General features: G+C 47.4%; 4 long non-coding RNA genes and 1 pseudogene across 6 annotated transcripts; 1 reads left to right on the top strand and 4 right to left on the bottom strand.

Annotated features, from left to right (window-relative positions):
- Nucleotides 1–8,436: 8,436 nt before the first annotated feature.
- Nucleotides 8,437–10,652, bottom strand: LOC310916747. 2 transcript variants are annotated; one of them, XR_014591341.1, is made up of 3 exons: nucleotides 10,341–10,652; nucleotides 9,301–9,456; nucleotides 8,437–8,460 (listed from the first exon to the last, which is right to left on the bottom strand). It is a non-coding gene; the product is annotated as an uncharacterized lncRNA (long non-coding RNA). The 2 variants fall into 2 exon arrangements; XR_014591342.1 differs by having other exon boundaries at nucleotides 8,439–8,460; nucleotides 9,287–9,456.
- A 1,713-nt stretch (nucleotides 10,653–12,365) lies between these two features.
- Nucleotides 12,366–13,982, top strand: LOC310916829 (T-cell surface glycoprotein CD1a-like; annotated as a pseudogene). Its single transcript has 4 exons — nucleotides 12,366–12,378; nucleotides 12,903–13,344; nucleotides 13,438–13,722; nucleotides 13,842–13,982. The product of its transcript is annotated as a T-cell surface glycoprotein CD1a-like (transcript).
- A 5,243-nt stretch (nucleotides 13,983–19,225) lies between these two features.
- LOC310916945 lies at nucleotides 19,226–19,744 on the bottom strand. The gene is made up of 2 exons (XR_014591369.1): nucleotides 19,682–19,744; nucleotides 19,226–19,392 (listed from the first exon to the last, which is right to left on the bottom strand). It is a non-coding gene; the product is annotated as an uncharacterized lncRNA (long non-coding RNA).
- A 1,816-nt stretch (nucleotides 19,745–21,560) lies between these two features.
- On the bottom strand, nucleotides 21,561–37,793 carry LOC310916746. The gene is made up of 2 exons (XR_014591340.1): nucleotides 37,688–37,793; nucleotides 21,561–22,576 (listed from the first exon to the last, which is right to left on the bottom strand). It is a non-coding gene; the product is annotated as an uncharacterized lncRNA (long non-coding RNA).
- A 1,185-nt stretch (nucleotides 37,794–38,978) lies between these two features.
- On the bottom strand, nucleotides 38,979–39,314 carry LOC310916748. The gene is made up of 3 exons (XR_014591343.1): nucleotides 39,253–39,314; nucleotides 39,134–39,175; nucleotides 38,979–39,043 (listed from the first exon to the last, which is right to left on the bottom strand). It is a non-coding gene; the product is annotated as an uncharacterized lncRNA (long non-coding RNA).
- Between the last annotated feature and the right edge of the window lie 32,775 nt (nucleotides 39,315–72,089).

The following is a 72,089-nucleotide window of genomic DNA, read 5'->3' on the forward strand; positions in this document are numbered from 1 at the left end:
AAAAATCCCTCCCAGTGACTCCCAACCCACATCCCACTTTCACCCCCTCTGTGGCTTTGAGCCCTTCACTTATCTCTGGGATGTCCAGGGATGAGAATCCACATCGAGGCCAAGGAAGGCTGTATCTGCCTCTGGGAAATTCCTGCTGTCTCAGTCAGGTGCCATAAAGAAAACCAAACATCCACGGATGATCTCAGCAGGGCTGTTGGGTGAGAGGATCTCAGTGTGAGACAAGTGACCACCTGAAACACACAAACAATAAGGGATGCTCAGAGTTGCACCAGAAACACCACTGCCCTGACCACACAAATATATCCATTTTAGAAAACAAAACACAAACAAAAGTCCATTAAAAAAAAGCCAACTCTTATTATTCCTAGTCCATTTTCCAAATATAATAAAAATAACCCCATCTCCATTCTCCTCAAAAAACCTCTGAAATATACACCCAGAACACCCCCAACTGAAATACCTGCCTCTAACCACATAAAAACTAGAAAACCTATATTCCTTGACCTATAGAAATTTATTAACCTAGTACGTCAAAACCACAGACTTTTAAATCCTTAGTCCACACATGTAGACCATATACACCAATCCCATCACTACATACCAAATCAAAGCCTATTTTCTATTACTAACAGAACAAAAAAAGCCTCTACCTTTAACTGCAATAAAACTTCTAATTAAAAATAAAATAATTTCATTATAACTAAGCAAAAACTTCAAACAAACTTCCTCCAAAATAAATAATTTAAACACCAAAACCCCTCAAAAATTCAAAATAACTACTTCAGAAACGCCTTCAGTACCTTTCAGACTGATTTTGAGAGCAAAGCAAGGAAATAAAAAGCACGCAGCCTGTTTTAAGAAAACAGTGGTCACTCCTGTGCATTCCCTGTCCACTGTATTCAGCCCAAGCACTGACAGACTGCAGCACACAGATCTCCTTCGCTCTTAGTTAGTTTTAGGGCAGAGAAGTTCCCTGCACTGATTATTTCCCCTTTTTCTTTGGGTTCATTAAACCTCCTGCAGACTGAAAAACCCAGAGAAGCACCGAGAGCTGCACCTGCAGCCACGGGGCCTGGACCTCAGCATTTTATCAACACCAGAACAGCGGATAAGAGACCAAAGGAGCTGAGCTACAGCCCACAGCAAGGACTTGCTGAATTTACCATCTCCTTTCAGAAAAACCAAGTGTTTTATTATTTTTTGTTATTTATTCTTTATGCTTATGACCACTTTCTTTGTTAAATAAATAGTTTTTTCCATTTCTTCCTAAAGAAATTCTTTCACAAACCAATTTAAAAGAGAGACCATTTTGGTTTACTCTCTAAAAAAAACCCTATTCAAAAGTTTCCTCTCAGGTTTACCCTAAACCACAACAACAAACAAATCAATCCACAAGAATAAAAACAGCACAAATATACTTCAATTAACAGTACCAAAACCAATTATTCCTAACTCAATGAACCCATAATACCTCAGAACCACCAAAACAAACAGATCACCTATAAATACACACAAAACCAAAAGATCCATTTGGCTACAAACAATATCCCCTAAATTATCCAAAATTATAAAACATACACTGTAGTCAAGCATGCTAAATAAACAAATCCCATAAAACAATAATCTAATTATAAATATTAAGAAACCCTAAAAAATGAACTACATCACACTGACTCAAACCCACTAAAACAAACACAACACCATTGCCATGATTAAAGCCACCGCTAAATAAATAAAAACCTCCCCTATACCTCACACCACAGCCTATTACACCACTGTAAACCTTAGAAAACAAACTCTTGAAAAACACAATATCCCCCAAAAACAACTCAGTAACAAAACTCAGTTCAAAAATACTCTGATCATGTGAGCTATGAAACCGAACATGAAATAAATACACCACATATCCGTCATCACACCACCTACAAAGAGAATAAAGCTACACAATAAATCATTAAAAACCACCAAACAGAAAAAAAACCAGCCCTACCCAACCTGAATCCCTCCATACAACACACAAAACCCCAATAACACATTTCAGAAGTCTCTCAAAAAAGCTACTTAAATTAGTTCTACCTCAAATACAAACAAACTCACACATGAGGTTACCTTCACTCAAAACCCAAATTACTCACAATAAATAATACCAAAAAAAGACAGACAAAACACGACACACCACCTAAGAACCTCATATTGAAAAGAAGCCACATAGAAGGGCCACTATTAATTAAAATTTCAGCTGAAAAGAAAATCTCGCCACTTTAAACACGGATAACAACAGAAAAAAGGAGTTTCTTCCATCAATTTGAACTCCTTTTGTCTCCATAACTCCTTTTTCTTCTGGGAGCACCGGGGAGGGATTGGTGAGACGAAGCTGAAAAGGAAAAAAGTCCCCCCAATAAACCCGCACTGGGTTATTTACCTGTTTGGCACAAAGGTTTGTCCCTCGGCGCTTCCCGAGGAAATGCTCCAAATCCAAATGCTCTTGTAGTCTCTCCATGAATCACACCCAGAACCTCAGGATAAACTCCTCACTCCTCACAGCTCGATACTCAGCTGAGCTGAGGCTCCCCTTTTAAACAGCCCCCGGCTGGAACCGCCCCATCGTTATCCATCACAGCCCCACCTGTGCCTGCTCTGTCCCCCCTCACTGTTCCCAGCTCACACCTGGGGCTGCTCTCTCCCCTCCCCATCCTGTGGCATCTCTCACCTGCAGCTGCTGCCCGTCCGAGGGTGAGGGCAGAGGGGACTTGCTGTTCATTCCCGGGACGGTTCATTGTCTGCACCTGACACGATGGGGCACCGGGCTTCCCTTGCTGTGGATAAGGACCCCTCTTCTCCTGCAGGTGCCCGAGGCTGGAACGGGGATTCCACCCCCGAAAGTCCGTATGCATGAGGTTCATAATTCCCAAGGAAATTCCCCAGAAATCGTTACCCTTCATTTACAAACATTCCTTTGGAATCACTCTTAACTTGTCCTTCTGTGGAAGCATTTTAAACATTCATTGGAGAGTTCAGGAGCCGAGTTGGCTTGTTTATGACTTGGCTGACAAGCCCAGACAAAACCCAAACACCGAGAACCCCGGCCCTGCCCGGCCCCGCCCCCACCCCGAGCCCGCCCAGCGCCCGCCCTGCCCGAGATGGGGGCGGGACCATCGCCCGCGGCCCCGCCCTTCTCCCTGGGCCGGCCCCGCCCCTCACAGCTCAGCCGAGCCGGGTCCGAGGGGAGAGGAGAGATCCTGGTATCATTTCAAAACGCATTGGGAAAAATAAAGATACCGATTACATGAAGCAGTCCAGTACGTGTTACAATGCTCTGAAATGCTCTGGGTGAAATCATCTGTTCCGCAGAAACTGTTTAAGCATATTAAGGTTTCACAGAGATGATTACAAAAAAAAGATATCTCACCCTTTGCAGCACCTCTTGCAAGACAGCTCGACTGTCAAGAGTTAATGGGTCCTCACGAATAAGAACTTGCTTTTCCAGGGTTCCTAGAATACAGCCCAGATGCCACAGTTTAGATCCTGAAACGAAAAATCCAAATACAGCACTCCTTCAGAACCCTGAGGGACAGCCACGGATTCTGGGGCTACAGGAAACAGTGAAAAATTGCACCAAGAACGGTGCAGTGCTGGCTGGGAGAAGCAGCATTACTTTGTCCGATAAAATGCCATTATGCAGCCAGTTTAGTGCTTTAGAGAATTTTACTGCCATGGGGAAAAAAACAGGGAAAAAAAAAATTGAACCAAAAATAGTGCATTGAAACAAGCAAAATAGTGAAAAGATGCAATAAATATGAAAAACATAGTTACTTCTAATAAAAGCAAAAAATAACAAAAAATGCAAAAAACGCGGTTTTATTTCTGATCCTTTAAACGCTGCTTTAAATCCAGAAACTACAGAAGCGCTTCTCGCCGGGCCCCTGCTAGCTACAGCCGGTCCTCCTGCGCCGCACCAGGCCTCCGGCCGCCCTGGGTACGGCTGGCGCCACTGCCCCAGGACACCGGCGGCCCCCAGACACTGGCGCAGGCGGACGCGGGAGTCGCGTCCGTGCTCACCCTCGCTCCCCGGGCCGGCAGCTGCGGACATCCCGTCCCGGCGCAGCGGCGCTCCGACCGACCGACCAACCGCGCAGCTCCAAACGCCGCTCCCCGTCCCCTCAGGGCGCTACTTATGCCCCAGGGCCGGCCAGCTCAGCCAATCACAAGCGGATGCAGCGCCGGCCCCGACAATCCCTGTTGAGGAAGCGCCGGCCAGGTCAGCCCAACCAATCACAAGCGGAGGCAGCGCCGGCCCCGCCAATCCCAGCTCGGCTCCGCGAGCCCCCCCCCGCTGTCCCCTCACGGCCCCGCTCCCGCCAGGGCGGTCGCGATCGGGACCGGGGGCGCTGCGGGCGGCAGGAACCGCTCCCGCTCCGCCCGCAGCCGGCGCTGCGCCGGCGTCCTGCCGGGGCTCCGGGCACGAGAGGACGGCGACGGCGATTTCCTGGCGCCGGCAGGGCCGGGCCGGGCCGCGGGGAACCCCCGTGCCGGCCCCGGGACCCCCCAAATCCCGCCGCTCCCCGCGGTGCCGGGGAATCTGTTTCCAGCATAGGCAGAAAAATCTTTACGAGAAACCTCAAAACTCGGGGACACGGGGTCTGACGGGAGAGCGGAGATTCTGGTATAATTTCAAACCGCATTGCGAAAAATAAATCTATGGAACAGCTCATTTCCTCTCTGTGGAAACCTCAGAAGTAAAAGCTGCTCGGCTAATTCCATAAAGCATTCCAAAATCAGGGTCCTGGGGAGCGACGTTCGGGGCAACTCGGCTGGCTTCGGCTCTTCGGGGAAACTCGGCGCTTTCCCTCAGCCGTCGGCTCTTCTCGGCTGTTCGGCAACTCTCGGTCGTTCTCGTCACCCCCCCGGCTCTTTTCGGTTGCGAGAAGCATTACGTCACTTTCGCCCCTCCCTGCCGCCATCTTAGTTGTGGCTGAAGCCAATTCTGGTCGAGACGCCATCTTGGTTGTGGCACGCTTAAGGCCCCCGTCGGTGTTTAACATAGACGCCTGACTAAATCCACTAACCTTAACCCGGCTGCTGCGCGGCTGAACCCACAGCACGTGTCCCTACATGTGGAGAAAGCACAGAAAATTTCCCCCGGGCGGCGCCGTGGTCGGGGCTTTGTGCAGGCAGTCAAATAGACACACATAGGGTCCTCTCATTTTCCCGCCCTTTTCGCCGCCATCTTTAGAAGGTCAAGCGCCCCGAGCCGCGCCGCCATCTTGGTTGTGGCACCCCCCCAAATGTCCCCCTCGGCTGCTCGCACAGGCCCCTGACCACATCGCCTGCCCGAACACTGCCGTGGCGCCGCTCAGCCCCCATCCCGTGTCCGCGCACCTGCGTACGCCGCGGAAAAATCGCTCCCGGGCGTCTCCGTGGTCCAGGTCGCGCGCAGGGAGCCGGCTGCCACGCGCCCGGGGTCCTCGCATTTTTTCCCACCTTTTTGGCCGTGAACGTTCGGCGCTCGGGCGGCAGCACTGCCCGTGAGCTCACAGCTCGGGGCTGCTGCGGGCCCGCGGGGACGGGCACGGCGGAGCGTTGCAGTATCGCTTTTTATCCACAGGATGGCAGCATTGCCTTACAGATCACAGCCCGGGGCTGCTACACGCCTCGGGTGGGGAGAGCTGCAGTACCGCTCTGTGTCCACACGGTGGCAGCGCCGCCGTAGGGAGCGGAGACAGAAAAGAACGTGGCCAAAATTCCCCTTCCAAACATCCCCGAAAATAAAGGCCCCAAAAGACCCCCAACCACAACAAGTACGAGAACCCCGCCATCAACCAAGCCAAAACCAAAAAAGCCTTCATTTTAGGCTACACTTCAATATTTCTTCTATTTCTTATTTTGATATTTCTATTAATCATTACAATTTATCTATGATATGTACATTATAGTAGGTATATTTTACATATTATAATATAGGGAACATGTAAAAATATAGAGTGGATTTATTGATATTACTTTTCATATTTTATAGTTCTCCTTTTCTTGCTTATATATATATATATTTATTTTTTTGTGTGTGTTTTCTTCTTGATATTTTAAACATATGTATTCATTAACCTAACAGATCAGAACCACAGTTAATTAGAATTGAATGACCCTGGTTTTCTAAGGGGTAAATATTTAATCATTATTAAAATATTATGGGCACATTTTCTCTTTCTGCGTGCTTTGGGGGAGGGGGGGGTTGTTTGTGGGGGGGGTTGTTTTTTCGGTTTTTTTTTTTTTTTTCTGAATTTTGGATTTCTTGGCTAATAAACAAGGGGGTTCGGAGAGTTACAAAATAAAATGTCCGCACAGTTTTATTGCTGCCTCTGAAATACACCTCGGCATTGAGTCACTGCTGGCAATACTGTGCACGGGGAGAAGGAGACCTGTTTAGGGTTTGAAAGGAAAAGAAAGGCACCACGGTGTTCACAGCCTTCTCCGTTCAGGTTTTTTAATTCAGCAGAAAATACAGAGGAGTTTTGCTAACTGCGCTCTTGATTATATCCAGACGTCCAGCGGAGAGGGAGGTCATTTCTCAACTCCTTCCTTGCCCACAGCCAACTTTCCACGTGCTCAGGGGAAAAAAAGAGTAGGATAAAAAAAAACGGAATAAAGAAAACATGAAAAAAAAATTAATATAAAACAAATAAAATAAAAGTTGAAAAAAAACCCTCAAAAGAGTAAAAAAGAAATAAAATTTAAAATAAATTAAAAATATAATAAATTGTTTAAAATAAAAAATATCATGAAAGTAAAATCTAAAATATCCATAAATTGAAAAATGAAAAAATTAAGAGTAATTAGGATTTTAAATAGTAATAAAGAAAAATAAAAACTAAAAAGTAAATAACAGAACAAAAATATAAAAATAAAAGAAATAAACCCAAATCATTTTAAAAATACAAAACAAAAAAAACCCCCATGAAAACATTAACCACAATACAATATTTAACATAAAAAATACAAAAATCAAAAAGTAAAAAGGAAAATAATAATTAAAATAAAATATGAAACTAAATAAACACAGCTTTCCCCTTTATGCCACTGACTACCACAGCTCTGGGAGCATCCTGGATTATGCAGGGATAGGGAAAACAAACCCAGTGCCTCCCAGAAAATAAGGTTTTCTAGACAAATCCCAGTTTTGCTTGGAAACAAATTCTGTTTTATCGGGAAGTTCACTTTGGATGAACATCCACATGTGCCAAGGCAGGAAAGAACCACCCCCTTGTGTCCAAGGAACAGCAACTAGGCCAGGATTTAAGTTTTAATGGAACTTATATAATAAAAAATGCACCAAATTGAACTTCACAGAGACGAATCACGGCAATTAAACACTTAACGAGTTTTCCTGGGAATTCCCAGAATTCTGCGGATATGGCGCTGAACAATTCCGGATTTACCAACATTAATTGGGTAAATTTCCTTGGAAATGTCCCCTAAGAAGTAGCAAAATTCCAACTTGGATGGAAAATAGGAAAAAATAAATGCTGCCTTACTAAAATCAGAGAGAGGCTAAACATCAAATAAAAGGAAGGAATAATATCTAACTCCCAGCTTGCCTGCAAAACAAGCCCGGAAATTTCTAACGCTGAAAACTTTTGGAACGGTCAGGAAGTCGGTGGAAGCCCATGGAATGAGGATTTCAAATCTGCTTCCTCTGCTCTCTCATTTATGGGAGTAACAATCCAAAGGAACTCCAATCTTACTTGGATTTGACAGCTGAAACTCTCAGCAGAGTTGGGAAGTTTCAGCGGAACAAAAGAGCCACAATTTCTGGAAAAACAAAATGCAACTCAGCAAAAGACAGCAATTCCATTGACAAATGCATGGAGGAGGAGGAGGAGGAGGATGACACCAGGAACACAAACCAGCTGAAAGCAACGATTTATTGGAAAGGGCTGGAAATCAAATGGACACTCTCTGGTCATGCTCAGGCATTTCTCCAGGAGTCAGAGAGAAAAGTGGGAACCCTGCACTGGGATAAGGCCTTCCAGTGCCTCCACTTCCTACTGGCTCTCTCCTTTTTTGCCAACTACCTGCAAGAGGAAAAACAGCAGGAATAAAGTTTCAAACAGGAGGTCCTTGGTTCAGGCAGACTGAAGTGCAGCTCCCAGGGAGCGAGTCCAGGCTGGGCCCAGGGGAGCTCCGGGAATCTGGGATTGCCCGTGGAATTAAAGGGCTGGAAAAGCAGGACCCACCTGCTGGGTTTAGTGCTGGGACACAGCAAGGCCTCGGCTCAGGGGCAGCAGTTAGAGCCGGGACCGCAGGAGAACGCCCCAAAGCCGGGTTAAACATCCTGCGTGACATGCAGCACGCTCCAGGAGAAACTCGGGTGGGAGAAGCCCCCGGATGCTCCACGTTCCTTGCCTTTAGCTGCTTTGCCTCCCTCAAAATGCTGACCTCGCCGTGCAGCTCCTACAAAATAGGAGAACCTATGGGAATCATTCACTGGTGGATCTCTAGTTATTAAGAAACAAAATGTGTCCAAGCTCTAATGCAAAGCAGCAGCTCCGAGGAGACACAGGGATTTATTCCAGAGGGGACACAAGTACTTCACAGCTTTTAATACATAAATGAATAGGAGCAGAAATTTTGCGTTTATTTTAGGTCTGATGATGTCCACAGTTGCACAAGCATGGAGGGGCCGTAATCACATTCCTATGTTATTTAGGATATTTTGAATGGCAATATATAACAAACCAATATGTCTCATAATCTGCTATTCAAAGGAAACTAATCATAAGCCGATAACGTGCAGTTTGGGGTCTATCTGTAATTTACCACACTTTTGGTTAAATTACAGCTCCTGACTGTAAAACCCCTGAGAAATCACAATTTTAATCAATTACACCTCAAAATAAAAGAATTGTGATACATAATGGCATTAAAAATTATATTCTTGCATATATAACGCAGACCTTTATCAAATACCAAAAGGTATAGAAAATCTATTTGGTAATTGCTTTGATGTCTCCTGTGAATACAGCAAATTACAAGACCCTCCTGTCGCTACAATAAGATTTGAATGTATCCACTTTCTGGAGTGTATATTGGACAAGAACAAATATTTGCAAAGGTCCGGTTTCACTTCGAACTTCTTCCAAGCAGTTGTCTCCTGTCTGATGCAGATATTTTAGTATTTTGTTGATGGATTATGATATGGATTAAGACAACAGCACACTTCTTGGTCTTTTCAGCTACGTACTGAAAAATTACCTACACAAGAAATGAAAAGCCTTACCCGAATGAATTTACCTCTCGGACAGAAGTTACAGCAATCATCTGCCTGCCTTTGACGACAGTAGCTTCTCTCTGAGAACTTCTGCCCAGTGTTGAAATGTTTCTGGTAGATCTTCAAGCATTCCCCATCTGAGGCTTTTCTCCTCCACAGAAATCCTGCAGAAAGGAAAGCTAAACCAGAAAAGTTGTTTGTAAGACATTCAAACAAGTCACACCTAGATATATAACAGCAGGAGAAGGAAGCAAAAGTTTTGGGTGGGTGGTCTGACAAATATTGAAAAGAAACAAATTGTTTTTCTAACACAGTAGGCCCATGAAAGCAGAACTGGCTGAAGGACCCAGGGGTTTCTTACCAAGGCACAGCAAGGTGGTACTACCTGCCTAGAGAAAATTCATAATAATCCCCTAAAAATTACAGAAAAACAACATTTTCTTTAAAATAAAAATACAACCACACCATTAAATTATCACATTGGCAATATTCACAGGTTTTCAAGTATTACACTCGAGTTGACTTAATACATTTTTCGGAGCATGCACAAATAAATATTCAGAATTCCCAAGTACCTTTCCCTGCCTTGGCAGAGTCTCCTCAGAAGCAGCCAGGATTTGGAGATACTGTAATTGCTAAGACACTTAAAAAAAAAAAAAAATTTGAATTCCAGCCTTTGAGATCACTTTATCTGGCAGGAGGGCAGTAGGATTCCTATTTGCTCAAACAGGATTCAGCCCTTCCTGCTGAGATGCCCCCAGAAAGCTGGCTCAGAATCACCAGTGAAGGTCAGAGCTGTTGGTGAAGCTGTTTTCCACTGTGTTATCTGATTGCTTCAACATCATTTCCCCGTATTCACCAATTTCCCTCTTGTGCATGAAATCAATGCATCAATTTACTTCCTGACTCCCAAAGCTCATTCTGCTTTTCATTTAAAGAAAAAGAGAGTGAAAATCAATCCAAAATGGTTCCGCAGCTGCTGAATTATTCTCTGCCTCGTGTCTTTACCGATGCTGAGGGGCACCATCATGCAGCTGCTTCTAGGAGCTGGACTTCACCTCACCGAGTGGGTGGCGAGGGAGGCTCCGTCCGTCCCTGGATACGAACGCTGCGGGAAAAGGAAAGACCTCAGCGGCCCGGCCCCGGCCGAGCCCGGCAGCCCCCCCGGCCCTTCCTGCCCCGCTCCCCCTCAGAGGAGAGGGGCTGCGCGCCCCGGCCCACGGTCCCCTCCCTACCTGCAGCCGGGCTCGGCGGGCTCGGGCCGGGCTCGCCTCGGTTCGGCTCCACCCGGCGCGGTTCGGCCGCGCTCGGCCAAGCGGCACTCGGCTCCGCTCGCTCCGCAGCCCCGGCCGCAGGCGAGGGCTCGGTGTGTGCGGCGGGAGCGGCGGGCGCGGAGCGGAGTGGGGCCGGCGGGCGCCGGAGCCGTCCGGAGGCCTCTCGGGCGGGCGCGACCCCGGGAGGGCGGCGGCATCTCGCCTCCGGCGGGCCGCACGACGGGCCGGTGTCCGCGGCGCCGCCCGGCCGGGCTCCAGCGGGCCCGGGCTCTCCGCCTCAGCCGGGGGCACCGGGGACGGGCGGCGGCCGGCCGTGAGGAGCGAGGCGCTTTTGTCCCTCCCACACATCTCCAGCCTTCAGCTTGGGAGCTCTGGGCCCCTCCCTCATACACCGATTCTCCAATTGGTGGAGAGCCGCCGCAGTGACTGCTGCGCTGGCCTGAAGCTTGAGATCCCGCAGTCGCTGCTGCTGCTGCTGCTTCAGCCTTGCCGCGTGCACCGTGCAGCCCCATCTCCTCCTCCTCCTCCTCTTTCTCCCGATCCTCCTCCCTGGGATGTGGGCAGACCCAGAGGGTAAGTGGGAGCCCTGGCTCACCTCAACCGTTCTCATCCCCCGCCCTGTCACAGGACCCCACAAGTTCACTCAGGGGAGGCACGGCCAGGCCACTGGGCCGTATGGGGGAGCAGATAATTCCCAGCATCAGAGGGTGACCTCCCACCATGCACCAGCCAAGCATGCTTTGTCCCTGCCCACCCTCTCTCTTCCTGCCTCCAGCTCAGGACTTCTGTCCCACCAGCTCCAACACAGAGCCTTGGGCACACGGGTAGAAGAAACAAGAGTGGTGCCAAAAGAGGCCTTGAGGCTTGAGTTTGCCTGCAAGATGTCCTCCCCCTGCAGGGAGCTTATGGGTGCCAGGCAAATCTGAGATCCACAGGGTGCTGAGGGCCCCTTAGAGCAGCCCCTAATTTATTAGGGAGCTGCATCTGCTAAACGGTGTTTCAGGCACTGCTGTCACACAGAGATTTTTACCACAAGCCCATGAGACTTTATGCTTCCAGGGCAGGCAGCATCAGCCACAGAAAGGCAGGATTGATCTCTGGGCTGGGCTGGTGTTCTGGCCCTATCAGGGAGCCCCAAGCCTGGACAAAAATGCTCTTTCCTATCAAGCATCCTCTATCCTGCGTACCATGTCCAGGTCTTTGGCAGACACAGGTCCTGGCACAGGTGCTTCTCCTGGGGGGAACCATCACCCCAAATAAGCAGCAAGGGTGCTGTTCTCGCAGTCAGACAGCAGCTCTAGCTGGGAGGGAGGGGATAAAATGGCTAAAATCTGCAGCAGACAACCATTGTTGAAAGTAAAACAGAGAATCAAAAAGAGCGTGAAGTCAAACAAGAAAGCAACTCGGAGGAGGGTGAAGAGCATAGAATCATAGAAGCACAGAATGATTTTGGGGTGAAAAGGACCTTTAAAGGCCATTCAGTCCAAGCCCTCTGCCATGGGCAGGGACACCTTCCCTGCTGAGAGCTCCAAAAAACCTGGCCTTGAACGTTTCCAGGGATGGGGCTCCACCATACGTTTGGGTAACATATGGCAGTGTTTATCTATCCCTCACACAGAAGATTAATTTCTTACTATCTGATCTGAATCCCATGTTCCCCTGCCAGCACCTCCATTTGCCATTTCCCCTTTAGCACCTCCAGTCATCTCCTTCCTGCACCCTTTCCTGTCTCCATCCTCCCTCCTAGCAGAGTTGCAGGTTATCCAGTAGCTCCTGAGTGGCCTCTTTGCCAACATCGGGTCTGCTGAGGTGTCATGCGTGGCACTCGTAGGGGACATATGCATCTTACCAGTGCATCCTGCCCACTGGAGCATCTGCTTCCACTGGCCCCGGGCCAGCCAGGCTGCAGCTGAAGGTGATGGGGAAAAGATCACGTCCCAGTACAAAATCGGTTTGTGCAATATCATCCAATTTGTGCACGCCACAGTTCAGCAGACAGAAGAGCAGTGTGAGTAGAGGAAGGAGCCCTGCCAGAGCCCTCCTCCTCAGCAGGATGGCATCTGATGTCTCATCGGGTGTAAGAGCTCCTGAAACCCTGCAGCTGCTGGGGCATATGACTAGCAGGGTTGGGCAGGGCAGCAGACCAAAAATGCCCCTCAGAGCTCCTGCCATGTGGCACAAGGAACCCCTCTGCGTGTCAGAAAGCTGCCACCAAATTTCCTGGAACTGCAGGATTGACACAGCCAGAATCACGAAAGAGAAAACTGGGGGCAAATCTTTTGGAGGACAGAATTCTTTTTAAAGAAGCACCGCACACCAGTATCTACTCTATTCTTAAGAGGCTTCTGTAGGCTTGCAGGGTGTCTGGGGTCTCCTGAAGCATGGCGTGACCCCCTGCTGGCCATTGCACCCTGCTTTCCACTCCATCCCTGTATGTGCCATCAGCCAGACCCCAGTTCATGCCATCCATGTCCCACACACTCAGGGGACCTCTCCACTGGCTTTTCCCTTGACAGAGCCATTGCTGGTGCAGTTCTGTGCAGGTTCTGTGCTGCAGCCCAATACAAGGCAGGGCTTCCTGAATGTCAGCTGGGGTGGCAGAGACCTCGCTGATTTTGAGGTAGATAGACAGCACTGGGGGTCATGGCAGCCATCACAGGTGGCAGAGCTGATCAGCAAGAGCCTCAAGAAGCAGAGGTCAGAGTGCTCATGGAGCACTTTGTCTCCATGTGGATATGCAGAGCAACTTCCTCAGGCTGAAGAGGTATGGGATGGCAATTTTGGAGAGACAAGGTGAGCCCACCGTGACCCTGCAAGAGCTACCCCCACGCTGGGGCCCAGCCCTGCCCACAGAACTTGCCCCACGCTATTGCTCTCATTCCCCAGAGCTGCCTGTAGCCACGGTCTTTGCGCACAGCCCCAGGCTAGAGCGGCTGCTGCCTGTTTGCCACGCCAGCGGCTTCCACCCCAATCCCATCAGCGTGGCCTGGCTGCGGGACGGCCAAGAGGTGCCTCCGGGCCCGGCGTTTAACAGCAGCCCCATCCTGCCCAAGGCTGACCTCACCCACCAGCTCTGCAGTGTCCTGGCCGTGGCCCCCCGTGCTGGGCACAGCTGTGTCAGCCGTGTGAGCCACCAGAGCCTGGGCGCCCGCAGCCTTCTCATCCCGTGGGGTAGGTTCCATTCAGACATGGGGTGCAGGCTGCAGATGACAGCCACTGGCCCTGTGAGGGGCAGCACCTGATGGGCGCTGTCACTCTCACACAGTCGCCCTCTTCCCTCCCTGTCCCAGCAAAGCACAGCACATCCCCTACCATCAGCGTCACCATTGCGGTGCTGCTTCTTGTGGCCACAGCCTCTGCTTGGGTATTTTGGTGGCGGAAGCACAGGTGAGCTCTCCCTCCCATCACCTGCGGTAAGATTTATGGGCATGTAGGTCAGTGCAGGGGTTGCAGCAGCAGCAGCAGCTCTGTAGGGGTTAAGCCCCTGAGTGCCATCAGAGCTCACACATAGCCTTTGCAGGAAGGGTAATGAGGGTGCATGAGAGAGCCAAGAATTTATCATGTGAGGCCTGTTTGCCCACAGAGCAACAACTCTTCTACTCTCTCGTGGAGTCCCCGGAACCCCCATCCCCTCTCTAGATCACTGACCCCTGCCCTGCTCTTTGGACCACCCCCGTGCCCTTAGACCATTGGTTCCTGATCCCTATTTAGGCCCGTGCACAGCACATGGCCAGGTCTTTCTGTCCCTGAACCCTCTGGTGTGCTGGAACAAACCTTGCTGGAATTTATCATAACAACAGTCCCTTCTTGCCTCTCTTTGCTGAGCCTAGCCACGGCATGTGTGATGTGAGTCTGACTGCTTAGCCCGAATCCTCCGCGAGTGGCTTTTCCACAGGAGATGTTTATGGGGCTCTAGGTAGCAGCTCCACCATGCAAAAAGCACACTGCTAGAGATCTTTGTCTCGGCTCCAGCTCTGCAACAATTCAGCTGATTTGAATATCATCACTAAGTCCACTCCAGAGTCAATATCCCAGCCGCACCGTCCTTTTCAGCTGCAGCCCTAGAGTCCCCATCCCTGCCCCACAGTCACTATGCCAGCCCTTTCATCATTTCACCATGCACCTCTCAGTTCCTTTCTCAGCTCTGCGGTTTCTTTCCATTACCACTCACAATTGCAGCCCCACAGTGATTTCAGCAGCAGCCCTACAGTGGCTATCACAGGCCCAGACAATATCTGTGCAAGCCTGGGATTTCTGGTGCAATCTTCCATTCCCCTTTTCAGGTCTAGTGATCCTGTTCCATTTTCAGTCACAATAGGCAGTGCAAACATCAATATCACAGGCGTACAGAGATTTCAGCACACAAATCCTACAGTCTTTACACCCGTCCTATAGTTCCTATGCCATTAACAATGTCTATCCCACCCTCTGGTGATTTCAAGTGGAGTTCTAGAAAGCCCTTCCCAGCCCCAGTGGTTATAGCTCTTAACCCACAAGCTTTATTTCACGGCCAGCTGTGTTCTTCTTCATCCAGCCCTACGTGTGTGTTTCTCCACCTCCACAGCCTGAATCTTGTCCTGCTTTAAATAGGCAGGATCTTCATCTTGGCACCAGCCCGGTAACAATTCAGCTCTGAGCCCTACAGTGTCTATGCTCACCCTGCAGTCAATATCCCAGCCCCACTGTGATTTCAGCCCCAGCCCTTTAGTGCCACACCCAGAGCCAGGCAATATCCCAGCAGCGCCAGCTTCTAAGGAGCCATCTTAGAGCAATCCCTTTTCATCTGTACACCCCTCTCCTCCCAATTTCAGCCTCAAGACCCAGCCCCAACATCAATATCACAGGCCTACAATGATTTCAGCACAGCAATGATACAGGCTCTATGTCAGCCCTGGAGTTTCTATGGCCTTGGCAGTCTCTATGCCACCGCTGCAGCGATTTCAGCTGGAGCCCTGCAGAGTCCCCTTCCCAGCCCCAGTGATTTCAGCTCTCGACCCGCAAGCTTTATTTCAAGTCCAGCACAGTTCTTCCAGCTCTGCGTGCGTTTTTCTGCCTGTCTCTGCCAGGTGTAGCTGCTGCAGGTTGAGACAACAGGGTCCTTTTTTTGTCTCTAGTTGTGCGGTTTCAGCTTTAGCTCTAGAAATGCTATTCCACCTCCATCCCATTAATCTTTATTCCATTACCAACCCCTGGGCACATGTCCCATTTCACAGTCGCTTCCCAGGTCTACATTCACTATCCCCTTTGAACAGTGACTGCAATTGCAGCACTGCAGTGCCCAGTGATTTCAGCTTCAGTCCCACAAGCTTTATTTCACTGCCAGCTCTTCTATTCCACTTCTGTCTCCACATCTTCCCAGCAGTGGCACAAAATGCTGCTTCTGGTTCTCAGAGTATGATTTTTTTATTTTTGCTCTAGCTCTGTGTTGTTTCAGCTCAGCTCCTGTTCCCATATTCAAGCCTCAACCTGCTAATCCTTACTGCAGCAACAGCTCTCCAGTCCCTACCCCAGCCCTTACAGCGATTTCAGCTCCAGCCCGAAGTTCCCGTCCCGGCTCCATATTCCCCAGAGCAGCCCCCCAGGGGTTTTACCCCAAAGCCTACCATCTTTGTGTCTCCTCCAGCTCTGCTGTCTCAGCTCCAGCTCCTCAGCTTCCCACTGCCTGCAGCTAAAACTGCTACTGCTTCTCACTGCAGCCCGGGGCTGTTGATAAGGCCACAAGTCAGTCATTGTCATCACTTCAATGTCTTTAGGAGTTGTATCACCCACCCTCCTGGGTTCTCAACCTTGGGGACACTTGAAGCCCGAAGGCCAACATGTATCTCCCCCCTTCCCCTGGGTCTCAGGCCAGCACTTGTCCGAAAGCCCTCCAGCTCCCCCAGGCAGCACCAGGGGCTGGAAAGAGCCACTGGGCCCCTGCTCCCTCATCCCAAAAGGTGTCCACGGGTTGGTTCTCGGGGCCTGGAGCCTTCCGAGCCCCCATAGCCTCAGCCTCTGCTGGGTACCACGGGGCAAGGGCTGGTAACCCCCCCCCGGCATCTCTTGCAGGCCCTGAGCTGCAGCTCCATCCCCTTCTCCCGTGGGGAGAACCCTCCAGCCCCAGCATTTCCACTGTTCCACACTGTTTTGGGCCTGCCTCTAGTGCCAAGGGCTTTATTCCACATCCTGGGGCTTTCTGTCTCTACTGGGCTCACAACTGCTGTTTCAGCCCTAGCCCTACAACCTTTACTGAATTAACATCAGATATTTAGGAAAGAAAAAAAACAAAAAAAAACAAAAAAAGAAACAAACCACGAGCCAAAAATAGTGCATTGAAACAAGCAAAATAATGAAAAGATGCAATAAATATGAAAAACATAGTTACTTCTAATAAAAGCAAAATAAAATAAGAAAAAGTGCAAAAACTGCTGCTTTATTTCTGATCCTGTAAACACTGCTTTTAAATCCAGAAACTACAGAAGCGCTTCTCGCCGGGCCCTGGTAGCCGCAGCCGGTCCTCCTGCGCCGCACCAGGCCCCGCACCAGGCCTCCGGCCTCCCTTGGTACGGCTGGCGCCACTGCCCCAGGACAGCGCCGGCCCCCAGACACTGGCGCAGGCGGACGCGGGAGTCGCGTCCGTGCTCACCCTCGCTCCCCGGGCCGGCAGCTGCGGACATCCCGTCCTGGCGCAGCGGCGCTCCTGCCGATCGACCGCACAGCTCCAAACGCCGCTCCCCGTCCCGCCGCCGGACTGACGCCCCCGGCCCCTCAGGCTGCTATTTATGCCCCAGGGCCGGCCAGCTCAGCCAATCACAAGCGGATGCAGCGCCGGCCCCGACAATCCCTGTTGAGGAAGCGCCGGCCAGGTCAGCCCAACCAATCACAAGCGGAGGCAGCGCCGGCCCCGCCAATCCCAGCTCGGCTCCGCGAGCCCCCCCCCCGCTGTCCCCTCACGTCCCCGCTCCCGCTAGGGCCGGCGGATCGGGGCCGGGGGGTTCGGGGCCCGGGCTGAGGGCGCGGCGGCGTTGCGGTCGCGATCGGGACTGGGAGCGCTCCGGGCGGCACGAGCCGCTCCTGCTCCGCCCGCAGCCGGCGCTGAGGCGGCGTCCTGCCGGGGCTCCGGGCACGAGAGGACGGCGGCGGCGATTTCCTGGTGCCGGCAGGGCTGTTGGGTGAGAGGATCTCAGTGTGAGACAAGTGACCATCTGAAACACACAAACAATAAGGGATGCTCAGAGTTGCACCAGAAACACCACTGCCCTGGCCACAAAAATATATCAATTGTAGAAAACACAAACAGAAGTGCAGCAAAAAAGAGCCAACTCTTATTACTCCTAGTCAATTTTCCCAATATAATAAAGATAACCCCTTCTCCATTCCCCTCAAAAAACTTCCAAAATATACACCCAAAACCCCCCCAACTTAAACACCTGCCTCTAACCAAATAAGCATAAACCCCACATCTTTTAAACTATATAAATTCATTAACCTAATGCATAAAAACCACAGAATTTTTAATCCTTAGTCAACACCATATACACCGATCCATCACTATATACAAAAACAAATCCTATTTTCTATTAATAAAATAACAAAAAAGTCTCAACTTTTAACTACAAAAAAAACCAAAAAAACACCTAATTAAAAATAAAATAATGTCATTATAAGTAAGCAAAAACTTCAAACAAACTTCCTCCAAAATAAGTATTTTAAATGCCAAAACCCCTCAAATATTTAAAATAACTACTTCAGAAATGCCTTCTGTACATTCCAGACTGATTTTGGGAGCAAAGCAAGGAAAGAAAAAGCACGCAGCCTGTTTTAAGAAAACAGTGTTTACTCCTGTGCATTCCCTGTCCAGTGTGTTCAGCCCAAGCACAGACAGACTGCAGCACACAGATCTCCTTTGCTCTTTGTTAGTTTTAGCCAGCTAAAGCAAAGACTTCTTTTTCCCTTTTTCTTCTGACTGTTTAAACCTGCTGCAGACTGGAAAACCCAGAGAAGCACAACAATAAACAAATCAATCCACAAAAATAAAAACAGCAGAAATATACTCAAATTAACAGCACCAAAACCAATTATTCCTGACTCAATAAACCCATAATTCCTCAAAACCATCAAAACAAAACGACCACCTATAAATACACACAAAACCAAAATATCCATTTGACTACAAACAATATCTCCTAAATTATCCAAAACTATAAAACATACACTCTAATCAAGCAGGCTAAATAAACAAACCCCTACAACACCACAAACAATAATGTCATCATAAATATTAAGAAACCCTAAAAAATGAACTACATCACACTGTCTCAAACCCACTAAAACAAACACTAGATGCTCACCACGATAAAAGCCACCACTAAATAAATAAAAACCTCCCCTATACCTCACACCACAGCCAATTACACCACTGTAAACCTTAGAAAACAAACCCTGGAAAAACCACCACACAGAAAAAACCCAGCTCTACCCAACCTGAATCCCTCCACACAACACACAAAACCCCAATAACACATTTCAGAAGTCTCTCAAGAAGAGCTACTTAGATTAATTCTACTTCAAATACAAACAAACCCACCCATAAAGTTATCCTCACTCAAAAACCTGATTATGTATAATAAATAATACTCCAAAAAGTCACGCAAAATACTACATATCCCCTAAGTACATAATATTGAATAAAAGCCACATAGAAACATCATTATTTATTAAAATTCCAGCTGAAAAGAAAATTCCTCCACTTCAGACACTGACAACAACAGAAGAGGAGTTTCTCCAATCAATTTGAACTCCTTTTGTCTCCATAACTCCTTTTTCTTCTGGGAGCACCGGGGAGGGATTGGTGAGACGAAGCTGAAAAGAAAAAAAACATTCCCCCAATAAACCCAAAGTGGCTCATCTGTTTAGCATAGAAGTTTGTCCCTTGTCGTCCCCCGAGGAAATGCTCCAAACCCAAATGCTCCTGCAGTCTCGTCATGAACCACGGCCAGAACTCAGGATAAATTCCTCATTCTTCACAGCTCGATATCGAATTGAGCTGATGCTCCCCTTTTAAACCGCCCCCGGCTGGAACCGGCCCCTCGTTATCCATCCCAGCTGCACCTGTGCCTGCTCTGTCCCCTCTACATTAATTCTAATTTACCGGTTTCTCCTCGCTGCCTTCCCCGGGAGCGCCCGGCACGGCTCCAGCGGCGACAGCGAGTGCTCTAGCTCCGGGCACAGCGCCAGCGTGTCCCGCCCGCCCGCCGGCCGGGGGATCGGCAGCGGCCCCGACACCGCCTTGAATGGCCCGCCGAGGAAGCAGCAGTGACGGCGGACACCGACCGGGAGCGCCCCGGAACTGGCCCCGGCTCGTTCGGTTCGGCTGAGGGGGGCGACGTTCGGGGAAACTCGGCTGGGTTCGGCTGTTCGGCGATTTCTGTCAGCCGTCGGCTCTTCTCGGCTGTTCGGCAACACTCGGTCATTTTCGTCCCTCCCCGGCTCTGTTCGGTGACGCCGCGACTTACGTCACTTTCGCCACTCCCCACTGCCATCTTTAGAAGGTCAGGCGCAGCGAACCGCGCCGCCATCTTGGTTGTGGCACACTTAAGGACCCCATCAGTATATACAACAGGCGCCTGACTAAAATGTCTACCCTGAACCCGCCCGCGGCGCGGCTGAACCCACAGTGCATGTCCCTACACCTGGAAACGCCGCAGAAAATTGTCCCCGGGCGGCGCCGTGGTGGGGATTTTTATGCAGGCACTAAGATAGACACACCACAGGTCCTCTCTGTTTCCCGCCCTTTTGGCCGCCATCTTTAGAAGGTCAAGCGCCGCGAGTTGCGCCGCCATCTTGGTTGTGGCATCCCCCCCAAATGTCCCCCTCGGCTGCTCGCACAGGCGCCTGACCACATCGCCTGCCCGAACACTGCCGTGGCGCCGCTCAGCCCCCATCCCGTGCCCGCGCACCTGCGTACGCCGCGGAGAAAATCGCTCCCGGGCGGCTCCGTGGTCTAGGTCACGCGCAGGGAGCCGGCTGCCACGTGTCCGGGGGTCCTCGCATTTTTTCTCGCCCTTTTGGCCACGATCTTTCGGTCCTCGGGCGGCAAAAGTGCCCGTGAGCTCACAGCCCGGGGCTGCTACGGCGGAGAACTGCAGTACCGCTTTTTATCCACGAGATGGCAGCATTGCCTTACAGTTCACAGCCCGGGGCTGCTACGGGCACGGGGGAGAGCTGCAGTACCGCTCTGTGTCCACACGATGGCAGCATTGCCTCACAGATCACAGCCCGGTGCCAGCGAGGGGGGGCTGCAGTACTGCTCTGTGTCCACACGGTGGCAGCGCTGCCGCACGGAGCGGAGGCAAAAAGAACGCGCCCAAAATTCCCCTTCCAAACATCCCCGAAAATAAAGGCCCCAAAAGACCCCCAACCACAACAAGTACGAGAACCCCGCCATCAACCAAGCCAAAACCAAAAAAGCCTTCATTTTAGGCTACACTTCAATATTTCTTCTATTTCTTAGTTGGATATTTCTGTTAATCATTACTATTTATCTATTATATCATGTACATTATATTCAACATATTTTACATATTGTAATATATGGAACATGTAATAATATTGATTGCATCTATTATTTTTCGTATTTTATACTTCTCTTTTTGTTACTTTTTTTTTTCAATTTCTGTTTACTTCTTGATATTTTAAATTATATGAATTCATTAACCAAAGACATTAGAACCACACTTAATTAGAATTGAAGGACCCTGCTTTTCTAAGGGGTAAATATTTAATCTTTATTAAAATAATAAACACGCTTTTGGGGAGGTGGGAATTGTTTGTGGGGGGTTTTGTTCTGGGTTTTTCTTGTTTGCTTAGTTTTGGATTTCTTGGCTAATTAACAAGGAGGTTCAGAGAGTTAGAAAATAAAATGTTTAATTTTATTGCTACCTCTGAAAAACACCTGACCTCAAGTTACTCCTGGTAATACTGTGCGTGGGGAGAATGAGACCTGAGAGGAAAAAAAGGGCACCCCAGTCTTTACACCTTTCGCTGTTAAAGCTTTTTAATTTAGTAGAAAATACAGAGGTTTTTTGCTAACTGCACTCTCAATTATATCCAGACACCCAATGGACATGGAGGTCATTTTTCAACTTCTTTCTTGCCAACAGCCAAACTTCCACGTACTTGGGGTAAGAAAGTGAATGGAGAAAAATAAAAATTAAAAAAAAACCAAACCAAAACAAAACAAAAAAAAAAACCCAAAAAAACCCCACATAAAAAACATGAGGAGGGAAAATAGGATAAACAAGTTAAAGGTTTCTGTGTAGAAGTCCACCAGAAGGGTGGTCAGTGTGCAGAGAATTGGAGGCTCCTGGAAAACAGAGAATGGTTGGTCTTTTCTTCATGTTATTCTTTATTCTTTTTATATTAAAGCATGGCAGAAATTATTTTAGTGTTCTTTCATGTCATTCTTTCCTGGTTTTCCTCTCCTGTAGGGCCAAACTTCCACCTACTCTGGGTAAGAAATTGAATTTTTAAAAGGAACAAAGAAAACATGAAAAAATAAAAATAAATAAAATTGAATAAAAATTAAGAAAAATGTTTTAAAAATAAAAAAAAATAAAACCATGAAAATAAATAGAAATATAAACATTAAAATAAAAATCTAAAAATAATATAGAAAAAATATAAAAACTTTTAAAGAACACAAAACAACAGCTGGACTGGGATAAGGCCTTCCAGGGGCTTTGCTACTTACTGGCTCCATCCTTTTTTGCCAACTACCTGCAAGAGGAAAAACAACAGGGATAAAGTTTCAAACAGAATGTCCTTGGTTGGGGCACTTCAAAATAAGATTTTTAACAAAAAGTTGGTCAAGAAAGAGAGTCTCAAAATCAAGATGTACGTCTCACAGCTATAAAAAAAACAAAACAAACAAACAAACAAAACAAAACAAACAAACAAAAAAACCAAACAAACTTGTCTCTGGTGTGTATAACTTGCCAGCCCCTCATGTTTTCAGTCCTTACCATTGATTTTTACCAAGGAGAACCTGACAATTCCAAACACTTTGTGTCAATCAAGGAATACCCTTGACAGCTGCAGACAATTTGTGTCCATCTAGGGATACCCTCTACAGTCCAGCTACACCCCACATGACAAATTTCAACTCCCCAGGACTTGTCCCGTTCCCCCTACACCCAGACTGAGCAACAAGGCAGAGCAGCTCCAGGCCAAACACACCAACACCCGTGACACAGGACAAAAGGGGGGACACAACAGGGACAGAAATATCTGGGCAAGAAGAATGACCCTGAGGACCGAGACAACTCGCAATGAGATGACCGAGGTCAGACCGATGGGGAGCTGACCAGGCTCAGAGAACCCTGCAGGAAGAAGATGCCAACGGGATCACTGATCCCAAGAAACGCAGGGATAGATGCCTGAGAATCCTATGGTCAGAATCCTCCACTGAGCTGTGCACTTCTAGAAGACCTAATCTGCCAGAATGGATCACAGCAGTGCACAGCTGTGGATACAGCTCAGAACAAGACCTGGAAAGGCATCAGACTGGACACTTGTGAAGAGAGATGGATCCTGATGTGTGTCTGAACACCTGATTCAAAGTTCAATGATATCAGTGCCTGTCCAAGGAACAGGGAGATGTTAAGAACGATGCCTGGGGTCTCCAAAAGACCCCTTGAAGGGTTAAGGCAAAAGACACACAAAACAAAACACACAAAAGACACTGAGGGCACAACAGACAAGTGACACGACATGCCCTGGGACTGCTCTGCCCTGCACACCTCAGCACTGTGAGACCTTCCCTTCACGTGCCCTAAAGGGGTCACAGCTTGGACATCCCCATCTCCAAACCTGACCCAAAAATCCCTCCCGGTGACTCCCAACCCACACCCCACTTTCACCCCCTCTGTGACTTTGAGCCCTTCACTTATCTCTGGGATGTCCAGGGATGAGACTCCACATCAGGGGCCAAGGAAGGCTGTATCTGCCTCTGGGAAATTCCTGCTGTCTCAGTCAGGTGCCATAAAGAAAACCAAACATCCACGGATGATCTCAGCAGGGCTGTTGGGTGAGAGGATCTCAGTGTGAGACAAGTGACCACCTGAAACACACAAACAATAAGGGATGCTCAGAGTTGCACCAGAAACACCACTGCCCTGACCACACAAATATATCAATTGTAGGAAACACAAACAAAAGTCCAGCAAAAAAAAGCCAACTGTTATTACTGATAGTCAAACTACCTAATACAATATAATACAATAATACAATATAATACAATAATGCAATATAATGATGTATACTATAATATAGATAATAATATATAATATAATATATATAATATTATATAATATAATAATGTAGAGCATAATATAATATGTAATAAAAATAACCCCATGTCCATTCCCCTCAAAAAACCTCCAAGATGCATATCTTAAATATCTGGGTATACCCCCAATTTAAAGACGTGCCTCTAACCAAAGAAGCATAAAATCCACATCTTTTAAACTATATAAATTCATTAACCTTACACATCAATAACACAGAATTTTAAATCCTTAGTCAACACTAGTACATACACTAATTCCATCTCTACATACAAAATCAAAACCCATTTTCTATTATTAACATAACAAAAAAAGCCTCAACTTTTAACTGTAATAAAACCTAAAAACACCTACTTAAAAATAAAATAATTCCATTATACCTAAGCCAAAACTACAAACAAACTTCCTCCAAAACAAATATTTTAAGTGCCAAAAAATCTTAAACATTTCAAATAACCACATTAAAAATCCCTTCTGTACCTTCCAGACTGATTTTGAGAGCAAAGCAAGGAAATAAAAAGCACGCAGCCTGTTTTAAGAAAACAGTGTTCACTCCTGTGCATTCCCTGTCCAGTGTGTTCAGCCCAAGCACAGACAGACTGCAGCACACAGATCTCCTTTGCTCTTAGTTAGTTTTAGCCAGCTAAAGCAAAGACTTTTTTTTTCCTTTTTCTTCTGACTGTTTAAACCTGCTGCAGACTGGAAAACCCAGAGAAGCACAACAATAAACAAATCCATCTACAAAAAGAAAAATAGCACAAATGTAAAATAACTGCACCAAAAACAATTATTCCTAACTCAATGAGCTCATAATTCCTCAAAACCATCAAAACAAACAGACCACCTATAAATACACACAAAACCAAAAGATCCATTAGACTACAAACAATATCCCCTAAATTATCCAAAACTAGAAAACATATACTGTAATCAAGCAGGCTAAATAAACAAACCCCTACAACACCACAAACAATAATGTCATTACAAATATTAAGAAACCCTAAAAAATGAACTACATCACACTGTCTCAAACCCACTAAAACAAACACTAGATGCTCACTATAATAAAAGCCACCACTAAATAAATAAAACCCTCCCCTATACCTCACACCACAGCCAATTACACCACTGTAAACCTTAGACAATAAACCCTGGAAAAACACAATATCCCCCCAAAAACAATTCACCAACAAAACACAGTTCAAAAATACTCTGACCAACGTGAACTATGAAACCAAACATGAAATAAATACACCACATATCTCTCATCATACACCACCTACAAACAGAATAAAGCACACAATAAATCACTAAAAACCACCAAACAGAAAAAACCAGCTCTACCCAACCTGAATCCCTCCATACAACACACAAAACCCCAATAACATTTCAGAAGTCTCTCAAAAAGAGCTACTTAAATTAATTCTACCTCAAATACAAACAAACCCACCCATAAAGTTATCTTCACTCAAAAACCAAATTATATATAATAAATAATACCAAAAAAGTCAGACAAAACACTACACACCACCTAAGAATATCATATTGAATTAAAGCCACATAGAAGGGCCACTATTCATTTAAATTCCAGGTGAAAAGAAAATCCCTCCACTTTAAACACAGACAACAACAGAAAAAAGGAGTTTCTTCCATCAATTTGAACTCCTTTTGTCTCCATAACTCCTTTTTCTTCTGGGAGCACCGGGGCGGGATTGGTGAGACGAAGCTGAAAAGGTAAAAAGTCCCCCCAATAAACCCGCACTGGGTTATTTACCTGTTTGGCACAAAGGTTTGTCCCTCGGCGCTTCCCGAGGAAATGCTCTAAATCCAAATGCTCTTGTAGTCTCCCCATGAATCACACCCAGAACCTCAGGATAAACTCCTCACTCCTCACAGCTCCATACTCAATCGAGCTGAGGCTCCCCTTTTAAACAGCCCCCGGCTGGAACCGCCCCATCGTTATCCATCACAGCCCCACCTGTGCCTGCTCTGTCCCCCCTCACTGTTCCCAGCTCACACCTGGGGCTGCTCTCTCCCCTCCCCATCCTGTGGCATCTCTCACCTGCAGCTGCTGCCACTCCGAGGGTGAGCGCAGAGGGGACTTGCTGTTCATTCCCCGGACGGTTCATTGTCTGCAGCTGACACGATGTGGCACCGGGCTTCCCTTGCTGTGGATAAGGACCCCTCTTCTCCTGCAGGTGCCCGAGGCTGAAACGGGGATTCCTCCTCCTAAATTCTGTACGTGTGAAGTACATAATTCCCAAGGAAACTCCCTCAGTAATCGTTACCCTTCATTTACAAACATTCCTTTGGAATCACTCTTAACTTGTCCTTCTGTGGAAGCGTTTCAAACATCCATTAGAGAGTTCAGGAGCCGAGTTGGCTTGTTTATGACTTGGCTGACAAGCCCAGACAAAACCCAAACACCGAGAACCCCGGCCCTGCCCGGCCCCGCCCCCACCCCGAGCCCGCCCAGCGCCCGCCCTGCCCGAGATGGGGGCGGGACCATCGCCCGCGGCCCCGCCCTTCTCCCTGGGCCGGCCCCGCCCCTCACAGCTCAGCCGAGCCGGGTCCGAGGGGAGAGGAGAGATTCTGCTATCATTTCAAAACGCATTGGGAAAAATAAAGATACCGATTACATGAAGCAGTCCAGTACGTGTTACAATGCTCTGAAATGCTCTGGGTGAAATCATCTGTTCCGCAGAAACTGTTTAAGCATATTAAGGTTTCACAGAGATGATTAAAAAAAAAAGATATCAGGTTAAATCTCACCCTTTGCAGCACCTCTTGCAAGACAGCTTGACTGTCAAGAGTTAATGGGTCCTCACGAATAAGAACTTGCTTTTCCAGGGTTCCTAGAATAGAACCCAGATGCCACAGTTTAGATCCTGAAGCGAAAAATCCAAATACAGCACTCCTTCAGAACCCTGAGGGACAGCCACGGATTCTGGGGCTACAGGAAACAGTGAAAAATTGCACCAAGAACAGTGCAGTGCTGGCTGGGAGAAGCAGCATTACTTTGTCTGAGAAAATGCCATTCTGCAGCCAGTTTAATGCTTTAGAGAATTTTACTGCCATGGGTAAAAAAACAGGGAAAAAAAAATTTAAACCAAAAATAGTGCATTGAAACAAGGAAAATAATGAAAAGATGCAATAAATATGAAAAACATAGTTACTTCTAATAAAAGCAAAATAAAATAACAAAAAATGCAAAAAACGCTGCTTTATTTCTGACCCTTTAAACGCTGCTTTAAATCCAGAAACTACAGACGCGCTTCTCCCCTGCCCCTGGTAGCCACAGCCGGTCCTCCTGCGCCGCACCAGGCCCCGCACCAGGCCTCCGGCCGCCCTGGGTACGGCTGGCGCCACTGCCCCAGGACGGCGCCGGCCCCCAGACACTGGCGCAGGCGGACGCGGGAGTCGCGTCCGTGCTCACCCTCGCTCCCCGGGCCGGCAGCTGCGGACATCCCGTCCCGGCGCACCGGCGCTCCTCCCGGCCGACCGACCGCACAACTCCAAACGCCGCTCCCCGTCCCGCCGCCGGACTGACGCTCCCGGCCCCTCAGGGCGCTATTTATGCCCCAGGGCCGGCCAGCTCAGCCAATCACAAGCGGATGCAGCGCCGGTCCCGCCAATCCCTGTTGAGGAAGCGCCGGCCAGCTCAGCCAATCACAAGCGGATGCAGCGCCGGCCCCGACAATCCCTGTTGAGGAAGCGCCGGCCAGGTCAGCCCAACCAATCACAAGCGGAGGCAGCGCCGGCCCCGCCAATCCCAGCTCGGCTCCGCGAGCACCCCCCCCCCGCTGTCCCCTCACGGCCGCCGCTCCGATCGGGGCCGGGGGGTTCGGGGCCCGGGCTGAGGGCGGGGCGGCGTTGTGGTCGCGATCGGGACTGGGAGCGCTCCGGGCGGCAAGATCCGCTCCTGCTCCGCCCGCAGCCGGCGCTGAGGCGGCGTCCTGCCGGGGCTCCGGGCACGAGAGGACGGCGGCGGCGATTTCCTGGTGCCGGCAGGGCTGTTGGGTGAGAGGATCTCAGTGTGAGACAAGTGACCACCTGAAACACACAAACAATAAGGGATGCTCAGAGTTGCACCAGAAACACCACTGCCCTGGCCACAAAAATATATCAATTGTAGAAAACACAAACAGAAGTGCAGCAAAAAAGAGCCAACTCTTATTACTCCTAGTCCATTTTCCAAATATAATAAAGATAACCCCTTCTCCATTCCCCTCAAACTTCCAAAATATACACCCCAAACCCCCCCAACTTAAAGACCTGCCTCTAACCAAACAAGCATAAACCCCACATCTTTTAAACTATATAAATTCATTAACCTAATGCATCAAAACCACGGAATTTTTAATCCTTAGTCAACACCATATACACCGATCCATCACTATATACAAAAACAAATCCTATTTTCTATTAATAAAATAACAAAAAAGTCTCAACTTTTAACTACAAAAAAAAACCATAAAAACACCTAATTAAAAATAAAATAATGTCATTATAAGTAAGCAAAAACTTCAAACAAACTTCCTCCAAAATAAATATTTTAAGCGCCAAAAAACCTCACATACTTAAAGTAACTCCTTCAGAAACGCCTTCAGTACCTTTCAGACTGATTTTGAGAGCAAAGCAAGGCAAGAAAAAGCACGCAGCCTGTTTTAAGAAAACAGTGTTTACTCCTGTGCATTCCCTGTCCAGTGTATTCAGCCCAAGCACAGACAGACTGCAGCACACAGATCTCCTTTGCTCTTTGTTAGTTTTAGCCAGCTAAAGCAAAGACTTCTTTTTCCCTTTTTCTTCTGACTGTTTAAACCCGCTGCAGACTGGAAAACCCAGAGAAGCACAACAAACAAACAAATCAATCCACAAAAATAAAAACAGCACAAACATACTCAAATTAACAGCACCAAAACCAGTTATTCCTGACTCAATAAACCCATAATTCCTCAAAACCATCAAAACAAACAGACCACCTATAAATACACACAAAACCAAAAGATCCATTAGACTACAAACAATATCCCCTAAATTATCCAAAACTATAAAACATATACTGTAATCAAGCAGGCTAAAAAAACAAACCCCTACAACACCACAAACAATAATGTCATTACAAATATTAAGAAACCCTAAAAAATGAACTACATCACACTGTCTCAAACCCACTAAAACAAACACTAGATGCTCACCACGATAAAAGCCACCACTAAATAAATAAAAACCTCCCCTATACCTCACACCACAGCCAATTACACCACTGTGAACCTTAGACAATAAACCCTTGAAAAACATAATATCCCCCAAAAACAATTCAACAACAAAACTCAGTTCAAAAATACTCTGACCATGTGAACTATGAATTCTAACATGAAATAAATACACCACATGTCTCATCACACCACCTACAAACAGAATAAAGCTACACAATAAATCATTAAAAACCACCACACAGAAAAAACTAGCTCTACCCAACCTGAATCCCTCCATACAACACACAAAACCCCAATAACACATTTCAGAAGTCTCTCAAAAAGAGCTACTTAAATTAATTCTACCTCAAATACAAACAAACCCACCCATAAAGTTATCTTCACTCAAAAACCAAATTATATATAATAAATAATACCAAAAAAGTCAAACAAAACACTACACACCACCTAAGAACATAATATTGAAAAAAAAGCTATGTGGAAGTACCACTATTCATTAAAACTCCAGCTGAAAAGAAAATTCCTCCAGTTTAAACACAGACAGCAACAGAAGAAGAGTTTCTTCAATCAATTTGAACTCCTTTTGTCTCCATAACTCCTTTTTCTTCTGCAAGCACCAGGGAGGGATTGGTGAGACGAAGCTGAAAAGAAAAAAAACATTCCCCCAATAAACCCAAAGTGGCTTACCTGTTTAGCATAGAAGTTTGTCCCTTGTCGTCCCCCGAGGAAATGCTCCAAATCCAAATGCTCCTGCAGTCTCTTCATGAACCACGGCCAGAACTCAGGATAAATTCCTCATTCTTCACAGCTCGATATCGAATTGAGCTGATGCTCCCCTTTTAAACCGCCCCCGGCTGGAACCGGCCCCTCGTTATCCATCACAGCTGCACCTGTGCCTGCTCTGTGCCTTCTACATTAATTCTAATTTACCGGTTTCTCCTCGCTGCCTTCCCCGGGAGCGCCCGGCACGGCTCCAGCGGCGACAGCGAGTGCTCTAGCTCCGGGCACAGCGCCAGCGTGTCCCGCCCGCCCGCCGGCCAGGGGATCGGCAGCGGCCCCGACACCGCCTTGAATGGCCCGCCGAGGAAGCGGCAGTGAGGGCGGACACCGGCCCGGAACTGCCCCGGAACTGCCCCCGGCTCGTTCGGTTCGGCTGAGGGGGGCGACGTTCGGGGAAAGCCGGCTGGGTTCAGCTGTTCGGGGAAACTCGGCTGGGTTCGGCTGTTCGGCGATTTCTGTCAGCCGTCGGCTCTTCTCGGCTGTTCGGCAACACTCGGTCATTTTCGTCCCTCCCCGGCTCTGTTCGGTGACGCCGCGACTTACGTCACTTTCGCCACTCCCCACTGCCATCTTTAGAAGGTCAGGCGCAGCGAACCGCGCCGCCATCTTGGTTGTGGCACACTTAAGGACCCCATCAGTGTATACAACAGGCGCCTGACTAAAATGTCTACCCTGAACCCGCCCGCGGCGCGGCTGAACCCACAGTGCATGTCCCTACACCTGGAAACGCCGCAGAAAATTGTCCCCGGGCGGCGCCGTGGTGGGGATTTTTATGCAGGCACTAAGATAGACACACCACAGGTCCTCTCTGTTTCCCGCCCTTTTGGCCGCCATCTTTAGAAGGTCAAGCGCCGCGAGTCGCGCCGCCATCTTGGTTGTGGCATCCCCCCCAAATGTCCCCCTCGGCTGCTCGCAAAGGCGCCTGACCACATCGCCTGCCCGAACACTGCCCTGGCGCCGCTCAGCCCTCGTCCCGTGCTCGCGCACCTGCGTACGCCGCGGAAAAATCGCTCCCGGGCGGCTCCGTGGTCCAGATCGCGCGCAGGGAGCCGGCTGCCACGTGTCCGGGGGTCCTCGCATTTTTTCTCGCCTTTTTGGCCATGATCTTTCGGTCCTCGGGCGGCAAAAGTGCCCGTGAGCTCACAGCCCGGGGCTGCTACGGCGGAGAACTGCAGTACAGCTTTTTATCCACGAGATGGCAGCATTGCCTTACAGTTCACAGCCCGGGGCTGCTACGGGCACGGGGGAGAGCTGCAGTACCGAAATTTATCCACACGATGGCAGCATTGCCTCACAGTTCAGAGCCCGGTGCCAGGGAGGGGGAGCTGCAGTACCGCTCTGTGTCCACACGGTGGCAGCGCTGCCGCAGGGAGAGGAGGCAGAAAAGAACGTGGCCAAAATTCCCCTTCCAAACATCCCCGAAAATAAAGGCCCCAAAAGACCCCCAACCACAACAACTACGAGAACCCTGCCATCAACCAAGCCAAAACAAAAAAAGCCTTCATTTTATGCTATATTTCCATATTTCTTCTATTTCTTATTCAGATATTTCTATTATCTCATGTATTTATCTAGTATAATTTATCTATTTATATAATCTACCTATTTATATTATTAAAATTTGTTTATTATATCATGTTCATTTTATTAGGTATATTTTACATACTATAATATATGGAACATGTAATAATAGTGTAACTAAAGATATTATTCTTAGATGTTATAGTTGTCTTTTTGTTATGTATATATTTATTTTTTTGTATTTTTATTTTTTTTGGTAGCATTTATTTCTTGATATTTTAAACTATATGACTTCATTAACCTAACAGATCAAAACCAGAGTTAATTAGAATTGAAAGACTGGTTTTCTAAGGGGTAAACACTTAATCTTTATTAAAATAAAAATACATTCTAATAAATAATATAAAAATAATTTAAAAATAATAATATAAAATGAAATAATTTTCTCTTTCTGCGTGCTTTTGGGGGGATTGTTTGTGGGGGCTTTGTTTTGGGGGTTTTTTTGTTTGCTTAGTTTTAGATTTCTTGGGTAATAAACAAGGAGGTTCAGAGAGTTATAAAATAAAATGTCTACTTAGTTTAATTGCTATCCCCTAACCCCTAACCCTAACACCTAACCCGCTACCCTTGACCCCCTGACCCCCTGACCCCCTGACCCCCTGACTCCTGACCCCTGGCCCCTGACCTTTGACCCCCGAACCTTGACCCCTGACCTATGGCCTCTTGACCTTTGACCTCTGACCTATGTCCCCTGACCTTTGGCCCCTGACCTATGACCTTTGACCTATGACCCCCGACCTTTGACCTATGACCCTTGACCTTTGACCTATGACCTTTGACCCCTGACCTTTGACCCTTGACCTATGACCTTTGACCCCTGACCCCTGACCTTTGACCTATGACCTTTGACCTTCGACCCCTGACCTTTGACCTTTGACCTATGACCCCTGACCTTTGACCTTCGACCTTTGACCTATGACCCTTGACCTATGACCCCTGACCTATGACCCCTGACCTTTGACCCATGACCTTTGACCTATGACCTTTGACCTATGACCTATGCCCCCTGACCTTTGACCTATGACCCTTGACCTTTGACCCCTGACATATGACCTTTGAACTATAACCCCTGACTTACACCCTTTAACCTATGACCCCCTGACCCCCGGCCTTTGACCCTGACCCCCTGACCTTTGACCGTAATGCATTCTGAACCCTAAAATCAACCCCACATGTAACCCTATATGTAAATGTTACCCTGCATAATTAATTGGGTGGTTTGAATATTTAATTAGATCACCAGCATAATTAATTGAGTGATTTGCATATGTGTAGGTAATTAATTAGGTTATTTGCATAGGGTGATTAATTATTCAACTGGCTAATTGGGTCATTAGTGGTCCAGGTGGGAGTGGGGGGTGTGGTGATTAAGCAGTCATCTATAATCAGCTGCTCCCAGCTGGAGGACTAATTAGGGGGGCATACAGTATGTATACCCTGTGTATAGGGGGGGCTATAGGGTGTATATATAAATTAAAAAGAATAAAAATAATAAGTCTGGTGCAGTGGTAGGAATTTTCATGCGGCCAGGGACCAAATATTTTTATTTATTTAAAGTTTTTTTTAATATTTGTTCCTTGGCCGCATGAAAATTCCTACCACTGCACCAGAGTTAGAAATAAAGTTAAACTTTATTTCTAACTTTAAATTACAAAGAAAGAGAAAGAGAGAAACAGAGAAAAAACAGAGAGAGAGAGCGAAACAGACAGAGAAACAAAGCAAAAAAGAGTCAGAGCAACAGAGAAACACAGTGAGTTAGAGCGAAAGAGAGACTTGGAGAGAAACAGAGTTGTTAGAGTGGAAGTAAAAGAGAAACAGCATTAGAGCGAAACTGAGACAGAGTGAGCGTGAGAGAAACAGAGAAACAGACAGAGACTGAAAGAGAAACAGAGTTACACTGAAATAGAGTTACAGCGAAACACAGGGAAAGAGAAACAGAGCTAGAGAGAAACACAGAATGAAAGCAAAAGAGAAACAGCTAGAAATAGAACAACAGAGGAAAATAAAGAGTTAAGAGAGAAAGAAGCAGAGTGAGAGAGAAAAGGAAATAGCATGAAGATATAGAGAGGAAAATAAATAGACTTACCTGGAAGTAGGGAAATAGAGTGAAGGAAAGCAAGAAATAGAGTGAGAGAAAATGACTCAATGACACCAAATGAAGACAGGAGCCAAAGGGGGGCAGAGGGGGCGGGAGGGAATCTTAATTAAGGTGGATTCAACTACTATTGAATGACCATTTTTATTTACACTTCAGCAAAACACATGGAAACAACATATACAAATGCAAGTACAGATACAACCCATAGACACGCTGATAAAAGTACAGCTTCGTACAGAGCAATACATGGAAACACGGCAGCAAATGCAAATACGGAACAATACAGGGAACCGCAAGCCAAATACACATTGAGACAATAGAACAGTTTTTCTGCTTCTGAAACATCCATTATATCTCATTTTATTGGTACAGGAAATGCAAAACAAAAGCAGCACATGTAAAATAGAACAGTCATCCACCACACGCACCTCCTTCAGCTTGCACACAAACCCACCCTCGCTCTCACCTCAAAGCACCTCCCAACAACCCCCAATCATCAACACACACTCGCAGCACTCCTCGGGAACGTGGTTCCCAGGAGCCTCGACACAAACCGGCCTGCCTGACGAAAACCCCGGTCCCTAGGCCGTCGGCACCCAAACTTTGGCGATGAACATCGCCTCGCAGACCGGCCGGGACCGAGGAAAAAAAAACCCAGCCGGGGGGGAAAATTAAAAAAACCCCCCCAGCTGGGGATTTTTTATTCTAAATTTAAAATATGTTGAAAAACCTGAAAGGCAAAAGTCACGCACACAAGGTTACAACCAGTCAAACCAGCCAGCACACACACAGGCAAACACAAGCAAACACAGACAACTCTCATACACACACAGTCACTCTTCAGCGTACATGGTAGATTCCAGGAAACTTGTAGCATCAGCAAGCACAGAGATGCTAATCCTCCTCAGGGACCTGGAAGACAACAAGAGGTGGTCAACAAGGGCTTATCTGACAGCAAGTTATCCCCACTCCAGGCCCATATCTCCTATGCCCAAAACTCCACAGAAAAGAGGTGAACTGTGAAGTTTTACAACTGTTCTACCTCACTAACACTGTGTGCCAGGGCAGGGCAGCTCACACATAAGTGGCATAAGATAGCCTGATACAACATAGTCACATACAATAGCATACAGCATAAGCCAGCATAGTCACATACAACATATTCAGATACAATGTAGGCACATACAATATAAACCAACATAGTGAGATGCAATAGACTCAGATACAATGTAGGCACACACAATATAAGCCGACACTGAGAGACGCAATATTGGCGCATTCAACATTGGCACATACAACGTGAGCAGAGACAGGTAGAATACAAGTGCTGACTTCAGATAACTCTGAAAGATACTGCAGGCACGTGAGGGGAATCTAATACCCTCCCGATAAAAGTCCAAGAGAATGGCATCTGAAAAGGTGGCGCTACCGAAGCTGAGAATGAAAACGGATGAAAACGCTCAAGTGTCCGTGTGCCGGCCTCAAAAAGTCAAAATGTAACGAGGCCGGAATAAGGATGATCCGGGAAAGTACGCGAGGAGAATACGGCCGATGTGGGCCGGAATGATGCAGATAAAGCGTCTGGATGTAACAAAGGCCTATCACACAGAAGACAAGGGACACAAACAACACAATGCAGACACAGACAACACAGCAGACACAACTTGAAACTGCCAGGCAGCTTCACCTTATGGACCCAAGACTCCTAGCACAAGATGAGCCACAGGCTGATGACACCAAAGGAAAGAAAGCTTTAAGGCAATAGCACGTGATGATGAAACGGAACTCCTTACAAGAACTAGCGCCTAAGTTGTTAATACGATGCTCGAGAAGCTGGGTAGGCCGAGAGAAGGAAGCGATGACTGCCGGGGGACCGTGGCGATAGCTCTGGACCCGAAGGCGACCTCCTCGGGTAAAAACGTCCACGAGGATGTTGAGACTCAAAGACAGATGACGGCGCAAAACACGCGAGGACGCGGAACTGCCCTGCCCGGCAAAGCCTCCGGTGAGGCCGAGGTGAAACCCTCTCCCGTTACTTCCGAGGGGCCCGTCCCACTAGGGCCCTCTCCTCTAAGCTGACTTTGAATTGCCTCCTTTTGCAAAGCTTTTTCCCCTTATCTTTCACAAGATGAGTGGACAAAAATCCATCTTCAATGGAAAAGAACACATCCACTTCAGTGCTGCCATATCCAGTCTTGGACTCTGCACCTCATGGTACCTAAGACAACAAAACAGAAAATGTGACAATTGCCTGACAGAAAAAGTAATCCCCAGGCCTCCCCTGCACCGCTACCCCGGCTCACCTCAGATCATCATTTGACTCCTGAGGCTGCCCGGAGGGTACCTGCAAAAGGAAAAGGCACACATTTAGCGTGCTGTTACACACCGCTCACCTGAGTCATCCTGTCAAAATGTCAACTCACCTGCTTGCCCCTCTTCCCTGGTATGCGTAGGGCCGCAGCAGCTCCCACAAAGAAACAAGGCAAAAAGCAGGCTGAGTTACTGTGAAAACACAATTGCTCCAGTCTGACAGAACTCTGAAACATGTATATCTTAAACTTGTACCCACCAAGCTGCTGGGATCCAGGACTGGAACACCTTGCAAGTGGACCACCTAAAAAAAAAAACCCAAAAAAACTCAACAGTGTATGCTTAGAGTTGCACCAGAAATTGAGACCTGAGCAACAACTGCTTCCATCCACCAGTCAACACTCACCCTGTCTGCTTCACCTGGAGTGCCAATATCATATGTTATCTCCTAAAAATAAAGACAAAGAACAATGAAATACACCTCAACGTCAAGTTACTGCTGGTAATACTGTGCATGGGGAGAATGAGACCTAAAAGAAAAAAAGGCACCACAGTGTTCACAGCTTTCTCCATTCAGGTTTTTTAATTTTGCAGAAAATACAGAGGTTTTTTACTAACTGCACTCTCAATTATATCCAGACATCCAATGGACATGGAGGTCATTTTTCTACTCAGGGTAAGAAAGAGAATGGAGAAAAAAAAAAAAAAAACAACAAAAAACAACCCCAAAGAAAACATAAGTTAATGGTTTCTGTGTAGAAGTCCACCGGAAGGGTGGTCAGTGCTCAGAGAATGGGAGTCTCCTGGAAAACAGAGAATGCTTGGTCTTTTTTCATGCTATCCTTTATCTTTTTCATATTAAAGCATGGCACAAATGAATTTAGTGTTCTTTGATGTCAGTCTTTTCCTGGTTTTTCTCTCCTTTAGGGTCAAACTTCCACATACTCTGGGTAAGAAATAGTATTTAAAAAAGGAACAAAGAAAACATGAAAAAATAAAAATTAAAAAAAAAAACTGAATAAAAATAAAAAGTTTTTAAAAATTAAAAATACAAAAAATAAAAACATGGAAATAAAATAAAAATCTAAAAAAAAATCTAAAAGTAATGTTAAAAAAAGTTAAAAATTAAAAATAAATATAAAATCTTTTAAAGAACACAAAACAACAGCTGGACTGGGATGAGGCCTTCCAGGGGCTTTGCTTCCTACTGGCTCCATCCTTTTTTACCAACTACCTGCAAGACGAAAAACAACAAGGATAAAGTTTCAAACAGGATGTCCTTGGTTGAGGCACTTCAAAATAAGATTTTTAACAAAAAGACAGCCAAAAAAAGAGAGTCTGAAAATCAAGATATAAGCCTCACAGCTATTTAAAAACAAAACAAAACAAAAAAGCTGTCACTGGTGTGCATAACTTGCCAGCCCCTCATGGTTTGAAGTCCTTAGCATTTATTTTTACCAAGTTGACAACTAAAGCCTTGTAGAAAGGTTAAAAACAAAATCCTGGACAAAACCAGGCATTTTCCCAAGCCCCCTCAGTGTGGAGCTGTGTCAGCCCCCAGTGTTTGGTCCCCCAGCCCAGCCCAGAGCAGGCTCCAGCTGCTCCCCAGGGGGAGTTACCAAGGGACTCACTTGTTTGGAGCTGTAAATGCAGGTGCCCTGCACTGGAGTGCCAATAAATGTGAAATATGGGACTCTCATCATCAACAGTGACTGACCTTCCCTGGGGAGCCCCCTCACCCAGGATGGGGCACTCTGCCATGGATTTAATCCATCTGCATCTGAAAGGAAGTCAGGACAAAAGTCAAAGTGCTGCAAGATAACTTGACAGCTCCAGACAATTTGTGTCAATCTAGGAATACCCTCTACAGCCCAACTACACCCCACATGACAAATTTCAACTCCCCAGGACTTGTCCCATTCCCCCCACACCCAGACTGAGCAACAAGGCAGAGCAGCTCCAGGCCAAACACACCAACACCCGTGACACAGGACAAAAGGGGGGACACAACAGGGACAGAAATATCTGGGCAAGAAGAATGACCCTGAGGACCGAGACAACTCGCAATGAGATGACCGAGGTCAGACCGATGGGGAGCTGACCAGGCTCAGAGAACCCTGCAGGAAGGAGATGCCAACGGGATCACTCATCCCAAGAAACGCAGGGATGGATGCCTGAGAATCCTATGGTCAGAATCCTCCACTCAGCTGTGCACTTTTAGAAGACCTAACCTGCCAGAATGGATCACAGCAGTGCACAGCTGTGGATACAGCTCAGAACAAGACCTGGAAAGGCATCAGAGTGGATGGTTGTGAAGAGAGATGGATAAGGCACCAGCCTGGATGGTTGTGAAGAGAGATGGATCCTGATGTGTCTGAGCACCCAAGTCAAGGGTTTGATGCCTGGCCTGGTATCAGCACCAGGAACAGGGAGATGCTAAGAACGATGCCTGGGGTTTCTAACAGATCCCTCAAAGGGATAACACAACAGACACAGAGTACACAACAGACAAGTGACACGACCTTGCCCTGGGACTGCTCTGCCCTGCACATCTCAGCACTGGGATCAAAAATGAGACTTTTCCCTTTACACAGCCTAAGGGGTCACATCTTGGACATCCCCATCTCCAAACCTGATTTAAAAACCCCTCCTGGTGACCCCTGAACCCACACCCCACTTTCATCCCCTCTGTGGCTCCCAGCCCTCCACTTATCTCTCAGACATCTGGAGATGCAAATCCACGTCAGGTACAAAAAAAGGCCACCTCTCCCTCAGGGAAATTCCTGCTGTCACTGGGCTGTTATCTCACACTCAGCTACAATAAAGGAAAGCATATGTGACCATGTGATCTCAGCAGCACATGGGCCAAAAACCAGCAATTCTGCTACTCACCACCTCCTGAGCACACCCAGGTCCTCGGGCCCTGTGCTCCAGCTGTGCTCAGACACCAACACTGCGGGGTGTGCCTGGGTTAAGAGCAGACAAGGTGATGTGGCACTGCTGAAACTTGAGCAGAGCCTCCCTCCTCCTCCCTGACACACCTCAACTCCTCGGCTGTTACCAAAGCCCACCTGGATGGCCCCTTCAAATGGAGAAGGGTCAAGGCTTCACCATAGAGTCCTGTAATGCTCCCACTGTCTGGTTGGTGAGGGGAGCTCGGCATCGTGTGAGTGGAACACCTAAAACACACAGCACTGGACGCTCAGCGTTCCACCAGCAAGTGAGGCTTGAGCAATAGTAACTGCCTCTGTCCACTGATCACTGCTCACCTCGTCCACTTCACCTTGACTGCAGAGACCCAGCTTTGCCTCCTAAAAACAAAGACAAAGAGCAGTGCTGTAACATGGCCACCATTTACACTCCCCTGCAAACACAAACAGTGACTGACCTTCTCAGGGGAGCCCCCTCACACAGGATGGGGTGCTCTGCCATGGATGTAATCCATCTGCATCTGAAACAAAGTCAGGACAAAAGTCAAAGTGCTGCAGGATCACTTGACAGCTCCAGACACTTTGTGTCACCCTCACTGTTTTTACTCCTGAGGGGTCCATCCCACAAGGGCTCTCTCCTCTCTCAGGTAACTTTAAATTGCCTCCTGGCACTGAAAAGGTTTTTTCCCTTCTCCCAACCACCAGCCCCAGCAACTTAACTTTTGAATATGAGTGGACAAAATCCATCCTGGGCAGAAATGAACGTGTTGGCTCCGTGGATTTGAAGACGTTCTCTCAGTGCTGCCATATCCAACCTCCAGCTGTGCACCTCCTCACACTACCTGGAACCACAGAACAGAAAATGTGACTATTCCCCTCCAGAAGAGTCACCCCCGGGGCCCCTCTGCACCCCTGTCCCGGCCCCCCCTCAGATCTTCCCCCCACTCCAGAGGCTGCCCAGAGTGAACCCAGCAAAAGGAAAAGGGACACACTGAGCACAGCACTCACCTGTGGGCCACCTGCCCAAGGGCCAACTCACCCCCTCCCTCTATTCCCTGGCACACCTGGGGCAGCAGCAGCACCTGCAAAGAAACAAAAGAGGAAAAATTATGCTGAGTTACTATGAAACAGCAACCTCCCTGCTCTGCCTGAAGCACAGCACAAGTGAACCTTAATGTTGCACCCATCTACCCTCCTCTGGCATCCTGGGCCAGCACATCTGCCAAGGAAACCACCCAAAATAAATAAATAAATAAAAACAGTGAATGCTTAGAGTAGAACCAGAAGTGAGACTTCAGCAAAAGCAACTGCTTCTGTCCACCATCACTGCTCACCTCATCCACTTCACCTTGACTGCAGAGATCCAGCCTTACCTCCTAAAAACAAAGACAAAGAGCAGTGCTGTAACATGGCCACCATTTACACGCCCCTGCAAACACAAACAGTGACTGACCTTCTCAGGGGAGCCCCCTCACACAGGATGGGGCACTCTGCCATGGATTGAATCCATCTGCATCTGAAACAAAGTCAGGACAAGAGTCAAAGTGCTGCAGGAGGACTCGACAGCTCCAGACACTTTGTGTCAATCCAGGAATACCCTCTACAGGCCAACTACACCCTACATGACAAATTTCAACTCCCCAGGACTTGTCCCATTCCCCCCACACCCAGACTGAGCAACAAGGCAGAGCAGCTCCAGGACAAACACACCAACCCCCGTGACACAGGACAGGACAAAAGGGAGGACACAACAGGGACAGAAATCTCTCAGCAAGAAGAATGACCCTGAGGACCGAGAGAACTCGCAATGAGATGACCGAGGTAAGACTCATGGGGAGCTGACCAGGCTCAGAGAACCCTGCAGGAAGAAGATGCCAACGGGATCACTGATCCCAAGAAAAGCAGAGATGGATGCCTGAGAATCCTAAGGTCAGAATCATCTACCTGTCTCTGCATTCTGACAAGACCTAATCCACCTGAATGGATCACAGCAGTGCACAGCTGTGGATACAGCTCAGAACAAGACCTGGAAAGGCATCAGACTGGACACTTGTGAAGAGAGATGGATCCTGATGTGTCTGAGCACCTGAGTCAAAGTTCAATGATATCAGTGCCTCTCCTAGGAACAAGGAGATGTTAAGAACAATGCCTGGGGTCTCCAAAAGACCCCTTGAAGGGTTAAGGCAAAAGACACACAAAACAAAACACACAAAAGACACAGAGTACACAACAGACAAGTGACACGACGTGCCCTGGGACTGCTCTGCCCTGCACACCTCAGCACTGTGAGACCTTCCCTTCACGTGCCCTAAAGGGGTCACAGCTTGGACATCCCCATCTCCAAACCTGACCCAAAAATCCCTCCCGGTGACTCCCAGCCCACACCCCACTTTCACCCCCTCTGTGGCTTTGAGCCCTTCACTTATCTCTGGGATGTCCAGGGATGAGAATCCACATCAGGGGCCAAGGAAGGCTGTATCTGCCTCTGGGAAATTCCTGCTGTCTCAGTCAGGTGCCATAAAGAAAACCAAACATCCACGGATGATCTCAGCAGGGCTGTTGGGTGAGAGGATCTCAGTGTGCGACAAGTGACCACCTGAAACACACAAACAATAAGGGATGCTCAGAGTTGCACCAGAAACACCACTGCCCTGACCACACAAACATATCAATTTTAGAAAACACAAACAAAAGTCCAGCAAAAAAAAGCCAACTCTTATTATTCCTAGTCCATCTTCCAAATATAAAAAAAAATAACCCCTATATCCATTCTCCTCAAAAAACCTCCAAAATACATACTCAGAACCCCCCAACTTAAAGACCTGCCTCTAACCAAAGAAGCATAAAACCCACATCTTTTAAACTATAAAAACTCATTAAGCTAACACATCAAAACCACAGAATTTTAGATCCTTAATCAACACCAGCACACCATATACACCAATCCCATCTCTACATACCAAATCAAAACCCATTTTCTATTACTAACATAACAAAAAAGTCACAACCTTTAACTGCAATAAAAACTAAAAACACCTAATTAGAAATAAAATAATTTCATAATAACTAAGCAAAAACTTCAAACAAACTTCCTCCAAAATAAACATTTTATCCACCAAAAAAACCTCAAACATTTAAAATAACTACTTCAAAAATGCCTTCTGTACCTTCCAGACTGATTTTGAGAGCAAAGCAAGGAAAGAAAAAGCACGCAGCCTGTTTTAAGAAAACAGTGTTTACTCCTGTGCATTCCCTGTCCAGTGTATTCAGCCCAAGCACAGACAGACTGCAGCACACAGATCTCCTTTGCTCTTAGTTAGTTTTAGCCAGCTAAAGAAAAGCCTTTTTTTTTCCCTTTTTCTTCTGACTGTTTAAACCTGCTGCAGACTGAAAAACCCAGAGAAGCACAACAATAAACAAATCAATCAACAAAAATAAAAATAGCACAAATACGCTTAAACTAACAGCACCAAAAACAATTATTCCTAACTCAATGAACCCATAATTCCTCAAAACCATCAAAACAAACAGACCACCTATAAATACACACAAAACCAAAAGACCCATTAGACTACAAACAGTATCCCCTAAATTATCCAAAACTATAAAACATATACCATAGCCAAGCAGGCTAAATAAACAAACCCCAATAACACAAAAAAATCATTTAATTGTAAATATTAAGAAACCCTAAAAAATTAACTACATCACACTGTCTCAAACCCACTAAAACAAACACTAGATGCTCCCTATGATAAAAGCCACCTGACTTATTTATTTATTTATTATTTATTTTATTTTATTTCTTAAATAAATAAACCTTCCTCTATACCTCACACCACAGCCTATTACACCACTGTAAACCTTAGACAATAAACCCTGGAAAAACACAATATCCCCCAAAAACAATTCAACAACGAAACTCAGTTTAAAAATATTCTGACCATGTGAACTATGAATTCTAACATGAATTAAATACACCACATATCCCTCACCATACACCACCTACGAACAGAATAAAGCCACACAATAAATCACTAAAAACCACCAAACAGAAAAAAACAGCCCTACCCAACCTGAATCCCTCCATACAACACACAAAACCCCAATAACACATTTCAGAAGTCCCTCAAAAAGAGCTACTTAAATCATTTCTACCTCAAATACAAACAAACCCAACCATAAAGTTACCGTCACTCAAAAACCAAATTATATATAACAAATAATACTCCAAAAAGTCACACAAAATACTACATATCCCCTAAGTACATAACATTAAATAAAAGCCACACAAAAGTTCCACTATTCATTAAAATTCCAGGTAAAGAGAAAACTCCCCCACTTTAAACACAGACAACAACAGAAAAGGAGTTCCTTCGATCAATTTGAACTCCTTTTATCTCCATAACTCCTTTTTCTTCTGGGAGCACCGGGGAGGGATTGGTGAGACGAAGCTGAAAAGGTAAAAAGTCCCCCCAATAAACCCAAACTGGCTTATCTGTTTAGCATACAAGTTTGTCCCTCATCGCTTCCTGAAGTAAAACCCCAAATCCAAGTGCTCCTGCAGTCACTTCATGAAGCACAGCCACAACCTAAATACAAATTTCTCACTCCTCACAGCTCGATACCGAATTCAGCTGAGGCTCCCCTTTTAAATTTCCCCTGGCTGGAACCGCCCCCTCATTATCCATCACAGCTCCACCTGTGCTGCTCTGTCCCCCCTCACTGTTCCCAGCTCCACCTGGGGCTGCTCTCTCCCCTCCCCATCCTGTGGCATCTCTCACCTGCAGCTGCTGCCACTCTAAGGGTGAGCGCAGAGGGGACTTGCTGTTCATTCCTGGGACGGTTCATTGTCTGCACCTGACACGATGGGGCACCGGGCTTCCCTTGCTGTGGATAAGGACCCCTCTTCTCCTGCAGGTGCCCGAGGCTGAAACTGGGATTCCACCTCTGAAAGTCCGTATGCATGAGGTTCATAATTCCCAAGGAAATTCCCCAGAAATCGTTACCCTTCATTTACAAATATTCCTTTGGAATCACTCTTAACGTGTCCTTCTGTGGAAGCGTTTCAAACGTTCATTGGAGAGTTCAGGAGCCGAGTTGGCTTGTTTATGACTTGGCTGACAAGCCCAGACAAAACCCAAACACCGAGAACACCGGCCCTGCCCGGCCCTGCCCCGTGAACTGCCCGGCTCCGCCCCCCCGGCTCCGCCCCCCCGGCTCCGCCCCCCCGGCTCCGCCCCCCCGGCTCCGCCCCCCCGGCTCCGCCCCCCCGGCTCCGCCCCCCCGGCTCCGCCCCCCCCGGCTCCGCCCCCCCGGCTCCGCCCCCCCCGGCTCCGCCCCCCCGGCTCCGCCCCACGCTCCGCCTCCCGCCGTGCCCTGCCCGGGATGGGGGCGGGACCAAACTTCCACATACTCGGGGGAAAAAAGAGAAAGGAAAAAAAAAAAGGAACAATGAAAACATGAAAAAAAATTTATAAAATATAATAAAACAAAATAAAAATTTTAAAAAAACTCAAAAGTTAATAAAAAAAGTAAAAAAAGAAAAGAAATAAAATCCAAATTAAATTTAAAATATAATTTAAAAATGTAAAAATACAAAATAAATAACATGAATGTAAAAACTGAAATAATATCCATAAATTTAAAAAAAATAAAAGTCATTAAGACTTTAAATAGTAATAAAGAAAAATTTGAAAAATTTAAAAATAAATAATAGAATAAAAATATAAAAATTAAAGAAATAAACCAAAAGCATTTTAAAAAGACAAAACAAAAAAAAAATTAAAACATTAACCACAATACAATATTTAACATAAAATACAAAAATCAAAAAGTAAAAAATAAAATAAACAATAAGTAAATTAAAATACCAAATTAAATAAACACAGCCCTCCCCTGATGCCACTGCCTAACACAGCTCCAGGTGTTTCCTCGATTAGGCAGGGATAGGGAAAACAAACCCAGTGCCTCCAGGAAAAAATGGTTTTCTAGAAAATTCCCAGTTTTGCTTGGAAACAAATTCTGTTTTATGGGGAAGTTCACTTGGGATGAACACCCACATGTGCCAAGGCAGGAAAGAACCACCCCCTTGTGTCCAAGGAACAGCAACTAGGCCAGGATTTAAGTTTTAATGGGACTTATGTAATTAAAAACACACTCAATTGAACTTGAAAACAAGATGAATCGAGGCAATTAAACACTTTACAAGTTTTCCTGGGAATTCCCAGAATTCTGCGGATATGGTGCTGAACAATTCCTGATTTACCAACATTAATTGGGTAAATTTCCTTGGAAATGTCCCCTAAGAATTAGCAAAATTCCAACTTGGATGAAAAATAGGGAAAAAAAAATATAGCCATACTAAAATCAGAGAGAGGAAAAACATCAAATAAAAGGAAGGAATAATATCTAACTCCCAGCTTGCCCGGAAAACAAGCTCAGGAATTTCTAACATGGAAAACTTTTGGCACAGCCAGGAAGTCTGTGGAAGTCCATGGAATGATGATTTCAAATCTGCTTCCTCTGCTCTGATTTTCAAGGGAAGAGGGAGTTAAACATGCCTATTTACTCCTATTCCAGAAGGATCTCTAGTTTGTGGGAGTAACAGCCCAAAGAAACTCCAATCTTACTTGTATTTGACAGCTGAAACTCTCAGCAGAGTTGGGAAGTTTCTGTGGAACAAAAGAGCCACAATTGCTGGAATAACAAAATTCAACTCAGCAAAAGTCAGGAATTCTATTTACAAATCCATGGAGGAGGAGGAGGAGGATGACACCAGGAACACAAACAAGCTGAAAGCAACGATTTACTGGAAAGGGCAGGAAATCAAATGGACACTCTCTGGTTCTGATCAGGCGTTTCTCCAGGAGTCAGAGAGAAAAGTGGGAACCTTGGACTGGGATAAGGCCTTCCAGTGGCTCCACTTCCCACTGGCTCTCTCCTTTTTTGCCAACTACCTGCAAGAGGAAAAACAGCAGGAATAAAGCTTTAAACAGGAGGTCCTTGGTTCAGGCAGACTGAAGTGCAGCTCCCAGGGAGCGAGTCCAGGCTGGGCCCAGGGGAGCTCCGGGAATCTGGGATTGCCCCTGGGATTAAAGGGCTGGAAAAGCAGGACCCACCTGCTGGGTTTAGTGCTGGGACACAGCAAGGCCTCGGCTCAGGGGCAGCAGTTGGAGCTGGGACTGCAGGAGAACACCCCAAAGCCAGGTTAAACATCCAGCATGACACGCAGCACGCTCCGGGAGAAACTCAGGTGGGAGAAGCCCCCGGATGCTCCGTGTTCCTTGTCCTTGGCAGCTTTGCCAGGGCCTCCCTCAGAATACTGACCTCACCCTGCAGCTCCTAAAAAATAGGAGAACTTATGGAAATCACCCAGCAATCCATGGATTTCCAGGTATTAAGAAACCAAAGCAGCCGCCTCTCAGTGGTGTCCCCAAGGCCCAGCAGTGCCCAGCACCTCTGACTGGAATTGGAGGGGTCCCAGCACAGCCCCAGAGCAGCAGAAAAACCCACCTCCAGACTCACCAGAGAGATGACAGGAGGGCCCTCCCTGCGATGCCTGCTGAGCCAAGTGGAGCTGGCAGGGTGACCCATCGACATTCTGCGTTCACCTTTCAACAGAGTCAATGCGGAAACAGAACAAATCTCTCTCGGTGTCGAGATGCCTTCAGGTGCACCTGGAGATGCTGCAGTGTCCTTCAGCAGCCAGAGCAGAACAGGGTTTCTACTGTGCTGTAAGTGAGAAATACAATTGAATCAGAAGTAAATAAAAGGAAGCACCTCTCCCTCTGCTTTTTATATTAAAAAAATCATGCAGTAGAATTTTTTTAACCGTTCATTCTTGCTTTACACTGTGTAAATTACAAGCACTCAACTTCCAGCCTGAAATTGCAACAGCTCCTCAGGCTGACTGACCTCAGCCAGACCACCAGAATCACTGAATTGTGGAAGGGAAAGCTCATCCCATTCCAGCCCCACCCAGGGCACGGACACCTTCCACCAGATCCAGGGGCAGCCACAGCTTCTCTGGGGAACCTGTGCCAGGGCCCCGCCGCCCTCCCAGGGAACAATTCCTTCCTGATATTTAATCTAAACCGGCCTCTGAGGCATAAATTGAAAAATCACAACTAATCCTTTATAGTAAATTAAAGAGCATATGCAGTATATTAGAACCTATTCCAAGTAGTATTTTAAAATATATAAGACAGCATTTAGTAACATGGTGCTTATTATTTTTTGCATATATTTAAACATTACAAATATGAAACCTTCAGCACAATCACAAAATGAACTAGAAGAACTAACCTAAACAACAGAATAACAGCATTAAGAGCACAAGTAAAGAAAACAACACAGACTCTAAAATAATACGTTCTCTTAAAATTGTGCCAAAAAAGCCAAAGCACACATGAGAAAGATAAAGGTGAAAAAATGAATTAAAAAAGACCCCCACAACGGCCTGGAGACCACCACCACTAAACACTGAGCGTGCCCAGAAAAACATAAAATAATTACTATACCAAACGAAAATAACCAAGATCAAAAAATAAATATGTATGGAGAAAGTCTGTAAGATATCCTGCATATGTAAAACCTCAGAAAATAAGAAAGGGGGCAAATCCCCTGGGGGGTATGCGTGTCTTTGATAAAATTATTCCCCACGTCAATAAATACAAACCGCTCTAACAACTCGGATTAGTTGTGGAGTTCTTTCCGCGTCGTTTCAGCCTCCCTTCATCCTGATGAAGCCCTTCCCTTTGTCCATCACTGCGTGTCCTTGTGAGAAATCCCTCTCCATTAGGGCATAAGCGGCTGGCACAGACCCCCCCAAATCAATGTTCCGGGGGCTCTCGGGGCCACACGGGCCCTTTACCGGCTTATCCTGCCGCCTTCCCCGGGAACCCCGGCTCGGCTCCAGCTCCGGACACAGCGCCAGTGTGTCCCGCCCGCCCGCCGGGAGATCGGCAGCGGCCCCGACACCGCCTTGAATGGCTCGCCGAGGAAGCGGCAGTGACGGCGGACACCGGCCGGGGCCGCCCCGGAACTGCCCCCGGCTCGTTCGGTTCGGCTGAGCGGGGGCGACGTTCGGGGAAACTCGGCTGGGCTCGGCTGTTCAGGGAAACCCGGCGATTTCCGTCAGCCGTCGGCTATTCTCGGCTGTTCGGGGAAACCCGGCGATTTCCGTCAGCCGTCGGCTATTCTCGGCTGTTCGGAGAAACTCGGTCATTTCCGTCAGTAGTCGGCTATTCTCGGCTTTTCGGAGAAACTCGGCGATTTCCGTCAGTAGTCGGCTATTCTCGGCTGTTCGGAGAAACTCGGCGATTTCCGTCAGTAGTCGGCTATTCTCGGCTGTTCGGAGAAACTCGGCGATTTCCGTCAGTAGTCGGCTATTCTCGGCTGTTCGGAGAAACTCGGCGATTTCCGTCAGTAGTCGGCAATTCTCGGCTGTTCGGAGAAACTCGGTCATTTCCGTCAGCCGTCGGCAATTCTCGGCTGTTCGGCAACTCTCGGCGATTTCCGTCAGCCGTCGGCAATTCTCGGCTGTTCGGCAACTCTCGGTCATTTACGTCACCCCCCGGCTATTTTCGGATCCGAGGAGCATTACGTCACTTTCGCCCCACCCCGCCGCCATCTTAGTTGTGGCTGAAGCCAAGTCCGGTCGAGCCGCCATCTTTGTTGTGGCACACTTAAGGCCCCCATCGGTGACTAACACAAGCGCCTGACTAAAACGACTAACCTGAACCCGCCTGCGGCGCGGGCGAACCCACAGCCCGTGTCCCTACACCTGGAAACGCCACAAAAAATTGCCCACGGGGGCCGGCGTGGTCGGCATTTTTGTGCAGGCAGTCAGATAGACAAACATGGGGTCCTCTCTTTTTCCCGCCCTTTTCGCCGCCATCTTTAGAAGGTCAAGCGCCGCGAGCCGCGCCGCCATACTGGTTGTGGCACCCCCCCCCAAATGTCCCCCGCGGCTGCTCGCACAGGCGCCTGACTACATCGACTGCCCCAACACTGCCGTGGCGCCGCTCAGCCCCCACCCCGTGTCCACGCACCTTCTTTTGCCGCGAAAAAAAATCGCTCCCGGGCGGCTCCGTGGTCCAGGTCGCGCGCAGGCAGCCTGCTGCCACGTGTCCGGGGTCCTTGCACTTTTTTCCCGCCTTTTTGGCCGTGATCTTTCGGTGCTCGGGCGGCAACACTGCCCGTGAGCTCAGAGAACGGGGCTGCTGCGCACCTCGGGTACCGGCACGGCGCAGAATTGCAGTACCGCTGTATGTCCACATGATGGCAGCACTGCCGCACAGCTCTCGGGACCGGCACGGGGGGGAACTGCAGTACCGATCTTTATCCACAGGATGGCAGCATTGCCTTACAATTCGGCTCGGGGGGGAGCTGCAGTACCGCTTTTTATCCACAGGATAACAGCATTGCCTTACAGATCGGCTCGAGGGGGAGCTGCAGTACCGCTCTAGATCCACACGATGGCAGCATTGCCTTACAGATCGGCACGAGGGGGAGCTGCAGTACCGCTCCGTGTTCACACGGTGGCAGCACTGCCGCAGGGAGCGGAGGCAAAAAAGAACGTGGCCAAAAATCCCCTTCCAAACATCCCCTAAAATAAATGCCCCAAAAGACCCCCAACCACAACAACCACGAGAACCCTGCCATCAATCAAGCCGAATCCAAAAAAAGCCTTCAGTTTAAGCTGTATTTCAAAATTACTTCTATTTCTTATTTTGATATTTCTATTAATCATTACAATTTATCTATTATATCATGTACATTATAGCAGGTATATTCTACATATTATAATATATGGAACATGTAATAAGAGAGTGGAGCTATTGGTATTATTTTTCATATTTTATAGTTCTTTTTTGTTACTTATATTTTTCTTATTTTTTGTATTTGGTCGGGTTTTTTTCAATTTGTGTTTACTTCTTTATATTTTAAACTATATGAATTCATTAACCTAACACATCAGGCACACACTTCATGAGAATTGAATGACCCTAGTTTTCTAAAGGGTAAATATTTAATATTTATTAAATTATTCTGTGTGCTTTTGGAGAGGGGGGTTGTTGGTGGGGGGGTTTGTTTTGGGGTTTTTTATTTGCTTAGATTTGGATTTCTTTGTTAAAATAAAATGTTTACTTAGTTTTATTGCTACCTCTGAAAAACACGTGACATCAAATTACTCCTGCTAATACTGTGCATGGGTGGCATGAGACCTGAAAGGAAAAAGAGGGCACCCCACTCTTTACACCTTTCTCTGTTAAGGCTTTTTAATTTAGCAGAAAATACAGAGGTTTTTCATTAACTGCACTGTCAATTATATCCAGACATCCAATGGACATGGAGGTCACTCTTCAACTTCTTTCTTGCCAACAGCCAAACTTCCACCTACTCAGGGTAAGAAAGAGTATGGAAAAAAAAGAACAAAGAAAACATAAAATATGTAGAGGGAGAAACAGGATTAACAATTTAATGGTTTCTGTGTAGAAGTCCACCAGAAGGGTGGCCACTGTGCAGAGAATGGAAGTCTCCTGGAAAACAGAGAATGCTTGGCCTTTTTTCATGTTATCCTTTATTATTTTTATATTAAAGCACGGCACAAATAAATTTAATGTTCTTTGATGTCACTCTTTTTCTGGTTTTTCTCTCCTGTTGGGCCAAACTTCCACATATTCTGGGTAAGAAATAGTATTTTAAAAAGGAACCAAAAAAACATGTAAAAATAAAAATAAATAAAACTGAATAAGTTTTAAAACTTTAAAAATACAAATAATAAAAAAATGAAAATAAATAAAAACATAAAAATTAAAATAAAAATCTAAAAGTAATATAAAATAAAGTAAAAAAATTAAAAAAAAGAAAAATATAAAATCTTTTAAAGAGTACAAAAGAACAGCTGGACTGGGATAAGGCCTTCCAGTGGCTTTGCTTCCTACTGGCTCTGTCCTCTTTTGCCAACTACCTGCAAGAGGAAAAACAACAGCAATAAAGTTTCAAACAGGATGTCCTTGGTTGAGGCACTTCAGAATAAGATTTTTAACAAAAAAGTTGGCCAAAAAAAGAGAGTCTCAAAATCAAGATATAAGCCTCGCAGCTATTAAGAAAAGTTGTCTTTGGTGTGTGTAACTTGCAGGCTCCTAATGTTTTCAGTCCTTACCATTTATTTTTTACCAAGTTGATGGTTAAAACCTTGTAGAAAGCTTTAAAAAAAAAAAAAAAAAAAAAAAATCCAGGACAAAGCCAGGCATTTTCCCAAGCCCCCTCAGTGTGGAGCTGTGTCAGCCCCCAGTGTTTGGTCCCCCAGCCCAGCCCAGAGCAGGCTCCAGCTGCTCCCCAGGGGGGGTTACCAAGGGACTCACTTGTTTGGAGCTGTAAATGCACGTGCCCTGCACTGGAGTGCCAATAAAATGTGAGATATGGGACTCTCATCATCAACAGTGACTGACCTTCTCAGGGGAGCCCCTCACCCGGGATGGGCCACTCCGCCATGGATTTAATCCATCTGCATCTGAAACAAAGTCAGGACAAAAGTCAAAGTGCTGCAGGAGAACTCGACAGCTCCAGACACTTTGTGTCAATCCAGGAATACCCTCTACAGTCCAACTACACCCCACATGACAAATTTCAAGCCCCCAAGACTTGTCCCATTCCCCTACACCCAGACTGAGCAACAAGGCAGAGCAGCTCCAGGCCAAACACACCAACCCCCGTGACACAGGACAGGACAAAACGGGGGACACAACAGGGACAGAAATATCTCGGCAAGAAGAATGACCCTGAGGACCGAGAGAAGTCGCAATGAGATGACCGAGGTAAGACCCATGGGGAGCTGACCAGGCTCAGAGAACCCTGCAGGAAGAAGATGCCAACGGGATCACTGACCCCAAGAAACACAGAGATGGATGCTGAGAATCTTACAGTCAGAATCATCTAATTATCTTTGTATTCTGACAAGACCTAATCCACCAGAATGGATGGTGGCAGTGCACAGCTGTGGATACAGCTCAGAACAAGACCTGGAAAGGCATCAGCCTGGACACTTGTGAAGAGAGATGAGTCCAATAGGCGTCCAAGCTCCTGAGTCAAAGGCACCTGGCTGAGGAACGCAGAGATCAGAAATGCTGAGATTGATTCCAGGGGTTTTAAACGGCCCCTTAAAGGGCAAAGGGAAAAGACATGAAAGAGACAAGATGCACAAAAGACACAGAGTGCACAACAGACAAGTGACACGACATGCCTTGAGACTGCTCCGCCCTGTGCACTTCAGCACTGTGATCAAAAATGAGACTTCCCCTTCACACAGCCCAAGGGGTCACATCTTGGACATCCCCATCTCCAAACCTGATTTAAAAACCCCTCCTGGTGACCCCTGACTCCACACCCCACTTTCATCCCCTCTGTGGCTCCCAGCCCTCCACTTATCTCTGGGACATCTGGGGATGCCAATCCATGACAGGTGCCAAAGAAGGCGCCTCTCCCTCAGGGAAATTCCTGCTGTCACTGGGCTGGTGTGTCTCAGTCAGCTACAATAAAGAAAAGCAAACGTGACCATGTGATCTCAGCAGCACATGGGCCAAAAACCAGCAATTCTGCTACTCACCACCTCCTGAGCACACCCAGGTCCTCGGGCCCTGTGCTCCAGCTGTGCTCAGACACCAACACTGCAGGGTGTGCCTGGGTTAAGAGCAGACAAGGTGATGTGGCACTGCTGAAACTTGAGCAGAGCCTCGCTCCTCCTCCCTGACACACCTCAACTCCTCGGCTGTTACCAAAGCCCACCTGGATGGCCCCGTCAAATGGAGAAGGTCAAGGCTTCACCACAGAGTCCTGTAATGCTCCCACTGTCTGGCTGGTAAGAGGAGATCAGCATCGTGTGAATGGAACACCTAAAACAGACAGCACTGGATGCTCAGAGTTCCACCAGCAAGTGAGGCTGGAGCAATAGTAACTGCTTCTGTCCACTCATCACTGCTCACCTCGTCCACTTCACCTTGACTGCAGAGACCCAGCTTTGCCTCCTAAAAACAAAGACAAAGAACAGTGCTGTAACATGGCCACCATTTACACCTCCCCTGCAAACACAAACAGTGACTGACCTTCTCAGGGGAGCCCCCTCACCCGGGATGGGGCACTCTGCCATGGATTTAATCCATCTGCACCTGAAAGAGAGTCAGGACAAAAGTCAAAGTGCTGCAGGAGAACTTGACAGCTCCAGACACTTTGTGCCAACCTCACTCTTTTTACTCCTGAGGGGCCCATCCCACTGGGCCCTCTCCTCTCTAAGGTAACTTTAAATTGCCTCCTGGGACTGAAAAGTTTTTCCCCCTTCTCCCCACCACCCAACCCCAACACTTAACTTTTGAATATGAGTGGACAAAATCCATCCTGGACAGAAATGAACGTGTTGGCTCCGTGGATTTGAAGACGTTCTCTCAGTGCTGCCATATCCAACCTCCAGCTGTGCACCTCCTCACACTACCTGGGACCACAGAACAGAAAATGTGACTATTCCCCTCCAGAAGAGTCACCCCCAGGGCTCCTCTGCACCGCTGTCCCGGCCCCCCCTCAGATCTTCCCCCACTCCAGAGCCTGCCCAGAGTGAACCCAGCAAAAGGAAAAGAGACACACTGAGCACAGCACTCACCTGTGGGCCACCTGCCCAAGTGCCAACTCACCCCCTCCCTCTATTCCTTGGTACACCTGGGGCAGCAGCACCTGCAAAGAAACAAAAAAGGAAAAATCATGGTGAGTTACTGTGAAACAGCAACCTCCCTGCTCTGAATGAAGCACAGCACAAGTGAACCTTAATGTTGCACCCATCTACCCTCCTCTGGCATCCTGGGCCAGCACATCTGCAAAGGGACCACCTAAAATAAAACAAAAAAAGACCAGTAAATGCTTAGAGTAGAACCAGAAAGGAGACTACAGCAATAATAAATGCTTCTGTCCACCCATCACTGCTCACCGTGTCCACTTCACTTTGACTGCAGAGATCCAGCCTTCCTTCCTAAAAATAAAGACAAAGAGCAGTGCTGTGACATGGCCACCATTTACACCTCCCCTGCAAATACAAACAGTGACTGACCTTCTCAGGGGAGCCCCCTCACCCGGGATGGGGCACTCTGCCACAGATTTTATCCATCTGCACCTGAAAGAAAGTCAGGAGAAAAGTCAAAGTGCTGCAGGAGAACTCGACAACTCCAGACACTTTGTGTCAATCTAGAGATACCCTCTACAGTCCAACGACACCCTACATGACAAATTTCAAGTCCCCAAGACTTGTCCCATTCCCCTACACCCAGACTAAGCAACAAGGCAGAGCAGCTCCAAGCCAAACACACACCAACACCCGTGACACAGGGCAGGACAAAAGGAGGGACACAACAGGGACAGAAATATCTCGGCAAGAAGAATGACCCTGAGGACCGAGACAACTCGCAATGAGATGACCGAGGTAAGACTCATGGGGAGCTGACCAGGCTCAGAGAACCCTGCAGGAAGAAGATCCTAACGGGATCACTGACCCCAAGAAACACAGAGATGGATGCCTGAGAATCCTACAGTCAGAATCATCTACCTATCTCTGCATTCTGACAAGACCTAACCCACCAGAATGGATCACAGCAGTGCACAGCTGTGGATACAGCTCAGAACAAGACCTGGAAAGGCACCAGCCTGGAAGGTTGTGAAGAGAGATGGATTCTGATGTGTGTCTGAGCACCTGAGTCAAAATTCAATGATATCAGTGCCTGTCCAAGGAACAGGGAGATGTTAAGAACAATGCCTGGCATTTCTAACGGGCCCCTCAAAGGGGTGAGGAAAGAGACACATCACAAAAGACACAGAGTGCACAACAGACAAGTGACACGACGTGCCCTGGGACTGCTCTGCCCTGCACACCTCAGCACTGTGACACCTTCCCTTTACGTGCCCTAAAGGGGTCACATCTTTGACATCCCCATCTCCAAACCTGACTCAAAAATCCCTCCCAGTGACCCCTGACCCCACACCCCACTTTCATTCCCTCTGTGGCTTTTAGCCCTCCACTTATCTCTGGGATGTCCAGGGATGAGAATCCACATCAGGGGCCAAGGAAGGCTGCCTCTGCCTCAGGGAAATTCCTGCTGTCTCTTACTCAGGTGCCATAAAGAAAACCAAACATCCACGGATGATCTCAGCAGGTCTGTTGGCTGGTGGGTGAGAGGATCTCAGTGTGATACAAGTGACCACCTGAAACACACAAACAATAAGGGATGGTCAGAGTTGCACCAGAAACACCACAACCCTGACCACACAAATATATCCATTTTAGAAAACACAAGCAAAAGTCCACAAAAAAAAAGCCAACTCTTATTACTCATAGTCCAACTTCCAAATATTATAAAAATAACCCCATCTCCATTCCTCTCAAACAACCTCCAAAATATACACCCAGAAGCCCCCCAACTTAAAGACCTGCTTCTAACTAAAGAAGAAGCAGAAAACCCACGGTTTTTGACCTATATAAATTCATTAACCTTACACATCAAAACCACAGAATTTTAAATCCTTAGTCCATGCTAGTGCACCATATACAGCAATCCCATCACTGTATACAAAATCAAAACCTATTTTTGATTACTAACATAACAAAAAAGTCACAACTTTTGACTGCAATAAAACATAAAAACACCTAATTAAAAATAAAATAATCCCATCATAACTAACCCAAAAGCCCAAGCACTCCAAACCAACTTCCTCCAAAACAAATACTATCAGTGCCAAAACCCCTCAAATATTTAAAATAACTACTTCAAAAATACCTTCAGTACCTTTCAGACTGATTTTGAGAGCAAAGCAAGGAAAGAAAAAGCATGCAGCCTGTTTTAAGAAAACAGTGTTCACTCCTGTGCATTCCCTGTCCAGTGTATTCAGCTCAAGCACAGACAGACTGCAGCACACAGATCTGCTTGGCTCTTTGTTAGTTGTTAGTTTTAGGGAAGGGAAGTTCCCTGCACTGATTATTTTTTCACTTTTTCTCCAGGCTCATTAAACCTGCTGCAGACTGAAAAACCCAGAGAAGCACCAAGAGCTGCACCTGCAGCCACGGGGCCTGGACCTCAGCATTTTATCAACATCAGAACAGCTGATAAGAGACCAAAGGAGCTGAGCTACAGCCACAGCAAGGACTTTCTGAATTTACCATCTCCCTTCAGAAAACCAAAATGTTTTATTGTTTTATGTTATTCACTTTTTATGCTTGTGACCACTTTGTTTGTTAAATAAATAGTTTTTTCCATTTCTTCCTAAAGAAATTCTTTCACAAACCAATTTAAAAGAGACACCATTTTACTCTCAAAAAAAAACCCATTCAAAAGTTTCCTCCAAAGTTTACCCTAAACCACAACAAACAAACCAATCCACAAAAATAAAAATAGCACAAATATACTCAAATTAACAACAACAAAAACAATTATTTCTAACTCAATAAACCCATAATTCCTCAAAGCTATCCAAACAAACAGACTACCTATAAATACACACAAAACCAAAAGATCCATTAGACTACAAACAATATCCCCTAAATTATCCAAAACTATAAAACATATGCTCTAATCAAGCAGGCTAAAAAAACAAACCCATGCAAAACAACAAACAATAACCTAATTATTAAGAAACCCTAAAAAATTAACTACCTCACACTGTCTCAAACCCACTAAAACAAACACAACACGTTTGCCATGATAAAAGCCACTACTAAATAAATAAAAACCTCCCCTATACCTCACAGCCAATTACACCACTGTAAACCTTACAAAACAAACCCTTGAAAAACACAATATCCCCCAAAAACAACTCAACAATGAAACTCAGTTCAAAAACACTCTGACCAACAGGTAAACTGTGAAATCTAACCTGAAATAAATACACCACGTATCCTTCGTCACACGCCACCTACAAACAGAATAAAGCTACCCAATAAATCATTAAAAACCACCAAACAGAAAAAAACAGCTCTACCCAACCTGAATCCCTCCATACAATACACAAAACCCCAATAACACATAGCAGAAGTCTCTCAAAAAGAGCTACTTAAATTAATTCTACCCCAAATACAAACAAACCCACTCATAGAGTTACCTTCACTCAAAAACCAAATTACTCACAATAAATAATACCAAAAAAGTCACACAAAACACTACACACCACCTAAGAATATCATATTCAAAAGAAGCCACATTGAAGGGCCACTATTAATTAAAATTCCATGAGAAAAGAAAATCTCTCCAGTTTAAACACAGATAACAACAGAAAAAAGGAGTTTCTTTAATCAATTTGAACTCCTTTTTTCTCCATAACTCCTTTTTCTTCTGGGAGCACCGGGGAGGGATTGGTGAGACGAAGGTGAAAAAGAAAAAAAAGTCCCCCTATAAACCCACACTGGCTTACCTTCTGCTGGGTATAAAGGTTTGTCCCTTGTTGCCTCCAGAACTGATGCTCCAAAACCACGTGCTCCTGCCTTCACTCCAAGAACCACAGCCAGGACCTGAGCACTCACTGCTCACAGCTGGATACCGAACCGAGCTGAGGCTCCCCCTCTTAAACCGCCCCCTCGTTATCCATTACAACTCCCACCTGTGCCTGGTCTGTCCCTCGTTATCCATTACAGCTTCACCTGGGGGTGCCGGGGGATCGGGGCCGGGGGGGATCGGGGTCGGTGCTGAGCGCGGGGCGGAGCCGGGGGCGGTTCCCGGGACCCGCTGTCCAATCAGCGCTGCCGATGCCTCAGCGAGCCCGTCAATCGCGAGCCGGGCGGGATTTCAAAAGGGTGCCGGAAAAAGCTGATGCTCTGAGCTCGGTGCGGAGCTCTCCGGTGGGTCCTGGGGCCTCGCACCCGGGACCCGCCCCGCGCCCCTAGTACTGCCCAGCCCCGTCCCCGGTCACCTCCGGGCCCCGCCTCACAGCGCCCCGGCTCCGCCGCAGCGCCCCGCCCTGCTCTCCGGGCCGGCCCCGCCCCTCACAGCTCAGCCGAGCCGAGGCCGCGCCCGGCCCTGCGCGGAGCCGGAGGCGCTGAGGGGGGCCGGGAATGGGACCGGGCGTTCTGCTTCGGGTCCTGTCCGTGCCGACCGGGAGTCCCGAGCGGTGCCGCCTCTCCCCCGGCGGGCGGGCTGCGGGCCTCGGGGCCGGAGGACCGGGGCGGCGTTGCGGTCGCGATCGGGACCAGGAGCGCTGCGGGCGGCACGAGCCGCTCCCGCTCCGCCTGCAGCCGGCGTCCTGCCGGGGCTCCGGGCACGAGAGGACGGCGGCGGCGATTTCCTGGTGCCGACAGGGACGGGACGGGCCGCGGGGAACCCCCGTGCCGGCCCCAGGACCCCCCAAATCCAGCCGCTCCCCGCGGTGCCGGGAAATCTGTTTCCAGCATAGGCAGAAAAATCTTTATGAGAAAACTCAAAACTCAAGGATACGGGATCTGATGGGAGAGCAGAGATTCTGGTATAATTTCAAAAAGAAGTGGGAAAAATAAATCTATGGAACAGCTCGTTTTCCCTCCCAGATTGGCTTCTGTGTGATCGTCTGTGACTCCAAGTGCTCCGATGGGATTTTCAGCCTATGGAGCTGCAATAACCTGCCAGATGCTAAGCACGACAGAAAATAACGGGAGAACTCCCTGGATCAGGCAGTGGAGCCTCTCAGTGATGTCCCAAAGGCCCAGCAGTGCCCAGCAGCTCAGACTGGAATTTGAGGGGTCCCAGCACAGGCCTCCCTGCACATCCCCCTGCTTCTCCAAGTCCCGTTTAACCAGAATGATTTTTTGGGGGTAGTAGCCCTCAAAGCCAGCAGAACTGGCCTTAATCACTTTTGGAGGGAATCTCTCTTTTCTTCCTCACCTAATTCCCACTGTCTAAACCTAGCCTGAGGCTCAGCTCTCCATCCCCTCAGTCTCTCCAAGGACCTCGGCTTGGATTTCCCAATCCAACAAGGGAGAAATGCTGCTGTCCTTATTGTATATCTTAATTGTAGTAACTGCTTAAGAAGTAATTGAAAGATATTAAAAGAATAAAGAGAAATTAAACAAGAGCTGCCTGCACCAAGGGCCATCCAAGGGTTGCTAAAATCCCTTACCAATCCCTTGGCCCTTGGGGAGGGGGACCGGATTCCTCACCAAAGCTATTGGGAAGGAAAGGGGGGCTGCCAGGCCCACCCCCAGGTGTTTAGAGCAGAGTTGGGGCTTCCCAGCCGTGTCCTAGCTTGGGACTAGGCAGAACAGCTTGTCCCTTCCTCCCTGGGAGCCCCATCTCCAGAATGAGGTAAGTGATGCAGGGGCAGCCTGAGCTGGAGATGACAGGAGTAGGAGGGGGGGTGACCCAAAGTATCCTTTCCCCCTGTGTAGGGGTTGAGAGGACAGAAACCATCCTTCCTGGTCAGGTCTGAAATCCAAAAGCCGTTACCTGCATTAGTGCTGATGCATCTGACAGGAACAGGGATAGGACAGTGTAGTATTAATGTGGAGGGGGCGTCAGGAAAACCTAGCTTGAATATCTTTTTTCCTAGTGCTGCTTCCTGGAATTTTTTTCTCCTGTCTTCGCCTTCTGACTGGGCTTTTCCCAGCCGCAGCCTGTCACCGTACTTCATGCTCAAGACCTTATTTCAGCTTTTGTCCCTCCCACACATCTCCAGCCTTCAGCTTTTGGACCTATGGGCCCCTCCCTGACACACTGATTGCCCTCTGCCATTAACAATCTCTATCCCACCTCTCTGCTGATTTCATGTGTTCAGAGTTCAGGTGTTCAGCAGTTCTAGAAAGCCCTTCCCAGCCCCAGAGTTTTCAGCTCTTGACCCACAAGCTTTATTTCACGGCCAGCCCGGTTCTTCCACCTCCACATTCATTTTTTCTGCCTGTCTTCGCCAGGTGTAGCTGCTCCAGGTTGAGACAACAGGGCCCTTTTTTTGTCTTTAGTTGTGCGGTTTCAGCTTCAGCTCTAGAAATGCTATTTCACCTCCATCCCATTAATCTTTATTCCATTACCAACCCCTGGGCACATGTCCCATTTCACAGTCGCTTCCCAGGTCTACACTCATTATCCCCTTTGAACTGTGATTGCAATTGTAGCACTGCAGTCCCCAGTGATTTCAGCTTCAGGCCCACAAGCTTTATTTCACTGCCAGCTCTTCTGTTTGACTTCTGTCTCCACATCTTCCCAGCAGTGGCACAAAATGCTGCTTCTGGTTCTCAGAGTACGATTTTTGCTTTTGCTCTAGCTTTGTGTTGTTTCAGCTCAGCTCCTGTTCCCATAGTCCAGCCTCAACCTTCCAATCCTTACTGCAGCAACAGCTCTCCAGTCCCTACCCCAGCCCTTACAGTGATTTCAGCTCCTGCCCGCAGTTCCCGTCCCGGCTCCATATTCCCTAGAGCAGCCCCACAGGGGTTTCACCCCAAAGCCTACCATCTTTGTGTCTCCTCCAGCTCTGCTGTCTCAGCTCCAGCTCCTCAGCTTCCCACTGCCTGCAGCTAAAAGCTGCTACTGCTTCTCACTGCAGCCCGGGGCTGTTGAGAAGGCCACAAGTCAGTCATTGTCATCACTTCAATGTCTTTAGGAGTTGTATCACCCACCCTCCTGGGTTCTCAACCTCGGGGACACTTGAAGCCCGAAGGCCAACATGTATCTCCCCCCTTCCCCTGGGTCTCAGCCCAGCACTTGTCCGAAGGCCCCCTCAGCTCCCCGAGGCAGCACCAGGGGCTGGGAAGAGCCACTGGGCCCCTGCTCCCCCATCCCAAAAGGTGTCCATGGGTTGGTTCTCGGGCCCCACACCCTCAGCCTCTGCTGGGTACCACGGGGCAAGGGCTGGTAACCCCCCAGGCATCTCCTGCAGGCCCTGAGCTGCAGCTCCATCCCCTTCTCCCGTGGGGAGAACCCTCCAGCCCCAGCATTTCCATTGTTCCACACTGTTTTGGGCCTGCCTCTAGTGCCAAGGGCTTTATTCCACACCCTGGGGCTTTATGTCTCTACTGGTCTCACAACTGCTGTTTCAGCCCTAGCCCTACAACCTTTACTGAATTAACATCAAATATCTAGAAAAAAAAAAAAAAAAAAAAAAAAAAAAAAATTGAACCAAAAATATGGCATTGAAACAAGCAAAATAATGAAAAGATGCAATAAATATGAAAAACATAGTTACTTCTAATCAAAGCAAAATAAAATAACAAAAAATGCAAAACCTGCTGCTTTATTTCTGATACTTTAAACACTGCTTTAAATCCAGAAACAACAGAAGCGCTTCTCGCCGGCCCCTGGTAGCCACAGCCAGTCCTCCTGTGCCTCACCAGGCCCCGCACCGGCCTCCGGCCGCCCTGGGTACGGCTGGCGCCACTGCCCCAGGACACCGCCGGCCCCCAGACACCGGCGCAGGCGGACGCAGGAGTCGCGTCCGTGCTTACCCTCGCTCCCCAGGCCGGCAGCTGCGGACATCCCGTCCCGGCGCAGCAGCGCTCCTCCCGACCGACCGCGCAGCTCCAAACGCCGCTCCCCGTCCCGCCGCCGGACTGACGCCCCCGGCCCCCTCAGGGCTCTATTTATGCCCCAGGGCCGGCCAGCTCAGCCAATCACAAGCGGATGCAGCGCCGGCCCCGCCAATCTCTGTTGAGGAAGCGCCGGCCAGGTGAGCGCAACCAATCACAACCGGAGGCAGCGCCGGCCCCGCCAATCCCAGCTCGGCTCCGCGAGCTCCCGCTGTCCCCTCACGCCCCCGCTCCCGCCAGGGCCGGCGGATCGGGGCCGGGGAGTTCGGGGCCCGGGCTGAGGGCGGGGCGGCGTTGCGGTCGCGATCGGGACCGGGGGCGCTGCGGGCGGCAGGAGCCGCTCCTGCTCCGCCCGCAGCCGGCGCTGCGCCGGCTTTCTGCCGGGGCCCTGGGCACGAGAGGACGGCGGCGGCGATTTCCTGGTCCTGACAGGGCCGGGCCGGGCCGCGGGGAACCCCCGTGCCGGCCCCGGGACCCCCCAAATCCCGCCGCTTTCCGCGGTGCCGGGAAATCTGTTTCCAGCATAGGCAGAAAAATCTTTACGAGAAAACTCAAGACTCGAGGACACGGGGTCTGAGGGGAGAGCGGAGACTCTGGTATAATTTCAAAACGCTTTGGGGAAAACAAATCTATGGTACACCTCATTTCCTCTCTGTGGAAACCTCAGTAGTAAAAGCTGCTCGGCCAATTCCATAAAGCATTCCAAAATCAGGGTCCTGGGGAGCGACGTTCGGGGCAACTCGGCTGGGTTCGGCTGTTCGGGAAAACCCGGCGCTTTCCGTCAGCCGTCGGCTCTTCTCGGCTGTTCGGCAACACTCGGTCGCTTTCGTCACCCCCCCGGCTCTTTTCGGTTGCGGGAAGCATTACGTCACTTTCGCCCCTCCCCGCCGCCATCTTAGTTGTGGCTGAAGCTAATTCTGGTCGAGCCGCCATCTTGGTTGTGGCACGTTTAAGGCCCCCGTCGGTGTCTAACATAGGCGCCTGACTAAATCCACTAATCTGAACCCAGCTGCGACGCGGCTGAATCCACGGCCCGTGTCTCTATATCTGGAGAAAGCACCGAAAATTTCCCCCGGGCGGCGCCGTGGTCGGGGTTTTGTGCAGACAGCCAACTAGACACACATGCGGTCCTCTCGTTTTCCCGCCCTTTTCGCCGCCATCTTTAGAAGGTCAAGCGCCCCGAGCCGCGCCGCCATTTTGGTTGTGGCACCCCCCCCCAAATGTCCCCCTCGGCTGCTCGCACAGGCCCCTGACCACATCGCCTGCCCGAACACTGCCGTGGCGCCGCTCAGCCCCCATCCCGTGTCCGCACACTGGCGTACGCCGCGGAAAATCGTTCCCGGGCGGCTCCGTGGTCCGGTCGCGCGCAGGGAGCCGGCTGCCACGCGCCCGGGGTCCTCGCACTTTTTTCCCACCTTTTTGGCCGTGATCTTTCGGCGCTCGGGCGGCAACACTGCCCGTGAGCTCACAGCCCCGGGGCTGCCACGGGCCCGCGGGGACGGGCACGGCGGAGAGTTGCAGTACCGCTTTTTATCCACAGGATGGCAGCATTGCCTTACAGATCACCGCCCGGGGCTGCCACGCGCCTCGGTGGGGAGAGCTGCAGTACCGCTCTGTGTCCACACGGTGGCAGCGCTGCCGCAGGGAGCGGAGGCAGAAAAGAACGTGGCCAAAAATCCCCTTCCAAACATCCCCGAAAATAAAGGCCCCAAAAGACCCCCAACCGCAACGACTACGGGAACCCCGCCATCAACCAAGCCAAAACCAAAAAAAAGCCTTTATTTTAGGCTACAGTTCAATATTTCTTCTATTTCTTATTTTGATATTTCTATTATTCATTACAATTTATCTATTATATCATGTACATTATAGTAGGTATATTTTCCATATTATTATATATGGAACAAGTAATAATAGATAGTATGTCTATTGATATTATTTTTCATATTTCATAGTTCTCTTTTTGTTACTTATATTTTTCTTAATTTTTTGTGTTTTTTTTTGTTTTAATTGGTGTTTACTTCTTGATATTTTAAACCATATGAATTCATTAACCAAACACATCAGAACCACAGTTAATTACAATTGAAGGACCCTGGTTGTCTAAGGGGTAAATATTTAATCTTTATTAAAATAATATGGGCATCTTTTCTCTTCCTACGTGCTTTTGGGGAGGGTGGGGTTGTTTGTGGGGGGGTTTGTTTTGGGTTTGTTTTTTTTTTTTGTTTTCTTAATTTTGGATTTCTTGGCTAATAAACAAGGAGGTTCATAGAGTTACAAAATAAAATGTCTGCATAGTTTTATCGCTGCCTCTGAAATACACTTCGACATCGAGTCACTGCTGGCAATACTGTGCACGGGGACAAGGAGATCTGTTTAGGGGTTGAAAGGAGAAGAAAGGCACCACGATGTCCACAGCTTTCTCTGTTCAGGTTTTTTAGTGCAGCAGAAAATCCAGAGGATTTTTGCTAACTGCGCTCTCGATTCTATCCAGACGTCCAGCGGAGAGGGAGGTCATTTCTCAGCTTCTTTCTTCCCAACAGCCAAACTTCCACATACTCGGGGGAAAAACAGTAAGGAATAAAAAAAAACCAACAAAGACAACACGTAAAAAATTAATTAAAATAAAATAAAACAAAATAAAAAAAAATTAAAAAATAAAACTCAAAAGTTATAACAAAAGTAAAAAAAAAATAAACTAAATAAAATCTAAAATAATAAATTAAAAATATAATTTAAAAAATTTAAAAATACAAAATAAATAACATGAATGGAAAAACTGAAATAATATCCATATATTTAAAAAAAAGGAGTAATTAAGATTTTAAATAGTAATAAAGAAAAATAAAAAATAAATAATAAAAAAATAAAAATAAATGAAATAAACAAAAAACATTTTAAAAATACAAACAAACAAAAAAACCCCCCATGAAAACATTAACCACAATACAATATTTAACATAAAAAATACAAAAATCAAAAAGTAAACAATAAAAAGTAAAATAATAATTAAAATAAAATATGAAACTGAATAAATGTAGCTCTCTCCTCAGGCCATTGCCTAACAGAGCTCTGGGAGCATCCTGGATTATGCAGGGATAGGGAAAATAAACCCAGTGCCTCCCAGAAAATAAGGCTTTCTAGATAAATCCCAGTTTTGCTTGGAAATAAATTCTGTTTTATTGGGAAGTTCGCTTTGGATGAACATCCACATGTGCCAAGGCAGGAAAGAACCATCTCACTCTGTCAAAGGAACAGCAACTAGGCCAGGATTTAGGTTTTAATGGAACTTATATAATAAAAAACGCACTAAATTGAACTTCACAAAGAGATGAATCATGGCAATTAAACACTTAACAAGGTTTCCTGGGAATTCCCAGAATTCTGCGGATATGGTGCTGAACAATTCCTGATTTACCAACATTAATTGGGTAAATTTCCTTGGAAATGTCCCCTAAGAAGTAGCAAAATTCCAACTTGGATGGAAAATAGGAAAAAATAAATACTGTGTTACTAAAACCAGAGAGAGGAAAAACATCAAATAAAACGAAGGAATAATATCTAACTCCCAGCTTGCCTGCAAAACAAGCCCAGAAATTTCTAACACTGAAAACTTTTGGAACAGTCAGGAAGTCTGTGGAATGATGATTTCAAATCTGCTTCTTCTGCTCTGATTTTCAAGGGAAGAGGGAGTTAAACATGCCTATTTACTCCTGTTCCAGAAGGATCTCTCATTTGTGGGAGTAACAATCCAAAGGAACTCCAATCTTACTTGGATTTGACAGCTGAAACTCTCAGCAGAGTTGGGAAGTTTCTGTGGAACAAAAGAGCCACAATTGCTGGAATAACAAAATGCAACTCAGCAAAAGTCAGGAATTTTATTTACAAATCCATGGAGGAGGAGGAGGAGGATGACACCAGGAACACAAACCAGCTGAAAGCAACAATTTACTGGAAAGGGCAGGAAATCAAATGGACACTCTCTGGTTATGCTCAGGCATTTCTCCAGGAGTCAGAGAGAAAAGTGGGAACCCTGCACTGGGATAAGGCCTTCCAGTGGCTCCACTTCCTACAGGCTCTCTCCTTTTTTGCCAACTACCTGCAAGAGGAAAAACAGCAGGAATAAAGTTTCAAACAGGAGGTCCTTGGTTCAGGCAGACTGAAGTGCAGCTCCCAGGGAGCGAGTCCAGGCTGGGCCCAGGGGAGCTCCGGGAATCTGGGACTGCCCGTGGGATTAAAGGGCTGGAAAAGCAGGACCCACCTGCCGGGTTTAGTGCTGGGACACAGCAAGGCCTCGGCTCAGGGGCAGCAGTTGGAGCTGGGACTGCAGGAGAACACCCCAAAGCCGGGTTAAACATCCAGCGTGACACGCAGCACGCTCCGGGAGAAACTCAGGTGGGAGAAGCCCCCCGGATGCTCCGTGTTCCTTGCCCTCGACAGGGTTGCCATGGTCTCCCTCAGAATACTGACCTCACCCTGCAGCTCCTACAAAATAGGACAACTTATACAAATCACCCAGCAATCCATGGATTTCCAGGTATTAAGAACCAAAGCAGCCGCCTCTCAGTGGTGTCCCCAAGGCCCAGCAGTGCCCGGCATCTCTGACTGGAATTTGAGGGGCCCCAACACAGCCCCTCTGGAGTGTTCCCCCTCTGGAGCTGACACTTCCCAGCATCCCTGACCAGGGTTTGGGGCTTCCAGCACAGCCCCCCTGGCACATCCCCCTGCTTCTTCAAGTTCTGTTTAACCAGGATGAGTTTTTGGGAGTAGGAGCACCCAAAGCCAGAGAACTGGTCTTCATCATTTTTTGGGGGATCTCTCTTTTCTTCCTCACCAAACTCCCACTGTCAAAACCCACCCTGAGGCTCAGCTCCCCATCCCTTCAATCCCTCCAAGGACCTCGGCTTGGATTTCCCAATCCAACAAGACAGAAATTCTGCTGTCCTTATCGTATATCCTAATTGCAGTAACTGCTTAAGAAATAATTGAAAGAGATTAAAGGAATGAAGAGAAATTGAACAAGAGCTCCCTGCTCCAAGGGCCATCCAAGGGTTGCTAAAACCCCTTACCAATAATTTTAATTAACCAACTCAAACAGAGCAATTAACACCACACTGATAGAGTATGATTCTTTTCAACTGAGTTATAGATAAATATTGAAGAATGTAAAAACCTTTCTAAACCTGGAAATTCTTTTAAGAGATATACAGGGCACAGCTGCACAATCCAGAGTCTTGGGATTCAGGAGAAAAACTCCAAAGTTTTCAGTCTTTAGCATCTTCCACAATGTCATCGTTGACAGCAAACATGGCTTCAGCCTCAGCAAGACAGACTCAGATTTTGCAGATCCTGGTCTCGCCTCAGGCTTTCAGCAGGTACCGTCTGCAAGGAGAGAGAAGAAAATGGGTCAGAATGGACAGCCTACCTCCAGAAAATCAGCATCATCCATAAAGCATTAAATAGAGCTGGAAGAACTTCCCCAAAGGTCCATTTCCCTGTGGACTGAGGGCTCCAAGTTGAAGCACAGGCTGGACCTGCCAAGGGCAGGCTATGCAAACCCCAGAGGTAAAAGCTGCTCGGCCAAGTCCATAAAGCATTCCAAAATCAGGCTCCTGGGATGGACCATCTCTTCTCTCACCTTCAAACATCCAGAATGAGGTCTATTGCTGTTGAGCAGCATTCAAAAGCTTGTTAGAGCAGAAACTGCCTCCCAAGGGACACTGGAGTAATGGAAGCTCTTATGCAATTTCTCATACAAAAGGCAGACAGGGTTGTTTTGTTTGGGGTTTTTTTTTCTAGTATTTGCCTTACACAGGTGATGTTCCTCAGAACTCAGCACTACAATGCCAACAGCAGCAATACAGAAAACCCCTCTGGGACAGAGCAGCAGAAAAACCCACCTCCAGACTCCCCAGAGAGATGACAGGAGGGCCCTCTGTGCGATGCCTGCTGAGCCAAGTGGAGCTGGCAGGGTGACCCATGGACATTCTGCGTTCACCTTTCAACAGAGTCAATGAGGAAACAGAACAAATCTCTCTCGGCGTCGAGATGCCTTCAGGTGCACGTGGAGATGCTCTGGGGTGTCCTTCAGCAGCCAGAGCAGAACAGGGTTTCTACAGTGCTGTAAGTGAGAAATACAATTGAATCAGAAGAAAATAAAAGGAAGCACCTCTCTCTATGCTTTTTATATTAAAAATATCATGCATTAGATTTTTTTTTAAGCATTCATTCTTGCTTTATGCTGTGTAAATTACGAGCACTCAACTTCCAGCCTGAATTTGCAACAGCCCCTCAGGCTGACTGACCTCAACAAGACCACCAGAACCACTCAATTGTGAAAGGGAAAGCTCATCCCATTCCAGCCCCACCCAGGGCACGGACACCTTCCACCAGCCCACGCTGCTTCAAGCCACGTCCCAGCCGGCCTTGGACGCTGCCAGGGATCCAGGGGCAGCCACAGCTTCTCTGGGGAACCTGTGCCAGGGCCCCGCCGCCCTCCCAGGGAACAATTCCTTCCTGATATTTAATCTAAACCGGCCTCCCTTCATCCTGATGAAGCCGTTCCCCTTGTCCATCACTGCGTGTCCTTGTGAGAAATCCCTCTCCATTAGGGCATAAGCGGCTGGCACAGACCCCCCCCAAATCAATGTTCCGGGGGCCCTCGGGGCCACACGAGCACTCCGGGCCCTTTACCGGCTTCTCCTGCCGCCTTCCCCGGGAACCCCCCGCCTCCCCCGGGGCTGTGTCCAGCCAGGACCGGCCCTCCCCACCCGCACCTTCGGCTCCGGGCCCACGGCGACGCGGGCGGCCGCACCTGCAGCGGGAGAAAGGGAGGGAGAAAGGGAGGGCCCGCGGGGGGTGGCAGGGGCGGCACTCACCGCACACCAGGATGCAGCCGCTCTCCTCGCCATGGAACGCCCAGCTCCAGGTGCCGCCCCCGGGCCTCCTGCAGCGGGGGGCACAGAGCACCACGGGCACGGGGGCCGCGTCCGCCCGCCGCTCTCGCCGCTGGAGTCGGCCGGTGGCGGGGCCGAGCAGCAGCAGCAGCAGCTCCAGCCCCGGGCACAGCGGCAGCGTGTCCTGCTTGCCCGCCGGGGGATCGGCAGCGGCCCCGACGCCGCCTTCGAATGGCCCGCCGAGGAAGCGGCAGTGACGGCGGACACCGGCCGGGAGCCGCCCCGGAACTGCCCCCGGCTCGTTCGGTTCGGCTGAGGGGGGCGACGTTCGGGGAAAGTCGGACGTGTTCGGCTGTTCGGGGAAACTCGGCGATTATCGTCAGCCGTCGGCAATTCTCGGCTGTTCGGCAACCCTCGGTTATTTTCGTCACACCTCGGCAATTGTCGGCTATTCGGCTACACTCGGCTATTTCCGTCAGACGTCGTCTCTTTTCGGCTGTTCGGCAACCCTCGGTTATTTTCGTCACACCTCGGCTTTTTTCGGTTGCGAGGAGCATTACGTCACTTTCGCCCCTCCCCGCCGCCATCTTAGTTGTGGCTGAAGCCAATTCCGGTCCAGCCGCCATCTTTTTTGTGGCAGACACTTAAGGCCCCCGTCGGTGTCTAACACAGGCGCCTGACTAAATCCACTAACCTGAACCCGCCTGCGGCGAGGTTCAACCCACAGCGCGTTTCCCTACACCTGGAAACGCCACAGAAAATAATCCCCGGGCGGCGCCGTGGTCGGAGTTTTGCGCAGGCAGTCAGATAAACACACCTGGGGTCCTCTTTCTTTCCCACCCTCTTGGGCGCCATCTTTAGAAGGTCAAGCGCCCCGAGCCGCGCCGCCATCTTGGTTGTGGCATCCCCACCAAATGTCCCCCTCGGCTGCTCGCACAGGCGCCTGACCACATCGCCTGCCCGAACACTGCCGTGGCGCCGCTCAGCCCCCATCCCGTGTCCGCGCACCTGCGCACGCCGCGTAAAAATTGCTGCCGGGTGGTTCCGTGGTCCAGGTCGCGCGCAGGGAGCCGGCTGCCACGTGCTCTGGGTGCTTTCATTTTTTTCTCGCCTTTTTGGCCGTGATCTTTCGGCGCTCGGGCGGCACCATTGCCCGTGAGCTCACAGCCCGGGGCTGCCACGCGCCTCGGGTACCGGCACGGGGAGAGCTGCAGTACCGCTTTTTATCCACACGATGGCAGCATTGCCGCACAGCTCACAGCCCCGGGCTGCTACGAGCCTCGGGGTGGAGCTGCAGTACCGCTCTGTGTCCACACGGTGGCAGCGCTGCCGCACAGCGCGGCTCGGGGCAGAGTTGCAGTACCGCTCTATATCCACAGGATGGCAGCATTGCCTTACAGATCACAGCCTGGGGGAGAGCTGCAGTACCGCTCTGTATCCACAGGATGGCAGCATTGCCGCACAGTTCACAGCCCGGTGCCAGGCAGGGGGAGCTGCAGTACGGCTCTGTGCCCACACGGTGGCAGCGCTGCCGCAGGGAGCGGAGACAGAAAAGAACGTGGCCAAAATTCCCCTTCCAAACATCCCATAAAATAAAGGCCCCAAAAGACCCCCAACCACAACAAATGCGAGAACCCTGCCATCAACCAAGCCAAAAACAAAAAAGCCTTTATTTTGGGCTATTTTTCAATATTTTCTATATTTATTATTTTGATATTTATATTTATCATTATCATTTATCTTTTATATTATACATATTATATTATATGTAACATGCAATAATATATATTGTATTTATTTAGATTATTGATATAATTTTTCGTATTTTAAATTTCTATTTTTATTATTTATATTTTTTCTATTTTTGTATTTAAAATTCGTGTTTATTTGTTTATATTTTAAACAATATTTTAAACTATATGAATTCATTAACCTAACACATCAGAATCACAATTTAATTAGAATTAAATTAGCCTGGTTTTCTAAGGGATAAAGATTTAATCTTTATTAAAATAATATTGGCATATTTTCTCTTTCTGTGTTTTTTTTTTTCTGGGGGGGCGGGGTTGGTTGAGAAGTGGTTTTTTTTTGTGGATCTGTTTGTTTGTTTGTTTGCTTTCTTGGATTTCTCTGTTAATAAACAATGAGGTCTGGAGAAATACAAAATAAAATGTCTACTTTGTTTCATTGCTACCTCTGAAATACACCTCATCATCAGGTTACTGCTGTAATTCTGCACATGGGTGGGATGAGACCAGTAAGGGGGTTAAAAGGAAAAAAATGGCACAATGGTGTTTACAGCTTTCTCCGTTCAGATTTTTTAATTTAGCAGAAAATACAGAGGTTTTGCTAACTGTACTCTCAATTATATCCAGATGCCCAGCAGACACGGAGGTAATTTTTCAACTTCTTTTTTTGCCAACAGCCAAACTTCCACATACTCAGGGTAAGAAAGAGTAAGAAAAAAAAGAAAAGGAACAAAGAAAGCATGAAAAAATAAAATAAAATAAAATAAAATAAAATAAAATAAAATAAAATAAAAATGTAAAATAAAATAGAGTTTTAAAGTAATAAAAATAAAATAAAAAAAGAAGTAAAAATTTAAAATGAAAAAAATTTAAAATTTCAAAAATACAAAATAAATATAACATGAAAATAATAAATTTAATTAAAAATAAATAAAATTAAATTAAAAATCAAGAATTTAATAATGATTTTAAAAAGTAAAAAATAAATCAAAAATTAAAAAAGTTTAAAAAATTAAAATAAAAATATAAAAAAGAAGCAATAAAATATAAAAACATTTTTAAAATACAAAACAGAAAAATTAAGTGAAAAATAAATCACAATAAAAAATTTACCATGAAAAAAAAATTAAAAATACAAAAATCAAAAATGAAAAAAAAAAGTAAAATAAGCAAGAAATAAACTAAAATACAAAATTTAATATGTGAAGCTCTCCCCTCATTCCACTGCCTAACACAGGTCCAGGAGTATCCTCAATTATGCAGGGATAGGGAAAACAAACCTAGTGCTTCCCAGAAAATAAGATTTTCTAGAGAATTCCCAATTTTGCTTGGAAACAAATTCTATTTTAGCGGGAAGGTCACTTTGGATGAACATCCAAATACACCAAGGCAGGAAAGAACCACCCCATTGTGTCCAAGGATCAGCAATTAGGACCAGGATTTAGGTTTTAATGGGATTTATGCAATTAAAAATTCAGTAAATTGAACTTTAGAAAGAGATGAATTATGGCAATTAAACACTTAACAAGTTTTCCTGGGAATTCACAGAATTCTGTGGATATGGTGCTGAACAATTCCTGATTTGCCAACATTAACTGGGTAAATTTCCTTGGAAATGTCCCCTAAGATGTACAAAAATTCCAATTAGGATGGAAATTTGGCATTTGCAATACATATTGCCTTACTAAAATCAGAGAGAGGATAAACATCAAATAAAAGGAAGGAATAATATCTAACTCCCAGCTTGCCTGCAAAACAAGCTCAGGAAAACTTTTGGAACAGTTGGGAAGCTGGTGTAAGTTCATGGAATGATGATGCAAAATCTGTTTCCTCTGCTCTTATTTTAAAGGGAAGAGGGAATTCAACAGGTCTAGTTACTGCTATCCCAGAATGATCTCTATTTTGTGGGAGTAACAATCCAAAGAAACTCCAATCTTACTTGGATTTGACAGCTGAAACTCTCAGCAGAGTTGGGAAGTTTCAATGGAACAAAAGAACCACAATTGCTGGAATAACAAAATTCCACTCAGCAAAAGTCAGGAACTTTATTTACAAATCCATGGAGAAAGAGGACAACACCAGGAACACACTCCAGCTGAAGGCAACAATTTATTGGAAAAGGCAAGAAATCAAATGGA

Source organism: Zosterops lateralis (assembly GCF_965231275.1).
Source record: "Zosterops lateralis genome assembly, chromosome: 18".
NCBI classification, from domain to species: Eukaryota; Metazoa; Chordata; class Aves; order Passeriformes; family Zosteropidae; genus Zosterops; species Zosterops lateralis.